The sequence below is a fragment of the Carlito syrichta genome, unplaced genomic scaffold, assembly GCF_000164805.1.
Source record: "Carlito syrichta isolate Samal-C Ts95f unplaced genomic scaffold, Tarsius_syrichta-2.0.1 Scaffold312068, whole genome shotgun sequence".
Lineage (NCBI taxonomy): Eukaryota > Metazoa > Chordata > Mammalia > Primates > Tarsiidae > Carlito > Carlito syrichta.
In genome coordinates, this window is record NW_007256164.1 from 20,846 (window position 1) to 92,934 (window position 72,089).

The 72,089-nt window shown below is 40.7% G+C and overlaps 3 protein-coding genes and 1 pseudogene across 4 annotated transcripts; 1 reads left to right on the forward strand and 3 right to left on the reverse strand.

The window, feature by feature from the left end:
- Window positions 1-9,769: 9,769 nt before the first annotated feature.
- LOC103271996 (zinc finger protein 665-like) lies at window positions 9,770-24,324 on the reverse strand. The gene is made up of 2 exons (XM_021718274.1): window positions 24,245-24,324; window positions 9,770-11,289 (listed from the first exon to the last, which is right to left on the reverse strand). Exon 2 carries the CDS (start codon window positions 11,156-11,158, stop codon window positions 9,770-9,772), a length of 1,389 nt encoding a protein of 462 aa, XP_021573949.1. The 5' UTR covers window positions 11,159-11,289; window positions 24,245-24,324.
- Window positions 24,231-31,839, reverse strand: LOC110594345 (protein ZNF738-like). 2 transcript variants are annotated; one of them, XM_021718276.1, is made up of 3 exons: window positions 31,786-31,839; window positions 24,818-24,944; window positions 24,231-24,340 (listed from the first exon to the last, which is right to left on the reverse strand). In XM_021718276.1, the coding sequence occupies exons 1-3, from the start codon at window positions 31,807-31,809 to the stop codon at window positions 24,231-24,233; spliced, it is 261 nt and encodes an 86-aa protein (XP_021573951.1). In that variant the 5' UTR covers window positions 31,810-31,839. The 2 variants fall into 2 exon arrangements, 1 of the variants encoding a protein (XP_021573951.1); XR_002482622.1 differs by lacking the exons at window positions 24,231-24,340; window positions 31,786-31,839 and adding an exon at window positions 30,820-30,916 and having other exon boundaries at window positions 24,874-24,944.
- On the forward strand, window positions 31,577-54,587 carry LOC103271997 (zinc finger protein 595-like). The gene is made up of 6 exons (XM_021718280.1): window positions 31,577-31,859; window positions 32,067-32,256; window positions 32,462-32,660; window positions 38,814-38,940; window positions 39,429-39,524; window positions 50,245-54,587. Exons 1-6 carry the CDS (start codon window positions 31,577-31,579, stop codon window positions 52,605-52,607), a joined length of 3,258 nt encoding a protein of 1,085 aa, XP_021573955.1. The 3' UTR covers window positions 52,608-54,587.
- On the reverse strand, window positions 52,649-53,705 carry LOC103271998 (annotated as a pseudogene).
- Window positions 54,588-72,089: the final 17,502 nt, after the last annotated feature.

Genomic DNA, 72,089 nt, shown 5'->3' on the forward strand with positions numbered 1-72,089 from the left:
ACAGCACAGGTTAGAGTCAGATAAACTGGAGTGATGACCTTTAGAGAGAGCAAAGTTTTCCAAATTGAATAACACATCTTTTCATACAATGAGAAGTCAAGTGAAAAGTTAGAATTTCTTCAAAAATTGCATTCAGCCATTAGTGTGACCAGATATCTATCATGGATATTTGTAGGCCCAGATCAGATCATGGGCAAGTGGACACCAGGGGCCTGCCCAGAGTCTAGTATGTCAGAAAGGTTTCTCCCTAACCACTGAAAGCTGGTTCATTGTGAAACAAAAGACTTTACTCTGAGGTCATGGGAATTTAGGGACATCAATTTTAGGAGGCTACACCAAAGCAGAAGGGATCCCAGAGGTTTTCATTGTCTAGATAGAAGAATTTTACAAATGGACCCCAGCTAGTTAATGCATCCCTCACTGCTGTGTGTTAGAAACTGTCCATCTAAAGCAAAGAGGCTAAAGTGACAGGTTTCAAACATCTCCCAAGTGCTCTTCACCATGAAAGTAGCTGCCCCAAAGCAGGATCGCCATTTTTTCTTGAGGGATTAAATCATCATCTGTGTCTATGAGAAACTGTTCAGGTAGCCTCAGTTGAGATGAGCCCAATGATTTTAAGTGAAAAATACCTGAACCACCACCAGTTTCCGGTTGATCTCAGGTCCACTGTAAAAGGTTGGTAAAAATGGTCCATTAGGACGGGTGCAGTGGCTCTCACCTGTTATCCCAGTACTTTGGGAAGTGGAGGCGAGAGGATTGCCTGAGTCCGGGAGTTCCAGATCAGCCTGGGCAACTTGGCAAGACCTAGTCACCAGGAAAAAAAAGTCCACTAGACACATACATGGGAATGGGATTTCTTCTTTGCTCTTAGCACCTCCCGAGCGATCCAATACTTCTGCTGCCTGATGTCTCAAAATCTACATGTCATCTATGAAAAAGGCACAAGTAAGGGCCACATTTCCAGGAAGCCACATCCCAACCCCTGAAGGTGTGGTGGAGTCTGGATGGGAATTTCTCCCAAAGGGGTTACACGGGGCTCCAGCTGAAGAGAGCAGAGGGCAGTAGTGTCACTTTGGTGGTGTCTGGGACATCAGTCCCCAGCACCCACAGCAGTTAGGAAGCTGAAGAGGCTGGTGTTGAACCTGGGCTGAAGAGGCTGGTGTTCTGCATTGATGGGAGATGGTGAGTCAGCCCAGAGCGAGGCAAGGCCAGGTGCATTCATGCGTTGCACTGTCCCCAATGCCCCTCTGACCTTGCCCCGTATGTTCCTCTCCTATCTCACTCCCCGTGGCAAAAATGTGGCAGGATGTCAGCAACCAGCTGGACTTTTGTGGGATGAGGCGCATCACCCTGTCCCGCCTTCCATGACTGTTCACTGTCTGCAGCCAGCGGAGACCGGGATTGAGTCTCGCAGTCCAGAGACCATCAGAGTCATTGAAGCACCACAGTTCCCAGCATGCCCTGCGAGGGGAGCACTGCTCTAGTCCCAGGGCATGCTTGGGATTGCAGTCCTGCCACCCAGCGACGCACGGACCAGAAGCCATTAAGACGCTAGAGTTCGAACATGCCCTGTGAGAGGTGCACCACTCCACTCCAACAGCATGCTGGGATTGCAGTTCTGTAGCCGAGCGACCCGAATGGGAGCCATTCAGACGCCAGAGTTCTCAACATGCCTTGAGAGGTGTGTCAGATCCTGCTCCTCCCCTCAACTTCAGGTGCAGGGAGGCATCTCAGCATCAAAAGGAAGAAAAAACGTGCTTTCCTTGCCTAGGGCAGAGCCATCTCATCGCCTCACCTGCCACTCAAAACGAGGGGGGCAGGGCCTGACTCCTTATCCAATCAGCGGATGGGACTCGGGAACTGTCCAATCAGACAAGAGCCGGAAGTGAGGAGGCGGCTTCTGAGGCGTGGCCGGATGTTTTGTCTCATGCGCCATTGCAGGAGTTGGATCCTCTCCTGTCTGAGAGGACCGCGTGTCTTCGCTTCAGCCTGTGACTCCCTGTGACCTGCAGGTCCTGGGAGATCCACAGGGAAGACGCTGGGACACCCAGAAGCTGGGAGATGGTGACTATGGGGGAGAGTGTGTGTGGGGGGGGGTAGATGGATTCGGATGACCCGGCTGTTGCGGATTGGCCTCTCCATCAATGGTTGGGCATGGTCCCTTCGTCGCAGGTGGGCTGTGATGGGACCCGGGGTCCTGGCCCTGTAGTGACCTTGCCAGTCATTCACCTCTTTTTGCAGCCTCGCGCAGCTCTCCCCTCCAAGTGTGCAGACCCAGGAGGGTCGTGAGGAAGATCCGACCCGCGTGGGAGCCCGTGGGGTCGGGGGAGGGTTCTGTAGTCCTGGCCCCGTTCCTCTTCTCCCCAAGGTTCAATGAGGGCTCTGTCACAGTGTTAAGGAGATCACTTTGGCCAACCGCTGGTCGTGAATCCCAAAGCCCCAGCCAGGACTTGTGGTGTGGGGCTCCCGGAGGGACGGAGGGGAGAGGCTTTGAGAAGGGCCAGGGGTCCGGCGCGTTGACTGAAGCCTTTCATCCCAGCAGCTTGGGACTGAGGTGAAAGGATTGCCTGAGTCCAGGGATTTGAGACCAACCTGGGCCACTTGGTGAGACCTCATCTCTACAATAAATTTTAAAAAATAAAATTAGCTGGGCCTGGTGGCAAGTGCATGTAGTAGTAGCTACTTGGAAGGCTGAGGCGGAAGGATTGCCTGAGTCCGGTAGGATGAGGCTGCATTGGCTGTGAGCATACCACTGCACTCTAGCCTGGGCAACAGTGAGACTCTGACTCAAAAACAAAACAAAAAACCAAAGGGGGGCAGGGGGAAGCCAGCCATGGGCAGGAGCTGATGGATGACAGCCCCGAAGTCACCTGATTTGGAATATCTAGGTGAAAATTCCCAGGCTATGTCATCAGAGTCATTGGCAGTTTTTGTCACCAGGTCCAAACCCAGTTCGGCTCAGCGAGACAGCCACTAAGTCGAGACAAGGAGATGGAGCACGCACCGTGACTTCATTTAGGAGGGAATTCAAACAGAAGATGAAGGATCGGCATCCTAGCGACTCCAAATGGGTTGTGTGTGCATTATTTTATGTTTTTTCCAGTCCAGGTGGACGACGTGTTAAAGTTTGTGTTGTTGTTTTTAATTTAACAAAACAGAGTTAGTGCACCTACTTCCCCTTTCCCAGAGTTACTCTGCACACCTGCATACTTGTTCCTACCTCATCTTTTTAGCAATTTTTTTTTTCTTTTTTTAGTTGTAGTCTCACTCTGTCGCCCAGGCTGGAATGAAGTAGCATGCTTATGGCCACCTCAGCCTTGACCTGCTGGACTCAGGTGATCCTTCTGCCTCGGCCTTCCAAGTAGCCAGAACTACAGGCACTCGCAACTACACTTGGCTTATTTTTTGACTTATTGTAGAGATGAAGTCTTTCCAAATTGCCCAGGCTGGTCTCCAACCCCTGAGCTCAGGCAATTCTCTTGCCTTGGCCTCCCAAAGTGTTGGGATTACAGACTTGAGCCACAAGGCCCAGCCGTTTTTAGCTTTTCAAGATTATTTTGGTACACACAAGATCAGAGGTGAGAGATCCACCTGCATCTAAAATGGAGCTCGTTGTTAGTCTATTGACGTTTCACTGTTACATTGATGGATGGTTAAATTTCATTTTACTCTCAGAACTTTAAAAGACATTTATTTGAGTTTGTTAGGTAACTAGTTTCCCAGCACTTTAAGACACATTACTGGTCTTGAGGGGAAAAGGGAGAAATAATTCCTGTCCTGTGGATTATCTTCCACTTGTGAGAAAAGGACTACTATCCCAAAGGACAAGGAAAACCCACCCCAGGGAGATGGTGTAAGAACCTAGGAGACAAAAAGCACTCAGCAGAGCAAGTGCAAGATCTCTGGAAAGTATGGTCACCAAGCAACTCAGTGAGCAGGAAGGAGGGGGGAAATGTCAAAGGGACAGGATGTTCTGACTTGGCACGTGACTCAATCATGTCTGTGTGTCAGTCAGCACCGCCCCTTCCTGGGTTTGTCATATTGGAAAGATTCATTCACTTACTCAACTTTAGTTTTCCGTTAGTTGTAAAATGCATTTATCAGCAGGGGTTGGGAAGTTTAAAAAAAATTCAGAGGTAAAAAAAAGTAGATTTCAGAAAAAATACCTAGATTTATATTCCATTTATTTTTTAAAATCATAGTTTCTTGTTTTATTTTGCAGAGTGAGTAGTAAGAGTCTGATCTGTTACATTGAGTGTAATTTGAACCAGAATCTGAATGCATTGCTTTGCAAATTCTACCAGGGAAAAAAATAGGGAAATGTTCCCTTAGTAGAGCCTTCTCCAGGTCTGGCCCCATCCTCTCTCAGTACTAATCACATGAGCCAGAGTTTTGGGTTGCTGCTCCCAGTGACTCTTCGAAGCTGGTGCTCACAATTTTCTTTCTTCTTTTGAGTTGGAGTCTCAGCCTGTCATCCAGGTGGACTATATTGGCATGATCATGGCCACTGTGTCCTGACCTGCTGGGCTCAAGTGATTCCTTCCACCTCAGGCTTCCAAGGTGGAACTACAGGCATGTACCACCACAGCCTGGCCAGTTTATTTTCTTTAGAAATGAGGTCTTGTCAACTTGCCCAGGCTGGTCTCAAACCCCAGGACTCAGACAATCCTTTCACTTTCACTTCCCAAAGTGCTAGAATTACAGGTGAGAGACATCCTGCCTGACCCACAATTTTCTTCAAGCCCAAAAGCAGATAAATGGCAGCTGAGAACTGTAAATTGGGGAGTTTCTGTTGCTTTTCCACTAACAACTGTGTTCCTAGAGGAATTCCACCCAGTAACCTGTTCTTCATTCTTGCAGATCCAGAAATTGCTCCTCAAGTTATAAAAAAGTAAATACAAGGCCAGCATGGTTGCTCAAGCCTATAATCCCGCACTTTGGGAGGCCAAGACAAAAGGATTGCCTGAGCCCATGGGTTCAAGACCATCCTGGTCAACATGGTGAGAAATTCTCTCCAGAATAAATCAAAAAATTAGCTGGGCATGGTGGCATACACCTATAATTCTGGCTACTTGGAAGGGTGAGGCAGAAGGATGGCCTGAACCCAGCAAGTCAAGGCTGCAGTAGCTGTGAGTGTGCCACTGCACTCCCACCCGTGCAACAGTTGAGACTCCAAATATATAAAAAAAAGTACATACGAACACAACATGAAAAATCCTTCTGAACTATACTAACTCCCTTCTCTCTGTATCCCTCCCATCTTTTTATATTTAACCTTTATTCCCATCTTTTATATTTAACCTATACATTCTTATTAAATCAATGATACAGAAACAAAAAGAAGTAGCCTTGTTCCTTCAATCCTGGGAACTAGGCTACACTTGGTATCCATGACCCAGGGTGCTAGGATTCACTCCCATACAGTGTGGTTGTGGTTTCCAGCACAGTTCACCACAGCATACTTCTGAGTGCATAGTGCATGCTTCGTATACCCTGTTTCCAGTATGTTTTTCAAGGGCAGATGTCCTTATACATTGCTGTCCTCTCCATCCAGCCTGTGTAAACTCTAAAGGGCCAGCAGAGGATGATTTTTTGGGATGGAGATCCGTTGTCTTCTTCATTTGGACATAAAGTATTTGTGTCATGATGAGAGACCTTGCGAGCTGGGTCTGCTTTCTCTAGCGGAGTGCTGCTGACTGTGGGCTCAGGTAGCACATTCACAGGAGACTTGTTTTAAAAGTGTATTCAGGGATGCATTAAAACCTGAAGAAGCAGTTCCTCAGACTGAGACCCCAAATACCACAAGACTTATGTGCAAATTTAGGCTTGAGAGGTGATGCTTGGTTAACTGGTTCTCAGCCTGGTCTTCCAATTAGAATCACATGGCCAGGTTGAATTTAGTTTACCAATACAAAGGCTTATTCTGAATATGTATGTGTGACTTGTCCAGATAATCTCAACTGAGAAGAAATCCCAGAGGAAGAGGAAGAAATGGCTGGTAAATGTGTCCCAGGTCAGGGGCTGTGTCCACTTTTCCTACTGGAATATCATTTCACTACTTGCAAACATTTACTTCTCTACTTGTGATGGTCCTGCCTAATATCTTTTAATTAGGTTTTGCTCTTGTGATATTCAAGGGTTATGGAAAACACTTCTCCCAACATGGCAGAACCTTCTCTCTGTTGTTCATTCATGCTACTTAGCCGCCATAAACAGTTCTCACCATGAATTTATAACCTGCAGTATTAAAAATATTCCCTTGTGACTGTGGAACATGGAAAGACGTAGATACTTAAGATTCCCATTGGAGATGGGGGACATCCTCAGATAAAATTGAAGGATGAGAACATGTACTATCAAGGTTCCATCTGGATGCTCCATCAGTTCCATGCAGAACAGTTAATAAAATGCACATGTAAACAGGATGGCAGTAACTGCCCAGAATAACTAAGGAAGGGTATTCTGGATTGGTTATATAAAGAATAATTAGGCTGGGCTTAGTGGCTCAGCCTGTAATCTGAACAGTTTGGAAGGCCAAGGCGAATGAATTGCCTGAGTCTGCAGGTTCGAGACCAGCCTGGGCAACATGGTGAGACTTTTTCTCTAGGAGAAAACAAAAATTAGCAGGGCAAAGTAGTGCATGCCTGTAGTTCCAGCTACTTGGAAGGCTGAGGCAGAAGGATCACTGAAGCCCAGCAAGTCAAACCTGGGGTGGCCCTGACCATGCCACTGCACATTGGCATTAGACAAGTTGGTGGAAGTGTTCCGAGTCTGAAGATTGCTTTTGACTTCTTTTGTAACTTCTTTACAACAGGACACTCAAACTAAGGCAAATGGTGGAAGCAGAATTGGTATTGTATAGCCACATTTTTGGAGAAATAAAAGTGTAAATAATCAGACAGAAACTCATGTGTCTTCCTGTCAAGCCACACCATGTGACCCAACTCTCCTGCCTTTTCTCCACCCCCTCTACCTGTTTGGCTTATGCCACCTTACATAGTGAGACCAGACCCTCTTCCACCTCATCCTCAAATTCTTATGTTGGAGTCAACAAGAATGAAAAACTTTATAATGACCTGCTTTATTTAATGAATGGTAAAGATACTTTTTCTTCCTCATGAGTTTCTCTTTTTCTTTTGAATTCAGTGTATACCTGTGCAGGCTTATTACATGGGTATATTATGTGATGGTAAGGCTCACGTACCTGTTGAAACTATCCCCAAAACGCTGGAGACAGTGTCTAACAGCTTTTCAACACTTGGCTCCCTCCCAATTACCAGTTTCTAGTGCCTACCATTCTCATCTTTATGTCTGTGTGTATGCAGTGTTTAGCTGTCACTTATATGTGAGAACACACAGTATTCAGTAGACTTTTTGGATTAACTTGTTTACATTACTGTAAGAGTAAATATATAATACACATAATATTCAAAATTTGTTAATGGATTGTTTATGTGGAATACACAGGGAGAAACAATGCAGTTTCTTCATTCTGAAAATGCTCTGTCTCATGTAGACACAGAACTCACTCTAAGAGGAACATTTATTGCCTATTATAGAACATTTATTACACAACAAGCACTTTGTTGGAATGTAAAAAAATACAAATATAAAACAAAAATGAAAACAACCCCTGGATTTATATACTCCCCAAAGTTTTCACTGAACAAATTGGCCAAGTAAAATCAACAAAAACTCAGTTATGTTAATTATACAAAGTAAAAAAGAACACCAAAATGATTAAATGGTATTTAGTTGTGAAGAAAAATAAAATATACTTTAAAAAAGTGACTACAAACACTCATTGTGAATTTCTTCTTCATAGTGCTTTCAAACATCATTCAATTACATTTTTAAAAATTCCTGAAATTTCTAAGCAGTCTAAACTATGATCATTTTATGAACACAGTCTTGCATGAATAACTGTTAAAAAGAGGATTCTGAACTAGAATCCATGTGGAATAATTTGAATGTGAAGCAGATTAAAACTGATTTACTTTCAAATTCAAAAATTTTTTTTAAAAGATTATTTCTTTTGTTTCAACAATGTCCTTTCCTTTTTAATGCACACATTCACACACCAAAATTAAACTTCCTCTTCTTTAGCTCTTGTACTCATAGTTTTAGACTGATATAGTTGTAAATTTCAGTGTAAATAAAAAAGTTTTTATGTGCATTGTAGGCTAAGAGAAGTACAACGTGTACATACTAATATATAAGTATTCACAATAGAATTCAGAAATGTATGTCTTATAATTATACTCCTGTATAATATTAATTACAATAATCAAAATGATTCAAACTTTAAAAAAATATAGGCTATAAAAAAGGATCACTAGAGACATCATTCCATAAGTTGATGGTCACCAGTATATGGTCATCAATTAGCTACAATCTTGAGTAAGATAGAATAGACTAACACTAGTGGCAGCATAACAATTTATTGTGTGGACAACTGTTAATGCTTTATAAATAATTCTGTTCATTAAAACATTGTTTACATACCTTAAATAAGCACTCCAAAGCTCACTGTATGCTCACTAGCAAAAATAGATTACAAACATCCAAGCATTTGTTTTTCTGATAGTGATATACGTGCAAACAGCTTTCTTTAGTTTTGAAAACTGAGTATGATTATTTACTAAACATAAACAGTAATGCTCAATGTGAGCCACAAAAAACCTCTCCACTTAGTTTTTTTTTTTTGAGTTGGAGTCTCACTCTGTCACTCAGACGGGAGTGCAGTGGCCACTCCAGGCCACCGCAGCCTTGACCTGCTGGGCTCTGGTGATCCTTCTGCCTCAGCCTTCCAAGTAGCTGGAACTACAGGTGCGCACTACCACACCCGGCTCATTTTAATTTATTGTAGAGATGAGGTCTCGCCAAGTTGCCCAGGCGGATCTCGAACCCGTGGGCTCAGGCAATCCATTCACCTCAGCCTCACAAAGTGCTGGGATTACAGGCTGAGCCACCGAGCCCGGCCCACTTAGATCTTTCAATGGAAATTACATATCAGTGTTGTTCATCCTCGATGGAAAACATGAGATGACTGCTTGTCACCTAGTATAAAAGCGCCTATCATAGCTCTAACGCAGCAATAACCGACACCATGCTTTTATATAAACACTAGGAATGAAGGCATAGCATCTAGTGAGTTACATCAATAGTTTGCTTTCCAAAATATCCTCAAATTCTGTCAATGCAAAAACAAAACTACACAAGGAATATACTTATGCTTTTCCTAAAAAAAGAAAACCCACCTTCTAATGCTATTAAATATCTGATGTTTATTTCCTCTTGACTTTTCATTAAATAAGTTTCCACATATATTGCATCTGTAAAGTTTTCAGTCTGAATACCCTAGTGCTTTATATGGCATATGTTTTGAACAAAGGTCATTCAACGTTCTTTAAGTTTGTAGATTCTCTCCAATACACACAGTCTAATGTCAAATCGTTTTTGCTGGTTAAAAGCTTTAGATATTTTCTACGGTGGTACACTCAAAAGATCTGTGTTTTAAGTAAAGGTAATGGGAATCTGTACATCTGTAAACTTCTCACCATGTTCTATAGTTTATATCTAGATATATGATTTTCCAGTCATTACAGATACAGGAAATTTAGAGTATGAGTTCTCTGATATTGAGAGAACTTGGAATAACAGTGAAAAACTTTGCCACATCCTCCCCATCTCTAGGGTTTCCCTATATATAAATGGTCATATGTCAACCAAGTATTAAATGAGAGCTAAAGGCTTTATCACATTCCTCTCATTTGTATGGTTTCTTCTCATTATGGATTCTCATATGTCCAGTAAGTCCTAAATGAGAACAGAAGGCTTTACCACATTTTTCACATTTGTAGGGTTTCTCTCCAGTATGGATATTCATATGTCTAGCACGTTGTGTGTAAAAAGCAAAGGCTTTGCCACATTCTGCACATTCGTAGGGTTTCTCCCCAGTATGCACCCTGATGTGTCGAACCAGGTTTGAATGAGAGCAAAAGACTTTGCCACATTGTTCACATTTGTGGTGTTTCTCTCTAGTATGGATGGTCATATGAACAGCAAATCCTTTATGAGTGCGAAAGGCTTTGCCACATTCTTCACATTTGTAGAGTTTCTCTCCAGTATGGATATCCATATGTCTATCAAGTTCAGTGTAAAAGGCAAAGGCTTTGCCACATTCTGAACATACGTAGGGTTTCTCCCTAGTATGCACCTTGATATGCCGAGCAAGTTTTGAATGGGAGCAAAAGGATTTTCCACATTCTTCACATTTGTAGGGTTTTATTCCTGTATGGATGGTCAGATGACCAGCAAATCCATTCTTAGAGAAAAAGGCCTTGCCACATTCTTTACATTTATAGGGTTTTTCTCCAGTATGGATTCTCTGATGTTCTATAAGCCTTGAGTACCGATCAAAGGCTTTTTGACATTGTGCACATTTGTAGGGTATCTCTCCAGTATGCATCTTGATATGTAGAGTAAGGTATGAATGGGAGCGAAAGGTTTTGTCACATTCTGCACATTTGTAGGGTTTCTTTCCAGTATGGATCATCATATGACGAGTAAATACAAAATGAGAGCGAAAGGATTTGCCACATTCTTCACATTTGTAGGGTTTTTCTCCAGTATGAATTCTCTGATGTTCTATAAGCCTTGAGTACCGATCAAAGGCTTTTTGACATTGTGCACATTTGTAGGGTATCTCTCCAGTATGCATCTTGATATGTAGAGTAAGGTAAGAATGGGAGCGAAAGGCTTTGTCACATTCTGCACATTTGTAAAGTTTCTTTCCAGTATGGATCATCATATGACGAGTAAGTACAAAATGAGAGCGAAAAGATTTGCCACATTCTTCACATTTATAGGACTTCTCTCCAGTATGGATTCTTTCATGTCTATTTAGATAAGATGATTTCCTAAACACTTTCCCACATATATTGTGTACATTTCCTCCACTAGTTTTTTGATGTTGGCTACATTTTGAGGACTGGCTAAATGCTTTGCCATATTCATGTCTGGAAGCCATGTCAGAAATATGGATTCTCTGATGGATAATAAATTTGGAGTGTTGATGAAAGACTTTCCCACATTTGTTACATTTGTAATTGTTATATGCAATAGAATATCCTACCTGCCCTTCACCCACATGCATACTTTCCCAAGATGTTTTTAAGTGTAAGTTCTTAAGGCCAAATCTTCCACATCTTCTCTTTGGCACCTTTGTAAGTGACTCTTCTATGTTCTTCTCTGGCAAAACGCCCTCAGTGTGTTGAGAAGTCACAGCTAAAAATAATGAAAATAAAAATTTATTCCAGATACTAGACTCAGGAGAATATCGTATAAAAATCGAACATAACGTTATACCATGCTAAGGACATTACCACGATGGCAAGTAAAAATCAAGGTTTCCACTCCTTCATAAATATATGTGCTTAAGAAAATACTAACCACACTGCCTTTGTGAGAACTCAAAAAACAGCTCAGACTTTGCAGACTCACCAGTGAGCACAATGTTAAAAAGTTATATGGAAGAGGAAGTTTAGTAATTGTGCCACCATAATCTATCTTCCTTCACAATACAGCATGATGCAATCAGATGAAATCTTCTAATTCTTGACTTCTTCCTCAGGGAATAAGCAGAAGAGTGGAGCATGAGTCCACACTACTGTCCGTTGTGGGTTTACCCAAAACTGGACTCTTTCCCAACTTAGAGAGTACTGAAGAAGATGGTGGTCAAACTATTTAACTGGAAGTGTACATGCATAATTTCAGAAAAGACACATCCTGAGTACAGGTATGAGAGGCCCCTGGAATCACTAACTTAATGATTGGTGTCACAGTTACCTACACAAAGTAATCCCATAAGCAATACGACATGTATCTGTTTTTCAAATATCCAAATGCAAAAAAAGCATCACAAAGCATACAAAGAATCAGGATAAAGGACTCAATTACAGGTACAAGAACGAGAAAAATCCAGAATTCAATCCCCAAAAATTGGAGGCATACACACACCTTGACAAAGAATTCAAAATAAGCAACATCATGGGACTTAAAACTATTAAATTGATGTATCTACAAGCCAAGGGTGGGGAAAAACTATTAAAAATAAGAATTTGTGGAGCTGATAATTACAGAAAACTCTGATAAATTTTCAAATGTAATGAAGAAAAATAGGAAAATCAGTAAGTTTACCGAACTCAAACTTGGACACACACAAGCATACAGTTAGAGACGCTATTATCAATGTTTGGGGCTGTGGCACCTCACATGTGTAATCCCATCACTTTGGGAGGCCAAGGTGAGAGAACTTCCTGAGTGAGGAGTTTGAGACCATTCTGGCAATTATTGAGACCTCGAATTTACAATAAATAAAAAAATTAGCTGCCCATGGTGTCACACACTTGTAGTTCCACATACTTGGAAGGCTGAGGCATAAGCATCGCCTGAGTTCAGCATGCCAAGGCTGCAGGAGCTGTGAGTGTGCCACTGCACTCTAGCTTAGGTGACAGATAGAGACTCTTGACTAAAAAAATAAGATTTGAAAGGCACAGACAAGAACAGATTTACTTGTAAGAAAGAAAAAAACATTGGTGCATCATATATAAGGATGCTCCCATGAGATTATCAGTAGACTATTCAGGAGAAATGTTGCAGGCCAGAAGGAATTGGGTTATATAGTAAACATGCTAAAAGAACAAAGCTACAAAACAAGAAAACCATGTCGAGCAAAACTGTCTTTCAAAATGTAAAAAAAAAAAAAAGCCTTTTCAAAATGAACAAACTGAAAAATTTAATGTAAGTTCTTCTCCTTGAAAACTAATCATTCTAGAATGCATCAAAAAATTGATTTTAACTTTTTACAAATGGTAGACATGGGAAACACAAAAACATCCTGTATTATCCTTCTGGAGAGCCAACCTCTTCAAGTACAAGTTTGAACATGACATAATTGTTCTAAAATTCCATCAGTGCATGTGTTTCAGTTAGTGTTGTTGTGAGAGACTATATTACAGAAGAAACATCCTCAGTTGTGGCAAACACATGACTGCGAAAATATGTATACTAACCAACATGATTGAGAGATTCAACATGATCCCTGCCCATTTCCCCATGTCACTTTTTCCAGAAATACCAAAAAAACCCTCTAAAATTCACATTAGACCATGAAATTGCTACAGTAATTGAAACAGTTTAGTGCTGTCATAGGCAGAGAGTTACACTGAAGAAACAGTACAGAAATTAATCCTTGCCTTTAGATTCAAATGGAAGTGTTATTTGCACACTGATACTTACTGCAACATTATTTACAAAAGCTAACAATTGAAAAGAAATCAAATATCTTTCATCAAAGAAGGCAATTTGAAATGTGCCAACAATGGACTATTATTCAGCCTTTAAACAGCAGGATATATTATAGTTCCTACAATTAGAATAACTCCGGAGATGACTATTCTAATTAAAATAAGGCAGTAACAAGAAGTTCATGTCAGTAAATTCTAAGTATTTCATACACAAAGATGATATACACTCATTGATAAACATATGATGAAAGTAGATCAATTACTCACCTAGATAAAAGAACCACTAACCAAGAATTATATGTACTATAACAAAAATAAAATGTACACAACCATATAAGTGCTTACATAATTTTATTGGCAAAGGCTTGTTTCTGATTTATTCTGGAATTTTGTCCCCCATTCTCTTAATTGGAACAGAGTTTTACACAGCTGTACATGGTATCCGAAGTGATAATAGGTTATCATTTTAACCCTAATTAACGAATGCATGAATGTAATTATCTGACGGAAGCAAAGAGAATGCTAAGTCAACACAAAAAAATGAAATTGTAGATAGATAAAACATAAAAATAATAAGGGAAACTGTAACCCATAAAATCATGGATAAACACAGTTGCACTGCTTAAACAGAATCCTTTTACATAACTACAATGTTCAACTTTGGTTGGGCATCCATGAAAAGCAGACATCATGTATCATCAGTATGTAATTAGATTAGTGACATTTAAGAAAACAATGAATTTTAATTACTCATAAAAAAATTTAATGAGAAAATTTTAAGGACCCAACATTTAAATGATACTAATGAATTTTCTTTACTATGTTATAAATATACTGCTGCTATTTTTACACAAAAGGGAAAGTGGTAATTTAGTCTTTAGGAGTGAAGAAAAACCTTACAATTATAAATACTGGAGGCATCATGAATATTATTAAATATGATATGACACTGATGAATAAAATGAACCATTGGGAATACATGATATTACTATTCACATACAGGTTGAGTAAAGTGAAAGAAAATGTTAAAGATAACTTTTTGCAAGCAATAAACATAAAAAATAAATATTTAAACAAGAGTGGAAAGCTACCAATTATCTAACTCACCTCTTACATAATATATAAAATAAAGTATGTTATTTCAGGACTTTTTAAACTAAAATTATATGTAAACTAATATACTACAAATTAAAAACTATAAGTGAATAACTTAGTTCAGGTATTCTGTATAATAAGAGAGCCACAATTATAATAGTTTTTTTATTTTTTATTTTTTTAATTTATTTTATTTTATTTTTTAATTGGAGCCTCACTCTGTCGCCCAGGCTGGAGGGCAGTGGCATGCTCCTGGCCCCCTAAGCCTCAACGTGCCAGGCTCCAGCAATCCTTCCACCTCAACCTTCCAAGTAGTCAGAACTACAGGTGTGCACTACCACGTCCCACTAATTTTGGGTTTTATTGTAGAGATGATGTCTGGCCAAGTTGCCCAGGTGGGTCTCGAACCCACGGGCTCAGGCAATCCAGTTGCCTCGGCCTCTCAACATGCTGGGATTACAGGCTGAGCCACTGAACCTGGCCCAAATTAAAAACTGTAAGTGAATAACTTAGTTCTGGTATTCTGTATAATAAAAGAGCCACAAGTATAAAATGATAGTTTAAAGGACAAAAGGTAACAATAAATTATTTACTATATAATTGGCAGTGTTTCAGGTTTACCTACAGCATTAGTTTCTTTAGGAATGCTATGAGGCGAACAGATACATCATTCTATTTTACAGCAGACACATTTAGGCAAATAAAGATTAAACTTCTAAGCTTAGTCCATAGTAAGAAAATAAAAATCTAATGTAATAATACATTATGTTTTTTTTTTTTAATTTAATATAATGCTTTGTGCCTTGATAAAATGACTTAGTCCAAATTCCTATAGGATTATGTTTGGAAACCTCCAAAAAACTGGGTATTATGATGCAGAAAACATATGACATATCTAGTATCTAGTGTTCCTGAGATTTCTGAACCAAATCCCAACAACCCCACTCCTCCCTTAGACACTTCTGACATGAGGCATAAATGGAAATTTTTAAATGACTTAAAAGAGGAATCCCTAGAAACATGCCCAGATTTTTCCTAAACCCCCAAAACAATGGACAAGCAGTCAGATCATGCACTCACAAGACATGAATGTACTCGAAGTGCACTGAAAAGGAAAGAGAAGATATAGGGGTGAAGATCATAAGGATAAACAGAAGATGTCTCTCTGTGTCAGCAATAGAAACCGAGACTTCTCAAAATTACTCGAATTGGAGCAAACCTTCTCAATCTACATTTTAAAGTCTGGCATTTTCTTGGACATTTGGACCTCTCATCTGTGTCATTGGCACATGTACTCCCATCTACTTGAGTGTATGGTTATTGTCTTCTCTCCCTTTCTATTCCAGGACCCTTTTTTTCCTCCAGAAATGTGACCAGTCATGGCTGGGAGACTGTCTACCACACTATTGCCTCTTTCCCAGAACAGCACAGTGAGCACAAGAGAAAACTCCCAACTCTCAATATCTCTTTCTGGGGAGACTTAGAAGAATGGATCATGTTTTCAAAGTTTTGGCTTTTTTTGGAGATACCCTTGACTGGTTTTTGTCACCCTGACATGGTGTACTGAAGAAAGTGATGGTGTATTATGGAAAACAGGTTTGTGTCTATTGAGTAAAAAATTAATGCTTTCTACAGTAGCAGAAAATATGCAATAGCACTTTGGGAGGCCAAGGTGAGAGGATTGCTTGTGCCCATGGATTTGAGACCAGCTTGGGCAACTTGGTGAGAACTCATCTCGAGAATAAATAAAAAAATTAGCCGGGTGTTGTGGCACATGCTTGATAGCACATGTTGTGCACAGCCTACTTGATAGGCTGAGGCCGAAGGATTGCCTGAGTCCAGTAGTTCGAGGCTGCAGTGGCCAGAAGTGTGCCACTGCATTGCATTCTGGGCAACAGAGACTCCAACTCAAACTAAATAAATAAATAAATAAAAAGACAATCCCAATACCACAGACAGTATACTGGGGAAGAAAAAGATTATGGTGTCTGAAAATGAAACAGAGAACAATCTCTTGAACTCAGAAAACATAGAAATTTGCATTGAACACATCATGAGACCATATTTGAGAAGCACCCAGAATCTATAGCCCAGTTGATCAGTGATCAATGTCAGCTTTCCCTTGTAAGAAGTCAGAATATTAAATAGTGTTATCAGTTGGGCTCAGTGGCTCAGCCTGTAGTCCCAGCACTTTGGGAGGCCGAGGCTAGTGGATTGCCTGAGCCCAGGGGTTCAAGACCCACCCAGGTAACTTAGCGAGAATTCGTCTCTACAACACATCAAAAATTAGCCAGGTGTGGTAGTGTGTGCCTACAGTTCTGGCTACTTGGAAGGCTGAGGCAGAAGGCTCACCAGAGCCCAGCAGGTCGATGTTGCGGTGGCCGGGAGAGTACCACTGCACTCCAGCCTGGGCCCCATAGTGAGACCCCAACTAAACAAACAAACAAACATATAAATAAATAAATAGTGGAATCAACAGCTGAACTTCAAATTTTCGAATACGTGTGAAAACATATCCCAGTTGAACAAAATAAATTTACAGAAATCTATTCTAAAGAAATGAAGATCTATGCATTATTTGACAAAATTCCAAACAATCATCTTAAACATGCTCAATAAATAGAATAGAAACTGACCAAAAAATAGAAAATGACATATGAAGAAAATCAAAATATCAATATAGAGTAAACGTATATAGACCATGTGGCTTACTGGACAGCATCAAGAAGACCAATATACTGATAACAGGATGTAGTGATCTATTTATTTCAAAATATTTTTGATCGTTCATTGGTTGAATTCAGAGAGGTAGAATTTACAGATATGAACCCAATGGCACCAGATCTGGAAAAACAGTAGTTGAAAAATAAGGAAAAAATAAAGTCCAAGATAATCAAAACTGAGGGTGTTTATCTCCACTAAAACAGCCCTACAAGAAACACCTTAGGGAATTTTTCTCTTGAAAAATAAAACAATGGTGAACAGCATCATTAAACCACTTGAAAATGTAAAACTCTGGTAAAGATAACTGTATATTCAAATAGAAAATGCTCTGATATCACAATGATGGTGTCTAAAATGCCCATAATGCACTATAGAATTTTTAAAAACATAAAATTTAAACATATCTTTGTTAATAGACACACAATATAAATTATACATTTTTTGCATTAAAAAAGTGAGAGGAGATATAAAGAAGTAGAGTGCTTGTATGCAATTAAAGTTAACTTGTTATGATATTAAGATGAACTGAGCCAGATGCAGTAGCTCATGCCTGTAATCCAGTAATCTCAGCACTTTGGAAGGTGAAGGCCAGAGGATTGCCTGGGCCCAGGGTTGGAGACCACCCCCTGGGTAACTTGGTGAGACCTCATCTCTACAGTACATAAAAAAAATTAGCCAGATGTGGTGGCCAGATGTGGTGGCCTACAGTTCCAGCTACTTGGAAGGCTGAGGGGGAAGGATCACCAGAAGCCAGAAGGTCAAGGCTACGGTATCTGTGAGCATGCTACTCCACTCCAGCTTAGGAGAGTGAGCCTCGGAATCAAAAATAAATAAATAATTAAAAAGATGTACTGTAATGACTTAACAATATGTAATGTACTCTCCATTTGTCACAAGACTCACAAAGAAAATACCAAGAAAAATGGAAAGTATTCAAAAGGTAATACAAAAGGTAACGAAGGCATGTCACCCCCAAAATAAAAAAAGCAGAAAGGAAAGCATAAGAGAGAAGGGCCACATAGCTATAGGAAAACACAATAGAAAAATGGTCATTAGTAAGACATTTCTTTTCAGTAATTACTTTAAATATAAATTTATTAAAAGCCCTAATCACCTAAAAGGAACGCTGTATTAACAAAAATAAAGATCTGACAATTTACTACTTTAAGAGATTTACTTTAGCTCTGAGGAGCAAAACAGGCTGAATGTAATAGGATGGAAACTATCAAGTTCCATATTGAGAGCGCATTCAACAAAGTTAGCCTTGGTACCAAACTAACACAATCAGTTATATACTACTCTGTAATAGGTTTGTAAGTTGTCACAGAGATGCTACATAAAAACACACACACACAAAGGAAAAAGAACAAACACAAAAAATACACTAAAAAATCATGTGATTGAACAAGTGAGCACATATTCGCATTTTTGAAAGCTCACAACTTGAAGACTCATATACAGGGAACTTACTGCAGTCTATGCAAACAGTATGAAAGAAAACAAGATTGCAGCATTATATTAGACAGAACACACAGTGAGTCAAAAACTGTCATTTGTTTGGGAGGTGGTGGTAAGAGAATGGCTGAGCCCACGGGTTCACGACCAGCCTGGACAATTTGAAGACATCTTGTCTCTACAATAAGTAAAACAATTAGTTGAGCATGATGATGTGTGCCTGTAGTTCCAGCCACTTGGAAGGCTCAAGACAAAGGATTGCTTGGACTGAGCAGCTCAAGGCTGAGGTAACCATGAGCTTACCAGCATACTCCAGTCTGGGTGATAGGAGGAGTCTTTGACACAAAAAATATGGCCAGGAGTGGTGGCTCATGCATATAATCCCAACACTTTGGGAGGCCGAGGCAAGAGGATTGCCTGAGCCCATGGGTTCGATATGAGCCTAGGAAACTTGGCGACACCTCATCTCTATAATAAATCTGAAAATTAGCCCAGCATAGTGGTGCACACCTGTAGTTGCAGCTACTTGAAAGGCTGAGGCAGACGGATTGCCTGAGCCCAGCAGGTGCATGCACCCCTCAAGACTGCAGTGGCCGTGAGCATGTCACTGTACCACAGCCTGGGTGACAGAGACTCCAACACAACCCCCCCAAAAAAATACTCTCACATAAAGCAAAGAATGATATTACATAATGATAAAAAGTGATCAATTTATTAGAAATCAATAGCAGGTACAAATATGTACATAACTGGTATCAGGGTTCCCAAATATATGAAATAAGCATGATCAAAATAAAGCATGATCAAAATAAAGCAAAAAATACACAACATAGTCACTTTGAAATAACTGAATGCAACACTTTTAGTAATGAATAGAGATGCCAGATGACCTATCAATAATGAAACAGAGGACCTGTATAACACTAGAGACAATTTAGACTGAAAAGTCTCTTACAGAACACTTCAATCAACACCAGTATAACTTTACACTCAACAGCAAATGACACACTCTCCAAGATACAAAACATATGAGGACACAAAACAAGTTTCAGCACATCAAAGACCAAAATTAGCTGGGTACAGTGGCTCACGCCTGTAATTTCAACACTTTGAAAGTCAGAGGTGCGAGAAGTGTCTGAGCCCATGGGTTTGGACTACCCTGGGTAACATGGTGAGACTTCATTTCTACAATAAAAAAAAATTAGCTATGCATGGTGTTGCACACTTGTAGTTCCAGCTACTTGTAAGGCTGAGGTGAAACGATCACCTGAACCCAGCAGGTCGGGGCTTTGGTGGCCGCGAACATGTCACAGCACTTCAGACAGAGTGACAGAGTAAGACTCTGATTAAAAAAAAAAATGAAAAAGAAAATGACGGAAGTTATACAATGTATTTATTTCTGACCATAAGAAAATGAAAATAAAATTTCAAAGCCAAAAAACACCAAACAAATAAAAAAAAAACACGCAAGTTAAGCAACATATTCTTATGTTCTTGTTCAAGAGTCAGGAGATTTAGGTTGGTAGGTTGGGTGTAGTGGCTCATGCCTGTAATCCCAGCACCTTGAGAGGTTGAGTTAAGTGAATCACTTGAGCCCAGGAGTTTGAGACCATCCCAGGCAACACAGCAAGACCTCAATCCACAAAAAATAACAAATAAATAAATTAGCCAGATGTGATGGCAATCGCCTGTCATCCCAGCTACTCAGTAGGTTGAAGGGGATGAGTAGTCTGGCAAGACATGGTGAGACTGCTACTCAAAAAAAGTCAGAAGATTAATATCATTAAGATGTCAACTCTACCCACAGTGATATATAAATTTAATGTAATTCCTATGAAAATTTCAGTGATATTTTTCTTTGAAAAGATATTTTTAAATCCTAAATTTATATAGAATCTCAAGAGATTATAAATACCCAAAACAGCATTGGCAAAAAAGGATAAGATATAAGTATCATACTTCCTGATTTTAAAACATATGACTAAGTTATAAGAATGTGGTACTGCACTCAGAAAGACAATGGAACAAAATAGAAAACCTCAACATAAATCCTTATGAATACAATTAAATGATCTTTAACAAGGGTGGCATGGCCACACAATGGGAAAGCAAAGCTTCTTCAACAAATGGTGTTGGAAAACTGGCTATCCACAAAAGACTGTTGAATCATATACAAAACACTATCCCAAATGATTAAATGCTTAAATGTAAAAACTATAATTATAGTTATTAGAACCAAATAAAGGATGGATGTTAAGACACTGGCCATGACAATGCTTTGTTACATGACACTAAAAGCATAAGCAACAATTAAAAATACGAGACCAGCTACTCAAAGTTAAAAAAAAAAACAACTTCATGATAGAAAACATTCAGTGAAATAAAAACATCTACTAAGGAACAAGAGGACATATTTCTAATTTACACATTTAATAGGAGGTGAAATTCAAAATATATAAATAATTCCTAAAACTCAACCACAAAAATTGAATAACATTACTAAAACATGGACACAGAAATGAACAGACATTTCTCCAAAGAAGATCTACAAATGGCCAATGTGCATTTCAAAAGATTTTCAAAAAGACAAATGCTCAGAGAAATGCAAAGCAGAAGCACAGTAATATACAACCTCAAACCCATAAGGATGGTCACTATCAAACAAACAAAATAACAAATGTTATTGAGGGTATGGGGAACCTGGATGCTTGTGCACTCTTGCTGAGGGAAAAAATGATGCAGCCACTATGAAAACACAAAAATGCTTCAAGAAATTAAAAATAAAATTATCCTATGACCAGCAATCCCACTTCTGGTTGTCTAGCCAAAGATACAAGGAAGAACCTGAAAAAGACGTGTACATCCATGTTTCTGCCAATATTATTTACAAAAGTCAGAAGGAGGAAGCAGCCTAAATGTCCTTCAATGAATGAGTGGATAGAGTGTATGTGGCATCCTGGAAAAAAAATCTTGTCACGTGTTATGGTAAGGATAAATCTTGTGGACATTATGTTAACGTAAATAAGACAGTATCACCTAGAGGTGGTTGCCCACACCAGTAATCCCAGCACTGGGAGGCTGACACTGGAGGCTCACCTGAGCCCAGCAGTTCAAAGCCTGCCTAGGCAATACAGTATACAAAAACTCTGTGTATCGATAAAGAAAAAAATAGTCGGTCATGGTGGCACAAGTCTATAATCCCAGTACTCAGGAGGCCGAGCTGGAATAATCACCTGAGCCAAGGAGCTTGAGGTTGTAGTGAGCCTTACTTGAGCTACCACACTCCCACCTGGGTGACAGAAAGAGACCACAACTCTTAACACAAAACAAAATCTTAACAAAAGGATTTGGAAAGCGTCCTTGATATTGACACTGGTCTTGGTAATGTTTTTTTTTCTTAATGACTACAGGAACAAAAGCAAATGGACTGCATCACACTAAAAAGCTTCTGCAAGTAAATAGGAAGAAGGCTTACAGGACAAGAGAAAATATTTGCGACCATATATCTGATGAGGTGTTAAAATCCAACATATACAAGGAAATTATACAAATAAAGTCAAAAAGAAAATGATAATCACTTGACTAAACCATACCCCATACCCCAAGAAGAGTTAGTTTTCCAATAAGGTCATACAAATTGCCAACAAGTATATGAAATGGCGCTCAACATCACCAATAGAGGCAATTTCAAATAAACACAATGATGAGATATTATCTCACACCTGTTAAGATGGCTAATATCAATCAGAAGAGAGATACTGTTGATAAGAATGTGAAGAAAAAGAAATCCTGTATATTGTTGGTGAATTTAAAATTGGTAGAATCATTATAAGAACCATTATCAACATTTTCTTTTTTTTTTTTTGGAGTTGGAGTCTCACTCTGTCACCCAGACTGGAGTGCAGTGGCACACTCCCAGCCATTGCAGCCTCAACCCGCTGGGCTCTGGCGATTCTTCTGTCTCAACCTTCCAAGTAGCTGGAACTACAGGTGTGCACTACCACGCCCAACTAATTTTTGATTTATTGTAGAGAGGAGATCTTGCCAAGTTGCCCAGGTGGGTCTCAAACCTGCAGGCTCAGGCAATCCACTGACCTCGGCCTCCCAAACTACTGGAATTATAGGCTGAGCCACAGAGCCCGGCCATCAAAATTCTTTTAAAAATAAAAATAAACTACCACGTAAAACAGGAATCTCTTTTCTGGGTATAACCAAAAGAAATAAATACAGTATATCAAAGAAGCATCTGAACCCCTATGTTCATTGCAGCATTTGCCAAAATGGCCAAGCTTCAAAACAACCTAAGTATTTGTGGATTCTGTGTTGATTAACAAAATATTGCATGCATACACAATAGCATATTATTCATCCACAAAAGAAATTAAAGAATCTGGCAATTTCAACCATATGGATGAAACTGTAGGATACTATGCAATAGTGTCAGGCACACACACAAAAATATTGTGTGATCTCAATCATGTGTGGAATCAAAAAAGATTGCACTCCCAAAGAAAGAAAGTACACTGGTGGTCACCAGGATCTGCAGGTGGAAAAATGAGAGATGTTTTCAGTGGTTCCCAAATTTCAATTAGAACTGAGTTCTAGGGTACTAATGTATAACATAGTGGCTTATCATTAATAACAATGTCTTGTATGCTTAAAAAATTAGCTAAAATAGTAGACTCTATGTGTTCTTATTACAAAAAATAAAAATGGCAACTACATAAGGTGATTGATATGTTCATTAACTTAACTGTAGTCATCATTTCACACTGTATGGGCATATCAAATTATTACATTATAAACAACATGTTTATACATTTATTTATGTATAAAAAATCAGATGTTAGACATGCATAAACACATGTATGTACGTGTGTGTGTACATGTGCATATGTAACCTAGTCCTAAGATTCATACTAAACAAAATTATAAAATAAGAGTTATAGAAACAAGGAAACACGTGAGAGTTTAATATATGTTTACCATGCTCTATACGATATAGTATACTTAAGAAATTTAGACATACAGAGTTTAAATTACCAATCTCAGTTCATACTGAAAAAGAAAAGTTAAAGTAAAATAACATCAGTGTTTCTACTGTCTAGAGAAATAATTTTTGTTCTGGTAGAATTATGGAGTATGAATTTCTATAAAATTACATTTGAAACCTCCCTAAAATAGAAAATCATAAAGCAGAAAACATGTAACATCTGTCTGGAGAGTTCTTAAAATTTCTGAATCAAATAACAAAAACACCACTATTCTCACACGTTTCCAAGATGATGCAAAAAGAAAATTTTAAAAATAGTTTAACATGGATTTCCTAAAAAAAACAAAAAAAAAAACAAAAAAAAACAAAAAGCAGATATGTGCACATCCCCAAAAGCATCAGAAAAGCAGTAAGATCATGCAGTCCCTAACAAACCATTAAGAGGACTTTGATTTTTACTGTAACCCTGAAAGGAGATCATTGAAGAAGAAGCAGAGTTTTTGGAGAATTACAGAACATGGAATAATGGCTGTCCCTTTATGATAGCAAGAGAAAAAATCCCCAGGCTTCTTAGAAACCATTTTCATTGGAGCAGACCACTTCCCAAATCACATCTCAAACTCTGCTTCCTAGACCGGTGTCATCTGTTTCATTCACTCCCACCTACCTGGAGGTTTGGCCAACGTGCTGTGTCTCTTCACATCCCAGGGCTCTTTCCTTTGCTCCAAACACCTGATCAGGTCTGGCTTAGAGACAGTAAGACCTGTTTAATTAGAAAAAAGTAACATGATTCTTGCTGGGGTTCTTCAATTACAAACCTAGTACTGTACTCACTAGAGTACACATTATACAAGATTCTAGAAGATTAATCCCAAAATACTATTTTCCAACAGAACCTTTAGAACATTTAGATAGAATTTTAAACTTGTGGGTTCTTAGCTCAGTACTAGTGAGTCAAAAATTTATGGCAGCAATTAGATCGTAGGTGTGGGCAATGATATTCAATGCCACTAAATTTCTGGACTTACTACTAATATAGATAGGACATAGGTCAGTTCAAAATAGAGAATGAAACATCTTTAATTTTTCTTTTTCTGTGTTACAAATTACCAAGTTTTCTTTGACAGCAGGAATTTGAAACTCATTCATGCAAAGCAGGAGCTCCCAGAAAACATTCTACAAAGGAAGGCCATGAAATCCTTAGTATGAAATAGGGATTGTTTGTTGAGACTGTCCTCACCTAGAAAAACCAGGTTTTTGTGGTTCTCTAACATCACATTCCTGTACAATATTCGCTGAGGGGGGTCCAGGCATTCCCATTCCTCCGGAGAGAATTCTATAGTCACATCCTTGAATGTCAACAGTCCCTGAAAACAACAACACATATTTACCAAGTAATCATGGGCTAGAAAAAACAAGAATAAAGACAACAGGGTCCAGCTGATATAAAAACTAGAGTTATGCAATAAGATAATTTGTGGTCAGAGACAGAGTGGCTCATGACTATAATCCCAGCACTTTGGGAGTCCAAGATGAGAGGATTACCTGTGCACACAGGTTCAAGACCAGCCTGAGTAACTTAGTGAGACCTCATCTCTACAATAAATCAAAAAATTAACCAGGCGTCATGGTGCACGCCTATATTCTCAGCTTCTTGGAAGGTTGAGGTGGAAGGATTGTCTGAGCCCAACAGGTCAAGGCTGTGGTGGCTGTGAGCATGCCACTGCACTACAGCCTGGGCAGCAGAGTGAGACTCCAATTGAAAGAAGAAAAAAAAAAAGAACTTGTAACACAGAAACATTCTCTAATACATTAAGTCTGAGAAAAATGAATGAAATAAAACCCACTCGGCCAGTGTAGACACTCAACTTTGTGAATGATAGCGCACAAATTTGGTCACCAACACAGGCATGTACATTTTTGAGTGCTGTATTTGCTTCAAACAGAATAACCTGCATATACTGCTGAGATGGAAAACTAATAGTGAGTTGGAAGGTCCTCATCAAGTTTTAATCTGTACAACAATGAATTCAATACCTTGTTAAAATGCATATTCTGATTCAGAAGATATGGAGTTATCCTGAGATTCTGAGCTTTTTTTTCAGTCGGGGGCAGGAGTTCCCATTCTGTTATCCAAGCTAGGGTACAGTGACAAAATCACAGCTCATTGCTGCCTCAATCTCCTGGCCTAAAAGGATGCATCATTCATAGCCTCCCAAGTAGCAGGGACAAATTGGTATCAAGTGCCAAGGCAGACAGACAACACAACATCCATGCGGAGTTATTATTGGTCTAAAAAATAGTAAGTTATAATCTCAATCTAATAATGAAGAAACATGTTTTGGTTAGATATCTGACTACAGTTATCTAACATGGTTCGTAATCTCCAAAAGTATATTTATACTGTTTCTTTTTAGAATCCTAGAGAGCATGTTTATTCTAATTATTCTTTATTCAGACCTTCCTGAGTTGTTCTTGACAGTAACTGCCATCCTGCTTAAATGTGCATTTTTTTACCCATGTTCTGCACGGAGCTGATGGCGCATCTTGTGAAACCCTAATCGTCCATGTTCTCATCCTTCACTAGTGTCTGAGTAGCGACTCCATCTGCAATGGGAATCTCGGGCTTCCGTGCCTTCCCATGTTTCCCAGCCAAAAGAGAACATTTTTAATACTGCAGGTCATACATTCACAGTGTAAACAGTTCATGGTAACTAAGTAGGATGGATGCTGAGGACAGAGAGGGCTCTGGTATGTAAGGAGACATATCCTTTAGAGCCCTTGAATATCACAGGAAGAACAAAAATAGTTGAAACAAACTCATCAGGCAGGGTCATCACAAGTAGTAGAGGTTTGCAAGTTTTAAAAATGACATTCCTTCTGACCTGGGACACATTTACCTGAGAACTAGACATTTTTTTCCTTTTCCTCCTATTTCTCTGGGATTTCTTCTTATCTGGACAAATCACACCTACATGTTGAAAATATGTCTTTACTTATGTTAAAGTTATATGGAATGTACTTATTTTTTTGTCAGAGTCTCACTCTGCCACCAAGGCAGGATTGAAGTGGCACCATCATGGCTCATCACAACCTTGACCTCCTGTGTCCAGCTGATTCTTCCATTTCAGCCTTTCATGTAGCTGGGACCACAGGTGTACACTACCATTCCTGGCTAATGGTTTTGCTTTTTTATAGTGATAAGGTCTTAATATGTTGTTCAGGCAGGTTGGTCTGAAACAATGCAGGTTGGTCCTGGGCTAAAACAATTCTACTGCCTCAGCCTCCCTAAGTGATGGGATTACTGGCAAGAGCTTTGACTTGCAGCCAGCATATGCCTTTAACATAAGCACAGTCCTTTCCTTCCTACCACCACATCCACAGACAGCAGGGTCAGGAAGTGCATGTAAAGTCCATTTTTCTCTGTCTTTGTTACAGGAGACAGATTCAGGAACAACAAACTCCTACATGGAGAACAAAGTGTGAGTTTCTTCTTTTCTTCCCTCTAGTACCCTCCCTTGCCACAATCACTAGCAATTCCTACTACAGCAATGAAAATTGGGCTCCAGTGACCTAGTTGCCTGACCAAACCCAGCAGAACAGGCCATGTGCCCTCCCTTCTGAACTCAACTTTCACAAACATATCTGGCAGCCCTCATGCTTGACTCTGACTTCACATTAAAATCATGTGGGGGCAATTAATTAAAACAACATGAATGATTTCACAAAGACCAACAGACAGCGTGCAGAAAGGACAGAAGTGATGGTATTTTTTCAAACTCGCCACATGACCCTATTTAGAAGCCTGGGCTGATAACCACTTAGGAAGGACTTGCCTCTCATGTTTTAATTTCCACATGAATCTTTTAATATTTTGGCCTCATTCTAAGAAACCGGAAGTCTGCAGGTTTTAAGGGGTCCCTGAATGGACTTTTAAAACCGGTCTCCTAAAAATGCTGTTACTTCCCCTGGACCCACTGTTGGCAGTACTTGGCTAAAGAAAGCAGGCCTGGCATACCGGGTCCCTCATACCCAACATTCCTATCACAACACAAAGTTTTTTTCTTTTATCTACTCTTGGGCTTGGGGAAAGTGAGCACCAGTCCTGGGGAGATACCAGGAACAGCCACAAAACACTCTGATCTCCTCTGTTGTGAAGAGACATTTCAGGGTGAGGTAAGACCTGGGGGAAGCTCAGAAGGAGGTGGATCTGGGAAGGGATAGGGCAAGGAGTGAGCCCTGGGTAGGATTCTGATCTCTGTGACTCTGGGGTGTTTCCAGGTTTGAATTTTCTAAGCCTGCCCAAGAGACACTTGACTCTCAGTTTGTATAATTTTAATCTTTTTTTTTTTTTTTTTTTGAGTTGAAGTCTTACTCCATGGCCTAGACTGGAGTGCAGCGGCACGCTCCTGGCCACCGCAGCCTCGACCTGCTGGGCTCCGGCGATCCTTCAGCCTCTGCCTTCTAAGTAGCCAGAACTACAGGTACATGCTACCACGTCCGGTTAAAGCTTGATTTATTGTAGAGACAAAGTCTCGCCAAGTTGCCTGGGTGGGCCTCAAATCCACGGACTCAGGCAATCCACTCGCCTCAGCCTCCCAAAGTGCTGGAATTTCAAGCTGTGTCACCGAACCTGGCCCAATTTTAATCTTTTAAAGCCACTTACTTCCTTGTCTATCTTATGACATACGAAAACAAACAATTTCAATGAAACCCTCAGGCCTTTCTAGGACAATAATATTAAAATCTAAATAGTAAAGTTTTAGCCAGGTGCGGTGGCTCATGCAGGTGATCCCAGCACTTTGGGAGGCATAGGCAAGAAGACTACCTGAGTCCAGGGGTTCAGGGCCAGCCTGGGCAACTTGGTGAGACCTCATCACTATAATAAATAAAAAAGTTAGCCAAGCGTGATGGCACATGCCTATAGTTTCAAGTACTTGGAAGGCTGAGATGGAGGACCAACTGAGCCTAGCAAGTTGAGGCTGCAGTGGCCATGAGCATGTCCCTGAACTCCAGTCTGATTATGACAGAGTAAGTATCCAACTCTAAACAAAACAAAAAACCAAAATAGTTATTTTTAACAAGGTAAAACCAACATAAATAATAATAATGAAAACAGTAACACTTCTGTGAATGCTATTTAAGAGAGTGACAGCAAACCTCAGAACAACAACATAAAGTCAAATCCCTGGGACACCTCCCTTCTTAGTACTAACCACATGGTGCTGAATGCAACCATATTCCCATTCATGACAGATGGAAATTTCTGGAGTGTAGCGACCTTGACCACTTCATCTGCTTTTCTCCTGGCTGTGGGACATGGAGGAAACTCTGTTGTCTACGAGTTTGCTTCTCCAGATCTACTCATCCTTTTTTTTTTTTTTTTTGAGTTGGAGGCTCACTCTGTCGCCCAGACTGGAGTGCAGTGGCCGCTCCCGGCCACCGCAGCCTCGACCTGCTGGGCTCGGGCGATCCTTCCACCTCAGCTTTCCGGGTAGCCGGAATTACAGGCATGCGCTACCACGCCCGGCTGATTTTTTGATTTATTGTAGAGATGGGGTCTCGCTGCCCAGGCGGGTCTCGAACCCGTGGGCTCAGGCAATCCACTCACCTCAGCCTCCCAAAGGCACGGGATTATAGGCTGAGCCACTGAGCCTGGCTAGATCTACTCATTCTTTACTCAAGTACTAAGAAACAAGCAAATCCCATCTGGGTACATCCCCATTCATTTTTGGTCCATGGAGAGTTAAATTCTTATTACTTACACTCAACATTAAAAAATAGTTTACTCAAAATATTATGTTTGTTTCTTCAAATCACAACACTCAATCCACTCAGACTTTCAACTAAGAAAATAAACATATTATGCTCAAATCATGGTATAAAATTCTTAATACTTGTAGAAACTGGAACCATATGACAACAAGATTTCATTAAAAAACAGCAACCAAAAAAACCTCAAAAAAACCAAGGGAAGTGGCTCAGGGAAGCAGCCTCTTTCACCCACAGTCCATAAGGAACTGCATAATCAGCACCTTCATATTCCCAAGCTTGGGGACCACTGTTGCTGTGAAATGCAGCCTAGGAAGGCTTGTTCCCAGGTAGTGAGCGTGGGAAACCTGAGCCTTTTTTCTAACCCCAACTGTGCAAAGTGTGCTGGACACCAACCAGTCTGCAACACCAACTGTTTCTCCAACAATTCAACTGTCATCACACAGAGTTAGCACAAATCTCCAAGTTCAGGCCTCAGTCCCACAACATTGTCCTCACTGCAGATGCCAAGTACAAAACCCAGGGGCCCTACTTCCATCTGAGCAACTGCCTATAAATCAGGGGCTCCCAAAATCCTTCCTGCAGTCCAATAATTTGATAGAATACTCACTGAACTCAGCAAACCATTTCACTCATGTTGTCCAGTTTATTATAAAGGATACTACTCAGAAACAGCCAAGTGAGAGAGAAGTGTGAAGCAAGGGACAGTGGAAGGGGACTTGGGTGGGGAAGGATTCTGGCAAATAGCTGTGATAAAAGAGACCCCATTATTTATGTTCTACATGAGCAGCTTGCTGCAAAGAATCCCCCTTTCCATTAGGACTTAACTGATGTTCCCTTTTATTTTCTCTCTCAAGGCCGGTCACAGACACTGCAGTTTCCCATTTTCTGCCTTATAAACAAAGACATGAATACTTTTGCCTTCAGTGGCCTGAACAAAACTCATGGAAACCAAGCTTTGCTTAAGTTTCCCTCCATCTCCCAGACCCCTGAACTCTCACCCACCCTCAGCCTGAGCCAATACACACCCCTCTTGATGCCCCTCCTAAGAGCAGGCTGACTTCAGAGTGAGACGTTCTGTGATCCGGCATCTGCTGGTGCCACTCTCCAAGCCACCCTTCCCTTCCACCCTCTTTCTGAGCTTTTTTTCTCCCCCAAAAAGAAAGCCCATTTGTGCCTAAACTTTGAGATGCTGGAAGATCCTATAGCAGATGTTTTCATGCTACTGCAATATTTATTTATCATAAAGTTTTAACCCGAACTCAAATATATTTTATCTGACAACGTCTAGAAACAGCCCCAGCACAGTAACAATCCCACCTTCCGAAAGAGCATCACCTCCTTTATTTCCACCCAATCCGGCCCACATCTCCCTACAGACCCACAGCTTTCCAGGGCTCGACAGTTCACCATCACGGGCTCCTTCCATGACTGTTCTAAACAGACGGGTGCACCTGCAGGGGAGCTCACCTGGAAGAACAAGCTGGGCCTCCAAGACTTCCTTTTGCAGGATCAGGACTGACTTCGGCTTGGAATCTTTGGGCCCAGGTAAGATTTACTCCGTTTCTTTCTTAAAATTTTTTTTTTTTTTTTGAGAAAGCGGGATTTATTGAGAGGACAGAAAAGCTCCCACAGTGGGACGGGATCCAAAGGGGTTGCCTACTCACTTAGTTTCAAATGAGAAAACACCCAGTGTAAAAATTACTCAGACTCAGTGCTCAGGTGTAGGAAGGGCAGGAAATTATAAAGCACTTCCATTACACACCTCATCAGAAAAAAAGCAAAGGTGTGCCTTTCTTTCAGACGATAAACCTGTCACTATGTCTTCCCGGATGACAAATCATTCGGTAAACAACCAATCACAGGAGAACACCCCTGGCAGTCAGCACGTTTTTTCCTCATAAAATTTAGCATTAAACTCGAATACCCACATCACAGAACACAGAACGGACACCCCGTGTCCAAATTTCTTCGCTATTCCAAAAAAAAAAAAAAAAAAAGTCACGGATGTCTTCATAGATCTGTGAAATCCGCCAACTATTCTACCACACATCCTCGTGGAGATGTATTGATCACCACAGCCACAACGAGAAATTGTCCCCAACGCTGTGACGGAGATTCCGGGTAACCTCGGGGAGGAGAGAGGGGCGGGGCCAGGACCGCAGCCCCTCCCCCGAAGAGCCCCGCAGGCGGGTCGCAGTCTCCCCGCGACACTTGCGGGTCCCGGATGCCTGGAGAACGGGACTGTGAGGAGAGGGCTCAGCGGGTGAGGTTGCCGTGGAGACCAGACCCCACGCGGAGGGGGCCGGGCCGAGTCGCCGGCAGGGACGGGAGGGACAGGTCGGGGCTCGGAGCTGACGGGGAGGTCGGTTCGGCCACAGCTGGATCATCCGGGTCCATCGTTCCGCCCTTTCTCGCATCCGCCTCCATACTCACCATGTCCCGGCTTCCGGGTGTCATGGTGTCCTCCCCACGGACTCCCAGGACCTGCGGGTCACAGGGCGACAGAGGTTGACGTGAAGATACGGGGCTGACGGAGAGCAGGACAGAGCAGCAAGTACGACCAGCTCCGGGTGCAGGCAGGGGAGAGGAAGACCCGGTCAGAACCCGGAAGCCGCCCGCTCACTTTCGGCTCTCGTCTGATTGGGCGATTCAGAACTAAGCGTCCGTTGATTGGATAAGACTCCACGCCCCACCCCTCGGACTTTGACTGACAGGCGATGCAAAGCGACGCGGCCAGCAGAGGTCAAAAGGTTTAGATTTCTTCTTGTCCCGGAGTCCGGGGGCTGGGGGAGCTGGAGCAGGGTGTGGGCTCCTCTCGGAACATGATGGGAGTCTTCATCGCTCCTGGTCGGTGGGTCGCTGGACTGTAGGACGACCACACCTCCTTCCACCGACCGGAGCCATGTAAGCGCCAACGTTCCTAGCACGGCTTGCGAAGGGCACACAGCCCCACACCGCCTCTATCCACCTCCTAGTGCTGGAAGAAAGCTGTCGCTTCTTGCGTTATATAGCCCCTGTCTCATCACCTTTCCTGTCACTCAAAAGCAGAGGGGCGGACCCTGGAGCCCCAGCCAATCAGTGAACGCTGAGGTCTGACCTACCCAATCAGACGGGAGCTGGAAGTAAGGGGGCGGCTTCCGCGTTCTGACCGGGACTTCGTCTCCTGCGCTTGCCCACAGAGCCGGCTCGTTCCCTACGGCGCTGTCCTGCCCTCCGGGACCGCACCCCTTTGTCTTTGCTTCAGTCTCTGTCACCCTGTGACCTGCAGGTCCTGGGAGGACCCCGGGACACCCGGAAGCCGGGAAATGGTGAGTACGGGGGCGGGTTCGAGAAGGGGAGGAGGATGGATCCGGATGATCCGGCTACGGGGATCGGCCTCCCCGGCAGCTCCGAGCCCGGACCTGTCCCCGCCGGCGACTCGACTAGGCCGGGTCCCGGGGTCTGGTCCCCGCGGCGACCGCACCTGCTGAGCCCAGTCCACACAGCCCCGTTCTCCAGGCGTTCGGGACCCGGAAGTGTCGTGGGAAGGCTGCGACCCGCCTGCGGGGCTCGTTGGGGAGGGGCTGCGGCCCTGGGCCCCGTCCCTCTCTCCTCCCCAAGGTTACACGGAGGCTCCGTCACAGCGTTAGGGACAGTTTCTCTCTCGCTATGGCTGTGGTAGTCGATACATTTCCACAAGAACGTGTGGCAGAATAATCGGTGGATTTCACAGATCTATGAAAACATCCGTGACTTTTTTTTTTTTTTTTTTTTTTTGAAAGAGTGAAGACATTTGGACACGGGGTGTCTGTTCTGTGTTCTGTGATGTGGGTATTCGAGTTTAATGCTAAATTTTATGAGAGACAACGTGGCAACTACTAAAAGTGTTCGCATATGACCAGTTTACAGAATGATTTGTCATCAGGAAAGACGTATTGACGGGTTTATTGTCTGAAAGAAATACACACCTTTGCTTTTTTCCTGATGAGATATATGATGGAAGTTGCCTTACAATGTCCTGCCCTTCGTATACATAAGCACTGAGTGAGTGATTTTTTTTCCAGTGGGTGTTTTCTCATTTGAAACTGAGTAAACCTTAACCAGGACCCAAAGATCCCAAGCCACGGTCAGTCCTGATCCTGCAAAAGGAGGTCTTGGCGGCCCAGCCTGTTCTTCCATGTGAGCCTCCCCTGCAGGTATCTGTTTATAGCAGTTATAGAAGGAGCGTGTGGTAGTGAGAAAAGCTGCCGAACTCTGGAAGTTGTGGGCAGGATGACACCCAGAAATAAAGGTGCGATGCTCTTTCAGAAGGTGTAATTTTTACTGTCCGGGGGCTGTTTCTAGACATTGTCACATAAAGTAAATTTGAGTTTGGATTGAAATAACTTTCGGATAAACAAGTAATGTAAGAGATGGAAACACCTGCTGTAGGGTCTTCCAGCATCTCAAAGTTGAGGCATAAATGGGCTTTCTTTCATGGGGAGGAAGAAAGCTCAGAAAGAGGGTGGAAGGGGAAGGGCAGGATGGAGAGTGGTAACAGCAGATCTCAGGTCACGGAATGTTCCATTCTGAAGTCGGCCTTCTCTTAGGCATGAAGAGGGGTGTATCTTGGCTCGGGCTGAGGGTGGGTTAGAGTTCAGGGGTCTGGGAGAAGGGGAACTTAAGCAAGGCTTGGTTTGCATGAGTTTTGTTCAGTCCACTGAAGACAAAAGTATTCCTGTCTTTGTTTATGAGGCAAAAAGTGGGAAATGGCAGTGTCTGTGACTGGCTTTGAGATAGGAAAAAAAAGGGGGCATCACTTAAGTTCTAATGGAAAGGTGGATTCTCTGCAGCCAGCAGCTCTTGTAGAACATGAATGATGTGGTGTCTTCTATCACACTACTTACAGAATTCCCTCCACCCATGTCTCCTGCCACTGTCCCTAAGCTTATATCTCTCTTTAACTTGGCTGTTTCTGATTTTTATCCTTTATAATAAACTGGGCAACATAAGTGAAATGTTTTGCTGAGTTCTGTGAGTATTCCACCAAATTATTGGACTGGAGTAAGGGTTCGGGGAGCCCCTGATTTATAAGGCAATTGCTCAGAAGTAAAGAGGGTCCCTGGGTTTTGTAACTGGCATCAGCAGAGTGGGCAATGTTGCGGGACTGAGTCCTGAACTCGGGGGTTTGTGCTAACTCTGGGTGGTAACAGAATTGAATTGTTGGACAAACAATTGGTATTGGAAATTGGTTGGTGTTCAGCAAACTCTACACATTTGGGGTCGGAAAAAAGACATCACAGGTCTAATCTTTAAACTACTTCAGTTGAGTGTTTGTCCCCCACTGAGAATTGAGACCCTGGAGGATGGAGGAATACCACGTTGTGAGGAGGAGAGAGGACAGTGTGTGGATGTCTCAGGATTAACTTCCCAGATGCTAAGGTTTCCCTCAGTCACTGCCTGGGAGTGAGCCCTCCTGGACACCATTTCATAACCACAGTGGTCCCCAAGCTTGGGAACATTATGAACTCACTTTTTATGCAGCTCCCTGTGTACTGTGGGTGAAACAAGCTGCTTCCCTGAGCCACTTTTCTTTTCTTTATAAAATGTTACTGCCACATGGTTCCAGTTTGTACAAGTATATAAGAATTTTAAGCCGGGCTCAGTGACTCAGCCTGTAATCCCGCGCCTTTGGGAGGCTGAGGTGAGTGGATTGCCTGAGTTTGCGGGTTCGAGACCCGCCTGGGCAGCGAGACCTCATCTCTACAATAAATCAAAAAATCAGCTGGGCGTGGTAGTGCATGCCTGTAGTTCCGGCTACTTGGAAGGCTAAGGCGGAATGATCGCCGGAGCCCAGCAGGTCGAGGCTGCGGGGGCTGGGAGCGGCCACTGTACTCCAGTCTGGGTGACAGAGTGAGACTCCAACTCAAAAAAAAAAAAAAAAAAAGAATTTTATACCGTGATTTGAGTATAATATGTTCTTTTTCTCAGTTGAAAGACTTAGTGGATTGAGTGATTTGATCTGAAGAAGCAAAGATAATGCCTTTTTTTTGAGTTGGAGTCTCATTCTGTCACCCAGACTGGAGTGCAGTGGCCCACTCACGGCCACCACAGTCTTGACCTGCTGGGCTCAGGTGATTCTTCCTCCTCAGCCTTCCAAGTAGCTGGAATTATAGGTGCACGCTACCACGCCCAGCCTTTGTTTTTTAGAGAAGAGGTCTCACTAAGTTGCCCTCGAACTCCTGAGCTCAGGCAACCCTCTTGCTTCAGCCTCCCAAAGTACTGGGATTATTATAGGCTTGAGTCACTGCATCTGGTCTGACAATACTTTCTTTTTTTTTTTTTTGAGTTGGAGTCTCACTCTGTTGTCCAGGCTAGTGGGCAGTGGCACACTCCTGGCCACTCACAGCTGCCAGTGTCGACCTGCTGGGCTGTGGCGATCCCTCCAACTCAGCCTTTCAAGTAGCCAGTACTACAGGTGCGTGCTACCACACCCGGCTAATTTTTGATTTATTGAAGAGACGAGGTCTTGCCAAGTTGCCTGGGCTGGTCTCGTACCTGTGGACTCAGGCAGTCTACTCGCCTTGGCCTCCCAAAGTCCTGGAATTACAGACTGAGCCACCAAGCCCAACCTGATAATACTTTGAGTAAATTATTTTTTAATGCTCAGTTATGTAAAAAGACGTAACCCTCCATGGACTGGGGTTATACCCAGAGGGGATGGGCTCCAATTCCTTGGTACTTGGGTAAAGAATGAGGAGTAGCTCTGGAGAAACACACCGGTAGATAACAGAGTTACCGCCACATCACAAAGCCACTAGAAAAACAGATGAAGTGGTCAACGTCTCTACACTCCAGAAATGTCCATCTGTTGTAAATTGGTAAGTGGTTGAATCAGCACCATGTGGTCAGTACAAAGAAGGGAGGTGTGCAGGGGACGTGGCTTTATGTTGTGAGTTCTGATGTCACTGCTTAAAAGAGCATTCACAGACAGAAGTGTTGCTGTTTTCATTATTATTATTTCTGTTGGTTTTTCCTTATTAAAAATAACTTTTTTTTTTTTGGTCTGTTTTGAGTAGGAGTCTTATTCTGTCTTGCCCAGGCTGGAGTGCAGTGGAACACTCATGGCCATCAAAGCCTCGACCTCCTGGCCACAGGCAATCTTTCCACCTCAGCCTTCCAAGCAACTACATTCCAAGCAACTGGAACTACATTCATGTGCCACCATGCCCAGCTAGTTTTTTTATTTACTACAGAAACGAGATCTTGTGAAGTTGCCCAGGGTCGTCTCAAACCCTTGGTCTCAGGCAGTCATCTCACCTCAGCTTCCCAAAGTGCTGGCATTCCAGGTCTGAAGCACTGGACCCAGCTTGCCACCACGAGACTCTAACATGGAGTCATTGTCAAGCTGAGAGTACAAGATATGTTTGTGAAAGTTGAGTTCAGAAGGGAGGTCACCTGGCCTGCTCTACTTGGGTTTGGTCAGGCAGATAGGTCAGTGGGGCCACATTTTCATTGCTATAGCAGAAATTTCCAGTGTTTGTGACAAGGGAGCAGAAATTTCCAGTGTTCCTTCCCTTGAGGGAAGGAAAGAAACTCACACTTTGGACTGCATGTAGGAGCTCATTGCTTTTGAATTTGTCTCCTGTGACAAAAGACTGAGAAAGGTGGACTTTTTCTCCCCTTTTCAGCCCTCCCATCTGTGCACGTGGTGGTAGCAAGGGAAGGATTGTGCTTATGTTACAGGCTGCATATTACAGTTCATGCCAGTAATCCCATCACGTGGGGGAGACTGAGGTGAGAGGATTGCTTGAGCCCAGGAGTTTGAGACCAACCTCTATAACATAGCATACTCATGTCACTACACAAATAATTTTTTTAAAAAATTAGCCAGGAGTAGTAGCAAAGGCCTATAGTTCCAGCTACTTGGGAGACTGAGATGGGAAGACTGCCTGAGCCCAGGAGGTCGAGGCTGTGGCAAGTAATGATGGTGCCGCTTCTTTCCTGTCTGGGTGGCAGAGTGAGACTCTGACAAAAAATAAATAGATGCAATTTAATTTTAAAATAAATAAAGGCATATTTTCAACATACGGGTGTGACTTGTCCAGATAATCTCGCCTAAGAATAAATCCCAGCGAAGTAGGAGGAAAAGGGAAAAAAATGGTTGACTTTCAGGTAAACGTGTCCCAGGTCAGAAGAAACGTCATTTTTAAAACTTGCAAACCTTACTGCCATCCTTGTGATGGTCCTGCCTAATGAATTTGTTTCAACTATTTTTGTTCTTCCTGCGATGTTCAAGGACTCTGAAGGACACGTCTCCCTACATACTAGAGCCTTCTCTGTTCTCCGCATCCATGTTGCTTAGTTGCCATGAACTGTTCTCACTGTGAAAATATAACCTGCGGTATTAAATATGTTCCCTTGTGGCTGGGGAACATGGGAAGGCACAGATAGCCAAGATTCCCATTGCAGATGGGGTAAATCCTCAGATGCTAGTGAAGTATTGGGACATGCACAATTTAAGTTTCACAGGAGGGCAACCCCCTTGGGTTCCCTCCCACTGTGGTAACTTTTCTGTCCTTTCAATAAATCCTGCTTTTAAAAAAAAAGAAAAATTTCTTGTGATGCTCCATGAGCTCCATGCAGAACATGGTTAATAAACTGCACATTTAAACAGGTTGGCAATTGCTGCCCAGAACAACTCAGGAAGGTGTGAGTAAAGAATAATTAGAAGAGACTAAATCTAGGATGCTAGGATTAGAAGAGACTAAATCTCGGATGCTAAAACCAAACAATATAGGTTACACACCATGGGAGATACCTGTAGCTGGAAATCTGCCTAAAACATCTTTCTTTATTATTAGATTGCCGTTATAATTTACTATTTTTTTGGCCAATAATATCTCAGCATAGATGTTGTGTTGCACCTCTGTGCCTTGGCACTTAATAGCAATCTGTCCCAGCTACTTGGGAGGCTATGGAGTTTGCATCATTTCAAGCCAGGAGATCGAGGCTGCCATGAGCTGTGATTATGCCACTGTACCCTAGCATGGGTAACAGAATGAGACCTCTCAACTGATAAAGTACAGAACCTCAGGCTAACCCCATATCTCCTGAATCAGAATTTGCATTTTAGCAAGGTATTAAATTCATTGTTGTGCACATTAAAACTTGACGAAGACCTTCCAACTCACTAAGAGTTTTCTGTTTGAGCAGTATATGCAACTTATTCTGTGTGATGTAAGTATAACAGTACTCAAAAATGTACATGCCTGTGTTGGTGTCCAAATTTATGCTCTATCATTCACAAAAGTAGAATGCCTACACTGGCTGAGTGGATTTTATTTCATCCTGTTTTCTCAGACTTACTGCGTTAGAGAATATTTCTGTGTTTCAAATTATCTTATTGCATAATTCTGGCTGTTATGTCAGCTGGATCCTGTTGTCTTCACTCTCTTGAGTCCATGACCACTTGTTAAATACATGTTAATTGTTGTTTTCAGGAGCTGTTGACATTCAAGGATGTGGCCATAGAATTCTCTCCAGCAGAGTGGGAATGCCTGGACCCCCCTCAGCGAATACTGTACAGGAATGTGATGTTAGAGAACCACAAACACCTGGTTTTTCTGGGTGAGTACACTCAACACACAATTCCTACTTCATACTAAGGATTTCCTGGCTTTCCTTTGTAGAATGTTTTCTGGGAGCTTCTACTTGGCATGAATGAGTTTCAGATTCCTGCTGTGAAAGAAAACTTGCTGGTTAGTTAACATAGAAAAGGAAAAATTAAAGATATTTCATTTTCACAACCATTCTCTATTTTGAACTGATCTGTATCCTTTCTGCATTAGTGGTAAGACCAGAAATTTAGTGGCATAGAGTATCACTGTGCAGGTCTACAATCCAATTGCTGCCATAAATTTTTGACTCACTAGTACTGAGCTAAGAACACACAAATTTAAAATTCTGTCTAAATGTTCCAAAAGTTCTGTTGAAAAACAGTATTTTGGTATTAATTTTCTAGAATCTTGTATAATGTGTACTTTACTGAGCACAGTACTAGGTTTGTAATTGAAGAATCCCAGCAAGAGTCATGTTACTTTTTTCTAATAAAACAGGCCTTGCTGTCTCTAAGCCGGACCTGATTATTAGACTGGAGGAAAAGAAGGAGCCCTGGAATGTGAAGAGACACAGCGTGTTAGCCAAACCCACAGGTAGGTCATCGTGAATGAAACATGACACAGGTCAGGGAGGAAGCAGAGCTTGAAATTTGGTTTGGGAAGGTGGTCTGTTCCAATGGAAATGGTTTCTGAGAAACCTAGGATTCTTTCTTTTGTTGTCACAAAGTGACATATGTTCTATGCTCTGAAATTCTCCAAAAATCTGCTTCTCCTTCAGAGATCTCCTTTTAAGATTATAGTGAAAATCAAAGTTCCCTTAATGGTTTCTAAGGAACTGCATAATCTGACTGCATTTCTGTTGCTTTTGGGAATGTCCTAATATCTGCTTATTTATTTAGAAAATCCATGTTAAACTATTTTTTTAAGGTTTCTTTTTGCATCATATTGGAAATATGTGAGAGTAGTGGTGATTTTGTTGCTTGATTCAGAAATTTTAAGAACTCTCCAAATGTTTTGTGTTTTCTGCTTTATGATTTTCTATCCTAGGGAGGTTTCAATGTGATTTTATAGAAATTGATACTCCATAACTCTACCAGAACACAAACTATCTCTCTAGATAGAAGAAACCCTCATGTTATTTTACTTGAATTGTTCTTTCCTAGTATGTACTGAGGTTGGTAATTTAACCTATATATTCAAATTTCTTAAGTATGCTATATTGTGTAGAGCATTAGTAAACATATATTAAACTCTAACATGTTACCTTGTTTCTTAATAACTCATAATTTTATTTTGTTTAGTATGAAGCTAGGATTGGGTTACATGTATGCACATAAAAACATACATACACACATACACGTGTTCATTTATGTGTGTTTAACATCTGGTTTTTTATACATAAACAAAAATTGTGTAGCCATATATTTATTGTATATAATGTAGTAATTTGACATGCATATACATTGTAAAATGATTACTACAATTAAGTTAATGAGCATATCAATCACCTTACATAGTTGCCATTTTTATTTTTTATTTTTTTTATTTTTTTATTTTTTTGAGTTGGAGTCTCACTCTGTCACCCAGACTGGAGTGTAGTGGCCGTTCCTGGCCACCGCAGCCTCGACCTGTTGGGTTCCACCGATCCTTCTGCCTCAGCCTTCCAAGTAGCTGGAACTACAGGCACGCGCTACCGCGCCCAGCTAATTTTTTGAATTATTGTAGAGATGAGGTCTCACCAAGTTTCCCAGGCGGGTCTCGAACCCGCGGGCTCAGGCAATCCACTCATCTCAGCCTCCCAAAGCATGGGATTACAGGCTGAGCCACCGAGCCCAGCTATCAAATTTTTTAAGCATATAAGATATTATTAACCACAAGTCGCTATGATATACTTTAGATCCCTAATACTCAGTTATAATTGCAGTTTTGTAAACCACTGAAAACATCTCCCGTTTCCCCTACCAGCCCCTGGTGACCACCATTGTACTCTCTGGCTCTGTGAGTGCAGTCTTTTTTGATTCCACACATAAGTGAAATCACATAGTATTTTTGTGTGTATGCCTGGTTCACTTAGAATATTTTACAAGCCGGGCTCGGTGGCTCAGCCTGTAATCCCGCGCCTTTGGGAGGCTGAGGTGGGTTCGAGACCCGCCTGGGCAGCGAGACCTCATCTCTACAATAAATCAAAAAATCAGCCAGGCGTGGTAGCGCGTACCTGTAATTCCGGCTACTCGGAAGGCTGAGGCGGAAGGATGCGGTGGCCGGAAGCGGCCACTGCACTCCAGTCTGGGCGACCGAGGGAGACTCCAACTCAAAAAAAAAAAAAAAAAAAGAATATCTTACAATTTACAATTTCATCCATGAGTGGCAATTGCAGAATTTTTTTTTTATGGCTGAATAATATGCTATTGTGTATATACACATTATTTTCTGAATCAACACAGAATCCACAAATATTAGGTTGTTTTCATAGATTGACCATTTTGAAAAATGCTGCAATGAATATAAGGGTGCAGGTACTTTTTAGAGTTGCTGATTTTGTTTCCTTTGGTTCTATACCCAGTAAAGGGATTTCTGTGTTGTGTGATAGTTTATTTTTTTATTTTTAAAGAATGTTCATAATGGTTTTCACAATGATTAGCCATTTTAAACTCACCAACAGTATACAGGATTTCTTTTTCTTCACATCTTTGTCAACACTTCTCTCTCTTCTGGTTGATATTAGTCATCCTAACAGGTGTGAGATAATACCTCGTCTTTGTGTTTACTTGAAATTGCCTCTGTTGGTGATGCTGAGTGCCATTTCTTATTCCGGTTGGTGATTTGTATGTCCTCACTGGAAAAGTATTCATTCTTGGACTATTTTTTAGTCAAGTGATTATCATTTTCTTGTTATTGCCTTTGATTTGCATAATTTTCTTGTAAATTTTGAATATTAATCTCTCATCAGATACATGGTTTGCAAATATTTTCTCTGATCCTGTAAGCCTTCTTCCTGTTTTCTTTACTGTACAGAAGATTTTTAGTTTGATGCAGTCCAACTTGTTGATATTTGCTTTTGTTCCTCTAGTCACATAAAAGAAAAAAAATTACTAAAACCAATATCAATATCAAGGAGGTTTTCAAAATCCTTTTTTGTGTATGTGGTTTTGTTTTGTTTTGTTTTGTTTTTGTCATGGTCTCTTTCTGTCACTCAGGCTGGAGTGTGGTGGCAAAATTCAGGTTCATTACAGCCTTGAGCTCCTTGCTCAGGTGATCGTTCCAACTCAGCCTCCTGAGTACTGGGATTACAGATTGGTGCCTTCATGCCTGGCTCCTTTTTGTGGGCGGGCGGTGCACAGTCTTGACATACTGTATTGCCTAGACAGGTCTTAAACTGCTGAACTTAGGTGTTGGGATTACAGACATGAACAACCACATCCAGCTGATACTGTTTTATTTACGTTAGCATAATGTCCACAAGATTTGTCTTTACTGTAACACATGACAAGATTTCTTTTTGAAAGGGTGTCAGCCACATTTTCTCTATCCATTCATTGAAGGACATTTAGGTTGTTTCTTCCTTTTAGCTTTTGTAAATAATGCTGCCATAAACATGGATGGTCACATATCTTTTGCAGATTCTGCTTTGCATCTTTGTATAGATACCCAGGGTGAAATTACTGGTCATAGTATAATTTCATTTTTAATTTCTTAAGGCATTTTCTTATTACTTTTAGTTGTGGCTGTATCATTTTTTCCCCCAGCAACACTGCACAAGCATTCCAGGTTCCCCATACCCTCAATAACATTTGTTATTTTGTTTGTTTGATAGTGACCGTCCTTATGGGTGTGAGGTTGTATATTATTGTGCTTTGTCTTTGCATTTCTCTGTGCATTTGTCTCTTTGAAAATCTTTTGAAATGCTTGTTGGTCATTTGTATATCTTCAGAGAAATGTCTGTTCATTTCTGTGCCCATGTTTTAGTCATGTTATTCAATTTTTGTGGCTGAGTTTTAGGAGTTATTTATATGTTTTGAATTTTACCTCCTATTAAATGTATAAATTGCAAGTATATCTTTTCATTCCTTAGGAGACATTTTTACTACACTGAATGTTTACTATTGTGAAATATTTTTTTTTTAACTTTGAGTGGTTAGTCTCGTATTTTTCATCGTTGCTTATGATTTTAGTGTCATCTAATGAAGCATTGTCATGGCCAGTGTCTTGACATCCATCCTATATTTGGTTCTAATAACTTGAAAGTTTTTACACTTAAACATTTAAGCATTTTGGATAGTTTTTTGTATATGATTCAAGAGTCCATCTTTATTTTGTGTGTGTGTGTGTGGATAGCCAGTTTTCTAACACCATTTGTTGAAGAAACTTTGCTTCCCCATTGTGTGGCCATGCCACCCTTGTTAAAGATCATTTATTGTATTCGTAAGGATTTATGTTGAGGCTTTCTATTTTGTTCCATGATCTGTTTTTTTGAGTGCCAGTGCCACCTTGTTAGTCATGTGTATTAAAATCAGGAAGTGTGATACCTTATCCTTTTTGCTAATGCTGTTTTGGATATTATAGTCCCTTGAGATTCTATATAAATTTAGGATTTAAAAATACTTTTTCAAAGAAAAATATCAGTGAAATTTTCATAGACATTGCATTGAATTTGTGTATCACTGTGGGTAGAGTTTTTTGTTTTTTGAGTCGGAATCTCACTCTGTCACCCAGGCTGGAGGGTGGTGGCACATTTCCGGCCACTGCAGCCTTGGCCAGCTGGGTTCAGGCAAGGCTTCCGTCTCAGCCATCCAAGTAGCTGAAACTACAGGGACATGGCACCATTCCCAGCTAATTTTTTATTATATTTTATTGTAGAGATGAGATCTCGCCAAGTTGTCTGAACTGGTCTCAAACCTGCGGGCTTAGGCAGTCCCCTCACCTCGGCCTCCCAAAGTGCTGGGATTATAGGTGTGAGCCACCACAACCTGCCAGTCATTTTTTTTTTTTTTTTTTTTTTTGAGTTGGAGTCTCACTCTGTCACCCAGGCTAGAGTGCAGTGGCACACTTATGGCCACCACAGCATCAACCTGCTGGGCTCAGGTGATCCTTCCACCTTAGTCTTTCAAGTAGCCAGAACTACTGGGGCATGCTACCACACCCAGCTAATTTTTTTTTAATTTGTTGTAGAGACGAGGTCTTGAACATTTGAGCAAAGGCAATCCACTTGCCTTGGCCTCCCAAAGTGCTGGGATTACAAGCTGAGCCACCGAGCCTGGCCAGAAATCTTAATGATATTAAAATTCTGACTTTTTTTGAATTGGGATCTCACCATGTCTTCCACACTGGAATACAGTGAAATTATCATGGCTCAAGACACCCTCAACCGTCTGGGATCAGACAAGTCATTCCATTCAGCCTATTTTTTATTTTTTTGTGGATCGAGGACTTGCTCTGTTGCCTAGGCTGGTCTCAAACTCCCGGCTCAAGTGACTCACCTCCCTCAACTTCCCAAGGTGCTGAAATTACAGACATGAGCCAGCACACCCAGTCTAAATCTCCTAGCTCTTGAACAAGAATATAAGAGTGTGTTGCATAACTTGTATGTATTTTTTGATTTCATTGTTTTTCTTCAACTTTTAATTTTTAGTTTTACTTCCTTATGGTGAGAAATAAATACATTGTGTAATTTCAGGCTTTTTCCTTTTCTTTTTTATTTTTGAGTTGGAATCTCACTTTGCTACCCAGGCTGGAGTGCAGTGACACACTTATGGCTATGGGCACTGCAACCTCAACCTGCTGGTTTCAGATGATACTTCCGCCTCAGCTTTCTAAGTAGCTGGAACTACAGGCTACTACTTGGAAGACTGCAACGCCATGCCTGGCTATTTTTTTTTTTATTATAAAAACATGGTCTCACCATGTTTCCCAGGCTCGTCTCCAACATGTGGCCTCAGTCAATCCTCTCACCTCCACCTCCCAAAGCCCCGGGATTACAGGCATGTGCTGTGGTACCCAGCTAATATCAGTCTTCTTTGATGTGCCGATACTTGTTTTGTGTTCTAATATGTAGTCCATCTTGGAGTGTTCCATTGAATTGACAGTGTATGCTGGTGTTCATTGCAGAGTTCTGTGAAAGACTTTTCAGTCTGTTGTCTCTAGTGTTGTTCGAGTCCTGTTTCCTTGTTGGTCTTTTATCTGGCATTTGAATTCAGTATTGAACGTGGGGTATTTAATTATTTCAGTTACTATGTTGTGTATTTTTTGCTTTATTTTGACTACATTTGCTTCATATGTTTGAGAACCCTGATATCAGTTGAATACACATTTGTACCTGCTACTGATTCCTAATAAATTGATTTTTTAATCATTATATAATATCATTCTTTGCTTTATGTGAGGGTTTTGTTTTGTTTTTGAGGCAAATTCTGACTCTCACCCAGGCTGGAATATAGTGGTATGCTCACAACTTCTTCTGCTGGGTTTAAGCAATCCTTTCTCCAGAACCTTCCAAGTAGCTGGAATTGCAGGCACACACCACCATGCTCAGCTAATCTTTTTTACTTATTGTAGAGACAAGGTCTCTTCAATTTGTTCAGACTAATCTTGAACCCCTGGGCCCAGGCTATCCTCTTACTTCTGCCTCCCAAACAGGTGACAGTTTTTTACTTTGTGTTTTGTCTAATGGTACTATTTGCATATAATGCAGTAAGTTCCCTACATGTGAGACTTTAAGTTGCGAGCTTTCAAAAATGCAAATATTTGTTCTCTTGTTTGGTACCATGGCTCACTTTATTGAATGCACTCTCAATATGGAATTTGTTTGTATGTGGAAGACATAGTGTATCTTTTTCCATCCTATTTCTTTCTGCCCATTTGACTCCTTACAGTTAAGGAAATCTCTTAAAGCTAGTAGATTGTTAGAACTTCTTGTTCATCCATCATTCATTTTTAGTGATTAGGGCATTTAAAGTAATTACTGAAAGGGAAAGGCTTAGTGTTTCCATTTTTGATTTATTTTCTATGTTTTACTGTAGCTATGTTGCCCTTCTCTCTTATTGCTTACCTTTGTGTTTTCTTTTACTTTTCTTTTGGTGGTGACATGCCTGATTACTTTTATATTACCTTTTGAGTCCCCTCTATGGGTATTTTCTTTGTGATTCCTGTGACAAATGGAGAATACATAATACATAGTAAAGTTATACCAATACATCTTATTATCATAACAAGTTAGCCTGGTGCAGTGGTTCACACCTGTAATCCCAGCACTTTGGGAGATAAGAGGTGAGAGGATTGCCTGAGCTCAGGAGTTCAAGGCCAGCCTGGGCAACGTGGCAAGACCTTGTCTCTACAATAAATCAAAAAATTAGCTGGGCTGGGCATGGTGGCATTTGCCTGTAGTTCCAGCTACTTGGAAGGCTGAGGCCGAAAGATCACCTGAGCCTAGGCGGTCGAGGTTATGGTAACCACCGAGTGAGACTCCAACTCAAAAAAAAAATCGTAACATGTTAACTTTAATTGCATGCAAGCCCTCTATCTCTTTACATCTCCTCTCACTTTATTAATGCTACAAATACATACATTTTATATTGTATGTGTATTAACAAATGTGTGCAAATTTTACTTGTTCAATAATGCCATAGCAGATTATGAGCATTTTAGACAACATAATTTTGATAGCAGAGCATTTTCTATTTTGATATGGTTATCTTTGACAGAGCTTTGCATTTTAATATGGTTTAATGATGCTGTTCATCCTTGTTTTATTTTTCTTTTGTTTTTTTTTTTGAGTTGGAGTCTCACCTTATCCTCGACCTGCTGGGCTCCAGCAATCCTGCCGCCTCAGCCTTCCAAGTAGCTGGAACTACAGGCGCGCGCTACCATGCCCGGCTAGTTTTTGATTTATTGTAGAGATGAGGTCTCACCAAGTTGCCCAAGCGGGTCTCGAACCCACAGGCTCAGGCAGTCCGCTCACCTCAGCCTCCCAAGGCACGGAATTACAGGCTGAGCCACCGAGCCCGGCTTGTTTTATTTTTCAAGAGAAAAATTCCCTTGAGCATTTCTTGTAGGACTGTTTTAGTGGAGACACACACCCTCAGTTTTGCTTATTTTGGTAAGTCTTTATTTTTCAACTACAGTTATTCCAGATCTAGTACTCTGGGTCCATATTTGTAAATTCTTCCTCTCTGGATTCACCCAATCAGGGATCAAAAATATTTTGAAAAAATAGATTTTGCCTCCTGTCATCAGGATATTGGTCTGCTTGATGCTGTCCAATAAGCCCCATAGTCTGTATACATCTTACATTCTTTTTATTCATTTTGTATCCCTGTCGCAATTTTTATAAATGATACGTTTTTAATTTTCTGAATTTTTTCTGCGTGATTATGACTATTATACCCTTCGAGTTAATTTTTTTAAATTCAATTATTGTATTTTTCAGCTTCACTGTTTTATTGAAGTCTTTTTTTATAGTTTTACTCTATATTGATATTCTGGTTTTCTTCTTATGTCTTTTTTCTTTTGATCTGTTTCCTATTTTACTTATCGAGCATGTTTAAGATGATTATTTTGAGTTTTTCCAAATAATGCATAGATCTTCATTCTTTTAGGGTAGATTTATGTAAATTTGTTTCTTCAACTGGGATATGTTTTCATGTATATATTTGAAAATTTAAAATTAAACAGCTGATTCCAATAATTAATAGTCTAGCTTTTTACAAGGAAATATTGACATTGATAAACTGGGCTATAGATTATGGGTACTTCTCAAATATGATGTCAGAGTGTGTTGACTCCATTTTCTGATTTCCAAAGATTGTCCTGTTTCATTTTTAGATCCCATAATCTTTGCTTCCCCAGTATATTGTCTGTGGTATTAAAGCTTTTCTGGTGCTGTAAAAAACATTAATTTTTTTACTCAATAGACATAAGCCTGTCATCCATAATACCACTCTCATTTTCTTCAGCACTTCATGGAGGGTGACAAAAAACAGTCAATAGACATATCCACAAAAAGCCAAAACTTTGAAAGCAAAATCCACTCTTTTAGGTCTCTCTTGAGGGAGATATTGAGAGTTGGAAGTTTTCTTCAAAGCCCACAATGATGTTCTGGGGTGAGGAGGGCATGTGGACAGACAGCTCTAAGCCATACCTGGCCACCTTTCTGGAGAAAAGGAAAGAGCCCTGGAATATGAAGGGAGAGAAGACAGTAGCCGTATACTCTAAACTCAAGTAGGTGGGAATACATGTGCCAGTGACACAGATGAGAGGTCCAAATATCCAAGAAGCCTGACTTTAAAGTGTGGATTGGGAAGCTCTGCTCCAATGAGAATTTTGAGAAGCCTAGGTTTCTATTGCTGACACAGAGAGACATCTTCCATTTACCCTAATGCTCTTCAATCCTACATCTTGTCTTTCCTTTTTAGTGCACTTCCAACACATTCAGAGTAAGAGCCAAAGTTCTCATGTCTTGTGAGGAACTGTGTGATCTGACTGCTCTTTCATTGCTTTGGGAGTTTTGGAAAAATCTGGGTATATTTCTAGGGATTCCTCTTTTAAGTCATTTTAAAAGTTCCATTTATGTCTTATGTCAGAAGTATGTAAGGGGAGGAGTGGAGTTGTTGGGATTTAGTTCAGAAATCTCAGGAACACAAGTACAGATATGTTACATGTTCTCTGCATTATAATATGCAGTTTTATGGGGATTTCCAAACATAATCCTACAGGAATTTGGACTGAGTCATTTTATCAGGGCACAAAGCATGATATTAAATTTCTTAAAGCATAATGTGTTATTACATTAAAATTTTTAGTTTGAAAAGTTTTGAAGTGACATACTTGAATTTATATATCATGTAAGAGGTGAGTTAGATAATTAGTAAGCATTCCACTTTTGTTTAAGTTTTTTTGTTTATTGCATGTGAAAAGTTTATCATTAGCATTTCCTTCCACTTTACTCAACCTGTATGTAAATAATAATATCATGAATTCCCAGTGGCTCATTTTATAAATCAGGGTCTCATACTATATTTTATAATATTCATATTCTCTCCAGTGTTTATAAATGTAAGGTTTTCCTTCATTCCTAAAGGCTACATTACTGCTTTCCCTTTTGTGTAAACATAACAGCATCAGAAACGTCTTTTGCCAACAAAATTATTTAAACACCTGTATGGTTTTATAAATTTTATTTTTGTTATAATGCATATATTTCTTGGTCAGTGGTTGTTTTATCTTATCTAGATGAGTCTTGGAAATTGGCCTACTTTCATCATATGTTTATCGATCAATGAGTATATATCACCTTTTTGTGAAACACTGAGAGTGAATTTGCCTCTTGTTACTGGCTTATGTCACTTAGAATAATGCCCTCCAGATTTATTCTGGTATGTAAGATATCCTGCTATTTAAATGCTGAATAATATTCCATTGTTTGTACATTTTAAATTGTCATATTTGATTAAAGATGTTTGGCTTGTTTTCAACTGTTAGCTTGTGAATAATGTTGCAGTAAATATCAGTGTGCAAAATAACCCTTCCATTTTAATCTAAATGCAAGAATTTATTTCTATCCTCTTTCTTTAGTGGAACTGTCTGCCTTTATGAAATCTCCAAATTGCTTTAATTACTGTAGCATTTTCGTGGACCTTATAGTTTCATATGAGTTTTAGGATTGCTTTTTTTGCATTTCTGAAAAAAATGACATGGAGAATTTGGCAAGGATTATGTTGAATCTGTAGATCACTTTGGTTCATATGCATATCTTCCCAGTCATGTGTTTGCCACAACTCAGGATATTTCTTCTGCAATGCAGCCTCTCACAACAACACTAGTTGAAACATGCACGCTGATGACTTTTTGGAACATTTAGTGGTGTTGAAAGCTTGTACTACAAGGGACTCACTCTCCAAAAAGATAACAGGCTGTTTTTATGTTCCACTTGTATACCATTTTTTAAAAGTTATAATCAATTTTGTGTTGCTTGTAAGGCTCACTACAGCCTTGAGCTCCTTGTTTTCATCTGATTGCATCATGTCTTGTGAAGGATGAGAAATTATAGTGGCAAAATTACTAAACTTCCTCTTCCATGTAACTTTTTAACATTCTGCTCCCTGGGGATTCTGAAATGTCTTACCTGTTTTTTGAGTTCTCACAAAGGCATTGTGGTATTTTCTTAAGAATGTATATTTATGAAGGAGTGGAAAACTGTGATTTTTTTTTTACTTGCCAACATGCTTATGTCCTTACCATGGTATAACATTATGTTAGATTTCTAAAGGATAGTCACTTGACTCTCGTACGTAGAATAAATTTTTGTTTTCATTATTTTTAGCTGTGACTTCCAGTTACACCGAGGGCCTTTTGCCAGAGAAGAGCATAGAAGAATCTCTTACAAAGGTGCCAATGGGAAGATATAGAAGAAATGTGCCTGAGGATGAAGGGCAGATAGGATGTAACCATTACAAATGTAACAAATGTGGGAAGGTCTTTAATCAACACTCCAAATTTATTATGCATGAGCGAACCCATATTTTTGAAAAGGCTTCCAAATATGAATATGGCAAAACATTTAACCAGTCCTCAAAATTTAGTAAACATGAAAAAATTAGTAATAGAGGAAATTTGTACAGATGTAATATATGTGAGAAAGTGTTTAGAAAATCATCACATCTAAATAGACATGAAAGAATCCATACTGGAGATACAGCATTCAAATGTGAAAAATGTGATAAAGCCTTTGATCGGTATTCACATCTTATTGACCATCGGAGAAGCCATACTGCAGATAAACCCCACAAATGTCAAGTATGTCAAAAAGCCTTTGTTCAGTACTCAAATCTTATTCAACATCAGAGATTCCATACTGAAGAGAAACCCTTCAAATGCGAAGAATGTGGCAAAGCCTTTCGCTCTCATAAAGGATTTACTGGACATATGACCATCCATACTGGAGAGAAACCCTACACGTGTAAAGAATGTGGCAAAGCCTTTCGTTCTCATTCAGAACTTACTGTACATATGAGGGTCCATACTGGAGAGAAACCCTATAAATGTGAAGAATGTGACAAAGCCTTCTTCTCCAATTCAAACTTTGCTCGACATATCAAGGTGCATACTGGGGAGAAACCCTATAAATGTGCTGAATGTGGCAAAGCCTTTCCCTCTTATACAGAACTTGGTAGACATACAAAGACCCATAATGGGGAAAAACCCTACAAGTGTAAAGAATGTGGCAAAGCCCTTCGCTCTTATTCAGGACTTGCTGGACATATGAGAATCCATACTGGAGAGAAACCTTACATGTGTGAAAAATGTGGCAAAGCCTATTGCTCTTATTCAGGACTTTCTGCACATGTGGCCACTCATACTGGCGAGAAGCCCTACAAATGCAAAGAGTGTGACAAAGCTTTTCGCTCTTATACAAAACTTACTCGACATACCAAGATCCATACTGGAGAGAAACCCTACAAATGCAAAGATTGTGGCAAAGCCCTTCGCTCTCAATCAGGACTTGCTGAACATATGAGGATCCATACTGAAGAGAAACCCTACAAATGTGAAGAATGTGACAAAGTCTTTAATTGGTACTCAAGTTTTATTCAACATCAGAGAATCCATACTGGAGAGAAACCCTATAAATGTAAAGAATGTGACAAAGCATTTAGGTCTTATTCAGGACTTGCTGTACATACAAAGATCCATACTGGGGAAAAGCCCTACAAGTGTAAAGAATGTGACAAAGCCTTTTCTTCCCATTATAAACTTGCTCGACACATTAAAATCCATACTGGAGAGAAACCTTACAAATGTGAAGAATGTGATAAAGCCTTTAATTGGTACTCAAGTCTTATCGAGCATCAGAGAATCCATACTGGAGAGAAACCATACAAATGTCAAGAATGTGGCAAAGCCTTTCGCACTCATTCAGTACTTGCCGTACATACAAAGATCCATACTGGAGTAAAACCCTACAAATGTGAAACATGTGGCAAAGCCTTTCCCTCCCATTCAGTACTTGCAAGACATGTCAAGATCCACACTGGAGAGAAACCCTACAAATGTGAAGAATGTGGCAAGTCCTTTTGCTCTCATATAGGACTTGTTGGACATATGAGTACCCATACTGAAGAGAAACCCTACAAATGCGAAGAATGTAACAAAGCCTTTAATTGGCACTCAAGTTTTATTCAGCATCAGAGATTCCATACTGGAGAGAAACCTTACAAATGTAAAGAATGTGACAAAGCCTTTCGCTCTCGTAGAGGATTTGCTGGACATATGATCATCCATACTGGGGAGAAACCCTACAAATGTGGCGAATGTGACAAAACCTTTAATTGGCACTCAAGTCTTATTCAGCATCAGAGAAACCATACTGGAGAAAAACCCTACAGATGTAAAGAATGTGACAAAGCCTTTACCTCTCGTTCAGCACTTGCTCGTCATAGGAAGGTCCATACTGGAGAAAAACCCTACAATTGTGAAGAATGTCACAAAGCCTTTAGTCGGTACTCAAATCTCATTCAACATCAAGGAGTCCATATTAAAGGAAAACCCTACCAGTGTAAAGAATGTGGCAAAGCCTTTCGCTCTCTTGCAGGACTTGCTGGACATATGAGAATCCATACTGGAGAAAAACCATACAAAAGAGAGGAATATGAGAAGGCCTTTAGCTCTCATTTAAAATTTGCTTGACATATGAGCATCCATATGTAGGGAATTCTACAGTTGTATTAAGTATTACCCATAGAACATTATGTTTCTATATTTTACATTAAAACATCATCAGTATTCATAGCAGTTGCTCCATGCAAGAATATTAATACTAATATTAATACTACCCAACATTGAGCACAACTCTGTTTTCAGGCCAACCATGTAACAATGAATCCTAATTCTTAAATTTATAGTCAAAGATGTTTTTAGAGATAAGGTTTATGAAATCATAATAAGCAAATATAAGTTCTTAAGGCAAATAGTTTTACAATGACAGAAGACTCTTGTTTCTCATCTAAAGACAGCTTCACAGATCATTTCGAAATCCCTAGAGGTACACATAAACCACATTTGACCCCATTCTTGAAGTCAGTCTTTTTAAAGAAAGGATCAAATTCTACTTGTTGAAGGTAACAAGTCTGAACTGACACTCAGGCCTTGGTTCTGGGTCAGTTTTCTGGAGTCAGGCCATTCAGTATCTTCATTAGTTAATATAAGCAAGTATGCATTAGCACTGTCTTCTCTTTCAGCTCTGCAATCTTTTCCAGTAGAGGTACATTGTGAATATCCATCTCAGATGCTTTTACCGTGGCTTTTGTTTTTAAGAGAGAGCACAGCATTTTGTCACTAGAAAGGCAGAAGTGACCTTTCAAGGCAGCCAGGGTAGCATGAGTACAATATGAATGGAAAGCAATGGGAATTTCACAGGAACCACAGAATAAAACTTTGTAAGTGGTGCCTTTGAACAAACTTTCAATGCCAGCCAGGAAGGGCACTTCCAAAATGACTTTATTTGTTACTCTGGAAAATACCATAGTGCCGAGGAATTGTAACAGATCCCAGGCAAGGTACACTGAGCCAGCAAGCATCGCATGGCATGACACAGTGTGGCAAAGTGCACTCTGGAACACAGCACACCTCTCAGGCTACAAGCAAAGACCCTTTTACCATCTGCATGTCCCACTTTATGGAGATCATAAAAAAAGTTTCCTCAGTCACCCTTTTAGCCCCAGAACCAAAGTCACCCTGGGGCAGCTTTGCATGGCCTGGGAGATGCTTCTGCAACGGAGCAGCCATGTTTTCACAACTGATGCCGCTATTTCAAATGCCTCTATAACACTCTTATTTTCAGATACTACACTAAGTCAAAATTAAAACCATTAGATTACTTACTTACATGTTGAGTAGAATTATAAGACTTTTTTTTTTAGGAAAGCATAACTATATTCTGTGTGTGCTTTTGTTTTTGCATTGCCAGAATTTAAGATTATTTTGAAAATCAAATATTAATGATGTAACTCACCTCACTTGTTGCTATGCCTTTGTTTCTAGCGTTCAAGTAAAAGCATGTGGTCAATTTTTGCTACATTAGAGCTATGATGGGTCCTTCTGTACTAGATGAGCAGCGGTCATCTCAAGTTTTCTGTGGACGATAAAGAACACTGATATGTAATCTACCTTAAAAGACCTAAGTGGAGAGGTTTTTTTGTGGCTCACATTGAGCGTTGTTGTATGTCCTGTATTAGGTGGGTGCTGAAGGTAGCATTTTGGTGGGGGGGAGTCTTGTAGTAAAAGACAAAGAAATACTGAGAGTTTTAGAAATGAATTGCATAAATATCAGTACTTAAAAGCCCTAAGTGTTATTTCATAGGGTATAAATATAGTTTCCTAAACACCAGAGAAAAGATAATTGCTCTCTTAGAAGGTATATATATTGTAAGTTTATGTTTAGTAAATAATTAGCCTCAGTTCTGAAAACTGAAGAAGGCTGAGCTGCACTCACATTTATCCTTCTATTAGAAGAACAGAAATGTTTGTTAAAAGTTGTAATCTATTTTTGCTAGTGAGAATACAGTGAACTTTGGAGTGTTAAGACTATGCGAACTTAATTTGTTATTAACAGAATTGTTGATAAAGTGTTAGATTGTGCACACACAATAAATTGTTATCCTGCTACTAGCTTTACTCTGTTCCTTCTTACACAAGATTGTAGGTAAGTTATCACCATATACTGTTGAGCAATTTATGGAACGAAGTTGCTAGTGATCCTTATTTCCATAGGTTATATTTTATTTTCTCTTTTTGTAGTTATAGGTCATTATAATATTGTAATAAAGGTTATACAGGAGTATAATTATAAGACATACCTTTCTGAATCCTGACTGACTGTTGTAAAAACATATATTTTTATATACACATTGTACCTCTTTTGGCCTACAATGCAGGTATAGGCTTTTAGTTTTAATTAATAATGAAATGCAAATATATTATCACTCTAAAGCTTTATGAGTAAGAACTAGAGAAGAGAAAGTTGAGTTTTTGTGTGTGAATGTGTGCGTGTCTTAAGTAAAAAAGGGCATTATTGGAGCAGAAATAATTTAAATCTGAAAGTAAATCAGTTTTCTCTGCTTTATATTCAGATTATTCCATTAATATTGAGTGGCTTATGGTTTAGATCTCCCCTTGGAAGTTCTCTTGCCTGTTATTCATGCAAGACCATGTTCATAAGGTGTTCCTTATTTAGCCTACTTAGGAATTTCAAGGATTTTTGTAAATACAACTTAATGGTGTTCAGAAAACACTATGACAATGTAATTCATACTGTATTTAGTTACTTTTTTTTAGTACATTCTATTTTTTTCTTCATAACTGGAGAACACCATTGAATAGATTTTGGTGTTATCATTCCTTTTACTTTATATAATTGATATGATTAATTTTTGTTGAATTAACTGGGCCAGTTTCTTCAGGTGAAAACTTGAGAAAATTTATAAATCTAGGGTTTGTTTTGACTCCTGATGTATTTGTTTTGACAGTTAAACAAAGTGAGCAAACAAGACAGTGCTTGGTGTGTTCCACAAATAGTAATAAATAAGAGACAGAAAATATCCAGGGTGAAGAAACTGCATTGTTTCTTCAAGTGGATTCTACATAAACAATTAACATATTTTGTATGTTTTGTGTATTATATTCTTACAATAAGCAAATTAAATAAAAAACAAATACCGCATGTTGTCACATATAAATGAGAACTAAACTTTAGCTGGGTGCACACAGACATAAAGATGAGAATGGCAGATACTAGGAACTGGTGAAGGATGAGGGAGAAAACAGGCTGAAAAACTGCCTGTTGTGTACCATCTTCACTGTTTGGGTGCTGGTTTCAATAGAGGCTTAAATCTCACCATCAGACAATATACCCATGTAACAACTCTGCATATGTACCCGCTGAATTAAAAAAAAAAAAAAAAAGATACCAGGTTCAGTGGCTCAACCAGTAATCCTGTCACTTTGGGAGGCCACCTCAGCCTCCCAGAGTGCTGGGATTATAGGCATGAGCCACTGCGCCCTGCCCAGAACTATTTTTTTTATAATTTCCTTCATTGGCTCTGGAGAGACCAAGTGCTCACAGAGAAACATCACCATCACATTGTGTGTTAAACTGGATCTCACTCTTTCATTCACCACATAGCAGCATGAGGTGGTCACAAAATGATTTAGTGACACAGTATGTGCCATAGGTAATTTTATGCAGTTATGAGTTAATACTGCATCTTTACATTTATATACATTCAACCGGTAGTAGTACCATGTGTAACCTGTAAGTGTAAAAATTTTAAGTTTACCTTTGCATGATAGGTTTGTAAATGTTTTATGGCTGTCAGTGGCAGAATAGACTAGGATATACTTGTATTTGATGTGTTTGTGACATATCACCCTGATAAAATATATTTCTAAACTGTGTTTTCTGATTTCTTTTTTTTTTTTTTTGAGTCGGCGTCTCACTCCATTGTCCAGGCTGGAGTGCAGTGGCACACTCACGGCTACCCAGGAGATGACTTACTGGGCTTTGGTGATCCTTCTCCCTCAGCCTCCCAAGTAGCTGGGACTAAAGGTGTGTGCTACCATGCCCAGCTAATTTTTTTATTTATTGTAGAGACAAGGTCTGCCCAGGCTGGTCTCAAATCTCACGGGCTCAGACAATCCACTCACCTCAGCCTCCCAAAGTGCTCGTATGACAGGCTGAGCCACCGAGCCTGGCCTCAAAGTGATATTTCTAAACTTTGTTTTCCGATTTTTTGTTGTTGGAGTCTCACTCTGTCGCCCAGGCTGGAATGCAGTGGCATGCTCATGGCCACCAAAGCCTTGGCCTGCTGGGATCAAGTGATTCTTCCACCTCGGACTTGCAAGTAGCTGGAACTACAGGCACACGCTACCTCGCCCAGCTAACTTTTTTATTTATCATAGAAATGAGGTCTTCCCAAGTTGCCTAGAACGGTCTTAAATCCATGGGCTTTGGCAGTCCTCTTACCTCGGCCTCCCAAAGAGCTGGGACTATAGGCATGAGCCATCATGCCGAGCATAAATTTTTTTTTTTTTTTTTTTTTTTGAGTTGGAGTCTCACTGTGTCACCCAGACTGGAGTGCAGTGGCCGCTCCCGGCCACCGCAGCCTCGACCTGCTGGGCTCCAGCGATCCTTCTGCCTCAGCCTTCCAAGTAGCTGGAACTATAAGCGCACGCCACCATGCCTGGCTAATTGTTTGATTTATTGTAGAGATGAGGTCTTGCCAAGTTGCCCAAGCGAGTCTCGAACCCGTGAGCTCAGGCAATCCACTCACCTCAGCCTCCCAAACCGCAGGATTACAGGCTGAGCCACCGAGCCCGGCTAGCATGAATATTTTTTTAAATGATTGCAAATTGTCACCAAAAAAAAAAATCCAAAGTATTTATGAAAAAAAGTGGGCCATGCAGGTAAACCCATGCTGTTCCCAGTCTAACTGTACAATGAGAGAAATAGAAAAATAAATGTGGAAATAATAAGACACTACAGTGTTCACTAGCCATATTTTTAAAGGACCAAACAAAAAAATAACCAGTTAAAAATTTAAATCAACTTTATATGCAATGTATGGACTAAACATTAGATTCGAACTGATAACAGAATAGAGAGCTGAAATATTGAGCACAATTTATATACTCACAAAGTAAAGAAAAAGGCCAGTTAAAAAGACCAACCAGGTAATAAAAAACGCAATTGCAGTTCAGCATAAATGGACTAGAATGTAAATGTCTGAAACATTTTTTCAAACATTAATGGCTTGACTAAAATATGTAAAAACAATGCAAAAATAATACCCAAGGAATTGATGATTTATGAGTTTATAAAATAACTGAGAACCAGACATGAATCTCTAAATTTAGAAGTGAAGTGTGTCAGAAATAGAAAAATGAAACAGTATTAAGAAAATAATAGTCAAACTGCATGACTCCAAACAAGGAAAAAATACCTAAAAGCAGTGAGGGTCCAGGCACAGTGGCTCATGTCAATAAGCCCAATATTTTGGGAGGTCAAGGTGGGAGGATCTCTTGAGCCCAGGATTTCGAGAGCAGCCTGGACTACAGACCAAGACTCTCTCTCTGCAAAAAATACAAAAAAGAAAAATTAACAGGGTATGGTGATGCCTGTGGTCCCCACCTATTCAGGAAACTTAGGCATAGCATTCCCTTGGCCTATAGGTTGAGGCTACTGTGAACCATAATCATGCCACTGCATTACAGCCTGGGTGATAGTGACACCTACTTTAAACAAATAAATAAAATATATTTTAATAATATTTTTATTTATTTATATATAGCAAAAAAAAAAAAAAAGCCCTAAAAGCACTGAAGGTATTTCCAAAACTTGTATTTTCCCAGAAAACAGAGAAATGAGTATTAACACTGCTGATAGAAATTATTATTAAAGCTAGTGTTGGGAGCCGGCCACGGAGGCCCACTGACCCAATATTAGGCTTAGGGATCAGGAAGGGCCATTGACCCTGAGACCACTAGGATGTGTTCGGGAGCTATTGACCCCATTTCCTCTCCCTTTCTACTCAGCACTAACCAGATTAAGCTCCTGTGAGCTCAAAACAAAAACTCTGAGACCTGGATGAACACAAGCTAACTTTAGAAGCTCATTGCTCCCATTCTTCCACAAACTGCAGTTTTGGCTTTCACACAACTTATAATTCAAACTTATGTCACATCTAAGAGCCTTAGTATTGGTCACAGGCTTCTGGGTCATGATCTTAGGATTTATTGAAGGTGTAAATTGTAGAATATAGTTTTAGAAGACAGCCATTTTGTTGAAAGAATGCGGCTGGGTTACTTGCAGGTAGCCCACTGTGAACTTTGGACTGGGCCACATTCCAAACATTCTGAGATGGGCCATTTTCGTTTGTAAAGTAAATACTTAAGCTTCTATAGAATTGTTTAACTTGGCATAAATCAATCAGCTTAGGATGAAAAAGGTTTATAGAATATATCAGTCACAGATTAGGTTATCCTTTGTTATGGGATTTTAAGATTATCATATGAAAAGGGTTTAAAGGCAATCATTGATTAAGTTTTCATGGATTAAGGTTTCTGGTGAGTGGGGGACCCCCTCCCACATCTGACTTTGTGTATAAAAGACCTGTTGTAATTCCCAATGACACACATCGCTTCTGCACTAGACTGGAGTCCAGTCTCTTTCTCTCTCTCTTTCTTCTTTACCCCAATCGCCGATGCTGTCTCCACCTTTGGGGTACCCTGAACCCAGGTGGAGCTGGTCTCTGGCAAGCTAGAATTGGATACTTAACTCCAAGATCTTTAAAGACTGGGGGTAAATTGAAATATTTTCCAAACGCAAGGACACCTGAGAGATTTGGTTACATTCAATAACAGTTTCTAAGGAGCACACTGTAAGAAGTAAAAGTTGTCTACCCAGCACAGTGGCACAGCCTGTCATCCCAGCACTTTGGGAGGCCGAGGCGAGTGAATTACCTGAGCCCACAGGTTTGAGACCAGCCCAGGCAACTTGGTGAGACCTCACCTCTATTAAAAATTAGCCAGGTGTGGTAGTGTGCACCTGTGGTTCCGGCTACTTGGAAGGCTGAAGCGGAAGGATTGCCAGAACCCAGCAGGTCGATGTTGGTATGACCATGAGTGTGCCACTGCACTCCAGCCTGGGTGACAGAGTGAGACTCCAATTTAAAAAAATAAAAATAAAATTATATGTATATATATATATATATATATATATATATATATATATATATAAAGCAACAAAAACCTAAAAGCACTGAAGGTATTTCCAAAACATGTATTTTCTCAGAAAACAGAAAGGATTATTAACACTGCTGATAGGAATGATTATTAAAGCTAGAATTGGATACTTAACTCCAAGATCTTTAAAGACTAGGGGCAAAGTGAAATATTTTCCAAACACAGAAAAATACCCAAGAGATTTAGTTACCAGTAACAGCTTCAAAGGAGCACACTTTAAGTAAAAGTCACTCTTCTATTTGTCAATATAATTGTTATACATGAATTGCTAGAGATCAGATAACCAGCCCAATTAAAAGTCAAATTAATAAGTAAGCCCTTTATTAAAGCTGGCAGTTGAGAGGGGGTTTGTGCCTCCCAGACTCTTGATGATGAGTAAAATTTGTGGGGAGTCTATAGGCAAGAGCAGTTGGGAAACAGTCATTACAGAGATAAACAACATGAAACACATGTTCTGGTATTTGACACATAGTACACTTAGATAAGGGGACACACAGTATACTCAGATAAGGGAGAAACTGTTAGAGCACTGGGTAGGGTGCAGGGCTGTGAGGGCTGTTTATGAGCAAAATTTTAAAATTCTTGCATCAGCCACAGAGAAGTTAACAACTTCTCTGAGACAAGCCACAAAATGGAGTTTTACATTTCAAATACAAACTAGGTTTTAACCAATACCCTGCAAACACTTTAAGCATTTCATAAAATACAGCAAAAACACTTTAAATACTTCATTCCCCCCTTTTCTTGTGCATAAGTCAAAGCATTGACTTGTTTGTTAAGGATACAACAATATGATTTTAACATAGATGGTCAGGACCAAACTGCTGACAGTTACTTTAATTGAAAAATAAATTTGGGATTAGGCATCCTGATTTAATGGTTGGGGAGGGGGCTACCAGGATTATGGTGAACCAGTGTCAGGTAGTCCAGCAGGTTTTTAGGCCTTTGCAAACGATCGCCATTGGTAGCCCAGCGTAGCAAATCTCTGGCCATCTTAAGCCACCAGTTAGATTGGCCCTCCCTTCTTCAAGAGGGGGTGCACCTGTTTTTAAATGGCTCTTTTTATCCAGTGGACAGAGTTTAGGAGTGTGCCTGCTTTTAAATGACTTATGGTGGACAGAGTCCAGGAGCATCAGGCCTTTAGGGCAACTACATTGTTTTTATAGATGGTACCTATAGGCAAAGGACACCATATTACCAGGTTTTTGTCAGGTGTCTGAAGTTTTTTTTTTTGTTTGTTTTTATTTTTAAGTATATATTATGCTTGCCAATTGGGTGATTTATCAGAGTTTTGGTCCTACTGCCCTCTATGCTAATATTACTTGATATTTCAGGTAAACTTAGATTAAGTATTGTGAATTTTTAAAACACTGCACACATTGTATTAAACATTGTAGAACATCTTGAAATTATAACAGTTTAAGCATTTATGATGAGGAAATTTGAAATCTGCAAAATATAACTATAAAAGCTAGAAATACTTTTTAAAATTAAAATTGTATAGCTTTTGTTTTTAATGTCTTAATCTTATCTAATAGTAAATATTGTAAACACAGCACTGCACATATTTTAAACATTGTAAATTTATAGACAGCAAACTTTTTAAAGAAAACTAAACATTTAAGTTTTTTATGAATTAAATCCTTATCTTGGATGTTATAGGACAGGAGTTATAGTGGACCCTCATGTTTAAAATTTTTACAGTTGACATTCATTTTCTTTCAAAAGAAACAATCCAATTTAGTAGGCAGAGTCCCACTGATAAAAGGAGGAGGATAATTATTATGGGTTCGGCTAGACCAGTAATGAGAGTTGTTAACCATGGGTTCCATTGAATAAGGATTGAAAACAGGATGTGTTTTTATTGTTTAAATATTTTTTCCATTTCTGTATGCTGTCTTGAAGCTTTTGAAGGGAACTTTTAATGACTCTGGATTTATTAGCATAGAAACAACAATTTTCTCCAAGAGCTGCACAAAGTCTCTCTTGGGACATGAAGAGCAAATCTAGACCACTACAATTTTGGAGGACCATCTCTGCCAGAGAATCTACCTGATCATGGAGTTGATCTATAGTAGGTTGAATAGTCTCTAGGTTTCCATTGATGTGTTGCCTGAATTAGTTTGGCCTAGTTCTCCCCAAATCAGAGCAGTAGTTCCAATTGTAGCTGTTCCAGCTATACTTATTTTGACTATGGTGGGTATTAGCAGAGGAACAGCTCATTTTTGATGAGCAGGTGGAAATTCAATGGAGTGAGTAACTGAGCTCCATCAGGGCCAGTATAAGCATACACTTGAGTCAACACATAAACATAAATATATAACATAGGTTGTTTGTTTCTTTAGTAAAAGTGCATTTTGTAAGGCCTGTAGCATTGGCTAACCAGGTGTGGCCAAGGGCTGTATAAACCATAGATTCGGTCATGGTTTGGATAAGAGATTGTTTACAAATAGCAGAAAACAGGAAAGTGGTTAAATTAAACCCAGGGGTTATAAGGCAGGAGGCTTTGCCAGTTATGTCTTTTAGAGTAATGTGCATAACTGTTGGAGAGCATTTAGTCTTATTAGCCTCTTTAATGTTTGGGTCTTTAGCTCCTCTACCTATACAGTAAGGAAGCTTAGGATTTAAGCAAAGCCAGCAATCTGAGGCCAATTTGGGCATGGTAACATTGAGTAAATGATGCATGTCAGTTAACATACGGATAAGACCAGGGGGCATATGACCCATTGGTAGGAAGGGACGAAATGAACTTGAGGGTTGTTGAATTGAGCCTGGGGTAGTGGCTTGGTTGGCAGAAAGCAGAGGCTGGGCTGGAATCCACAGTGGCGACAACAGCAGAATGTTTTGGTGATTGTACAAAGGGTCTGGACTAGCTTTATATCAAAGAGTGATTAAGGAGGTATTAGGTCCCCCAGTATAGGTGGCAATAGTTGCACAGTTCTAGGCCAGATGGTAAAGTTCACCTTTGTTATAACATCCTTCACTTTGGGGATTTTTAAGGAATAAGTAAAAAGGTAGTCTCTGTAATGCATAATAATAGTTACCATCCTGTCGAACAAGTTGTGGGACATGGTGGCTGACAAAAGATCTTACATTTATTAGATCAGTAAGATCTGTTTTAAAGTGAACTATACTGGGAGGCCCAAACCAATCCTGGGTTGCCAATCTTGGGTTGGACGTATCAGAGATTAGGGAAAAGATGTATAAGGCAGGGTTATTTATGGTTGACATGGTTGGGGCTAGTACAATACAGATTAAAACTGTCATAACCAAAGTAGGGCAGCAATACATTTTATACATGAGAGGTAAGATAATATTAAAAAACATTTTTTTCAGCTCCAATCAGCGGGAATTACAGCAGTTAAACCTACACTAAAAGCTAAGACAAGTGGAATACCTAAGGTGAAGGTTAAAGGATGGTAACAGCACATTTTTTTTTTTTTGAGTTGGAGTCTCACTCTGTCACCCAGACTGGAGTGCAGTGGCCGCACATTTAAGGAATTATTATCTGCTGGGGTCCTGCTCCTGCGAGGGTTAGGGGTCCCTTTGAGGTGTGACAACGTTGGTGATTTATGAAAGAGAGAAGACACTGAGGAGAGAGAAAGAGACTGGACTCCTGTCTAGTACAGAAGTCGCTTTGTTGAGTATATCCAAGGGCTTTAATCCCCAAACTTTGCAAAGTCATCATCACAGGAAACAAAAGGTAGCATGTACCTTTCACATGAACAGGTCCAGGTGCACACAGGACAATCCCCACTCTCAAGCAAATGTTTTTTCATACATAAGGAAGAACATGAGGAAGGACAACCACAAATTGTCTTTTTGTATCTTATGCTAGCTTAATGTTCCCCAAACCAGTTTCTTATGTGCCCTTAATTGTATTACAACTACATCATCTTGAATTAACATCACTCAATGTCTAAACCTGAAACCACTATAATGAATTATTAACTTTTACTATTCTGTACTAATTCTAATTAGTTTCTATTAAAACAATTGCTGCTATGGTTACACTCTCCTAGCACCAGCTGGCCTAATTCAAACTTCACTGGCCCCCCTAAATCAAACTGAACTAACCACACTTCTATAACAAAATGGTTACTTAAATTTTCTTAATCTATATAAACTATTTTCTAAAACCAATATCTATAAATTTCTGAAATCACATCAAGAGAACCTGTGACTTGCACTAAGGCTCCTCAATGTGACTCAAAGTTAAACTTAAACTGTTTAAAAGCAAAAACCATAAACCATGGAAAATGGGAACAATAGACTCAAGTTTAGCTGTGTATGTTCCGGTCTCAGAGTTTTCTGTTAGAGCCAGCAGGAGCCTTTCCTGGTTGCTTGTGCCAAGTGGAAAAGGAGGGAGGGAATGGGATCAACAGCTCCCGAACGCATCCTAGTGGTCTCGGGGTCCACGGCCCTCCCGCATCCCTCAGGTTCAGTGGGCCTCCGTAGCTGGCTCCCAACAATTATCCAAGGAAAACAGTCCACTTTGGGACAGTTAAGAGTCTCATGGTTTAGCTGAGCATAGTTGGTCAGTCTGTGCTGAAGCAGAACGACAAGTCCAACAGGGCTCCAGGGTTGCTGGTTCAATGGATGTTAATTGTGGTGGGTGTCAAAAGGTGACCTTGAAAGGATTCTCAGGATCTCTTGCTATAGTCCAGTTAGTTGGGCAGGTTGGAGGAGCAATGTCAGTTTCTTTAGCCCTCTTTACCTTGAGTGCCATCGGGGTGGTGAGGATGACTACACAGGGTTCCTTCCAGGTGGGGGTCAGGCCTTTCTTCTGAAACTTTTTGACAAATAGCAAGTCCTTGGGCTGGAACAGATGACAAGGAGTGGAGGACGGGGTCGGCAGGACATCATGGACCTCAGAGTTGACAGTGGCCTGGACCTGTTGGAGGGACTGAGGATACTTTAACAGGGACTGGTTGGTTATTTCTTCAAAGATGAGGTCCCCTAATCAGGGCAACAAAAGAGGGGGTCTTTCAAACATTATTTCATAAGGAGTAACCTTAGCTTTATTTGTGGTGCACCAGGCCTGAAGAAGGACCAGAGGCAAGAGATTTACCCATTTTTCACCAGTCTCTATTATTAATTTAGTTAAAGTCAATTTTAAGGTCTGATTCATGTATTCTATCTGTCCAGAGCTCTGTGGTTGGTAAGCACAATGTAATTTCCAATTGATATTTAAAGCTTTATTAACTAACTGAACTGTGGGTGAGGTAAAGGCAGGACCATTATCAGAGCCAATTGAAAGGGGGAGCCCAAACCTAGGAATGATTTCAGTCAATAAAAATTTTGTAACTGTAAGTGCAGTTTTATTCTTTGTGGCAAAAAGCCTCTATTCATCTGGAGAAGTATCTACAAATACTAGTAAATATTTGTACCCCACATGTGGGGTCTATTTTCCCATTTTTCTCCCATGCTGAATCTCCCAGGCTCTAATACCATCAGAAATTCTAGGGCCTTGTTTTGCATTAACTTGGGCACAAGCAAGTCATGCTTTAGCTGTTGAGGTAGCCAGGCCTTTTAAATTATTGATATAATCATAACAATTTAGCAATTCAATCATTTTGATATCTCCTAGATGAGTGACAGAATGTAATTGTTTTACCAGGGTGTGCGATAGGGCAGCAGGTACAACAACCTCCGTGCCACAATGGGTAGGAGGGTAAACAGACCAGGGTTAGTCCGAGAGGAGACAAGATAGATTAGGCAGGCAGTTTTTAACTTGGGACCGCACTCGGTGTTTTGGGTCAAAATGTGCTGCTTGTGGAGGGAGTTCCTGGCAGCTGCGACCCTGCCAGTCCTTTCCATGCCTCTTTCTTGTCATGGTTTACTCTTTGAGTGTTAACAGCCCTTAAAGAGGCCGCGGGGCACTGGATGACCAGTCCTTATGTGCACCCCTTGGATGGGGCAGCCCCCAGGAACACTGAGAGAAGCTTTCAGTCTCCAGGTGATCTGCCTCTTTAAGACCCTCTCCTCCCATCCAATCACCGTTTCTGGGATCTGGCATGGAGTAGGTCAGCTGAGTGTCTGATCAACCTGGGGCTTTTCAGAACCAACAGAGTCCTTTATGACCAAAGTGTAAAAACAGTCCCTATGAGGCCCTTGCGTGTCAAGGGAATTAATCCCTGACACCTTCGTAAGTCTCTCAGTCACCTGAGGGAATTTGTTTGCACAGACCAAAGAGAAGATTGCCTCTTATCTTTGACCCGGACCAGAGTCTGGGTTCATATGAATTGAATTTTCTATTTCCCTGGGGACTTTTGCCACCAATAGAAATGTTAGAAACATTTAAGAAAATAGGAAATGACATAAAGAGACAAAACTGTCACCAAAAGTTTATACTGACCATTAACAGACAAAACCAACTATTAACAGACTAACTTAACTATTAGAAGACCAAACCAATTAACAATGGATTACATCGATCTCCAACAGACTATACCAATTATTCACAGATTATGTCAATTATTAACAGACTATATCAAACTTTTGTTTGTTTTTTTTTTGAGTTGGGATCTCACTGTTGCCCAGGCTGGTCTCAATCTCACGGGCTCAGGCAATCCACTCACCTCAGCCTCCCAAGGCGTGGGATTACAGGCTGAGCCACCGAGCCCGGCTAGACTATATCAAACATTAAGCAAGAATACTTTTTTAGAGGTCTGGCATTTAACCTTACCCATCAGGTACCTTGTTACAAATGCAAGGAACACATTACAAAGTTTGACAATTATAGGCTCATCAGTACCTGACATCTCAGAGTTACCCAATACTCTGACTGAGCAAGCTAACACAGGCAATGTGCCCATGGGAGATACAGCCCCCTCATCCAACAATCAGGAGCACCCTTACAAATGCAAATTTAACAGATCTGTTTTCAAACACCCTGACCAGGCAAGCTAGCTATACTCACCTCCAAGAGGATTTAGATGGACTCAGGTTCTTTTGGAGATGAGAGGAACCAGCTGTCCTTCCTGCTCTCTCTGAGTTTGAGGAGAGGTTATGGGGACCCTGGGAAAAAGCAGGGGGTGCCTCCCCTAAAACTTAGCCATGGAGTTGGGGAGAGCTGGAGTGAGAGGCTGCCTCTTGAGCTGACTGGACTGAAGTGGAGGAAGAATCTCACTGGGGGACCTCCTGCTGGACAATGTCCCACCAAAGGAGATTATCTTGGTGGGGCCTCGAAATGTTATACATGAATTGCTAGAAATCAGATATCAAGCCCAATTTAAGGTCAAATTAATAAGTAAGCCCAGGGCAGGCTTGGTGGCTCAGCCTGTAATCCCAGAGCTTTGGGAGGCCAAGGTGAGTGGATTGCCTGAGCCTGTGGGTTCGAGACCTGCCTGGGCAGCGAGACCTCACTCTACAATAAATCAAAAAATTAGCAGGGGGTGGTAGCGTGTGCCTGTAGTTCCAGCTACTTGGAAGGCTGAGGCAGAAGGATCCCTGGAGCCCAGCAGGCGAGGCTGCAGTGGCCGGGAGCAGCCACTGCACTCCAGTCTGGGCGACAGAGTGAGACTCCAACTCAAAAAAAGGAAGAAAAGTAAGCCCTTTATTAAAACGGGCAGTCGAGAGGGGACTCATGCCACCCAGACTCTGGATGACAAATGAAATTCACAGGGAGTCTTTATAGGCAAATGCAGCTGGGAAATTGAGTCATTACAGAGATAAACTCATGAAACACATAGTTCACTTAGATAAGGGGGCACACCGTATACTCAGATAAGGGGGACACCATTACAGCACGGGGTGGGGTGCAGGGCTGTGAGTGTTTTTGAGCAAAATTTTAAGATTCTTGGATCAGCCACAGAGAAGTATTATAACACGTTAACAACATGGAGACAAGCCACAAAATGAAGTTTTACATTTTAAATACAAACTTAGGTTTCATCCAATACACTGCAAACATTTTAAACATTTCATAAAATACAGCAAAAACACTTTAAATCCTTCATAATAAAAGTGAAAGAGTAAGAGACTTAAAATGTGGTAGGCCTTTCGTTGCCTATTATATTGATTACTTTTTCTCATAACTGATTTTGGTAAAGCACTCACAGTGCATAGATATTGATCCCAGGACTCTGAACACTCAGAAGGGGCTGGTCATTTCTCCTTGCCATGGAAGAAAAGGAAGACCTGCAGAAAGAAAACACACTGAAGTCTCTCTACATGTGTGAGTTTCAGTCTCCAGTGAGACACAGGAAGGTCACATCTTCTCTTTCACCAATGTGGCTTTCATTGTGTAGTGTATTTCCATATCTGTCTTCTACTTTTTTTTTTTTTGAGTTGGAGTCTCACTGTGTTACCCAGTCTGAAGTGCATTGGCATGCTCACAGCCACCACGGCCATGACCTGCTGGACTCAGGAGATCCTTCTGCCTCAGCCTTCCATGTAACTGAACTACAGGCATGCACCACCATGCCTGGCTAATTTTTTAATTTATTGTAGAGATGAGATCTTGCCAAGTTGCCCAGGCTGGTCTCAAGCCTGTGGACTCAGGCAGTCCACTCACCTTGGCCTCCCAAAGTGCTGAGATTACAGGCTTCAGTCACCATGCCTGACCAGACACCTTTTTAATAATTTTTATATTTATATTCAGCCGGGCTCCGTGGCTCAGCCTGTACTCCCACGCTTTGGGAGGCTGAGGTGAGTGGATTGCCTGAGCCCATGGGTTCGAGACCCACCTGGGTGACTTAGCGAGATCTCATCTCTACAATAAATCAAAATATTAGCCGGGCATGGTAGCACGCGCCTGTAATTCTGGCTACTCGAAAGGCTGCGGTGGAAGGATCGTTGGAGCCCAGCAGGTCAAGGCTGCAGTGGCTGGGAAAAATGTTATTTTTCTACCAAAAAAGACATGGAATCCTTCTTATGGAATAGAAATTGTGTGTTGGAATTTTCCTCACCCAGGGAAACCAAGTTTCTGTCTTTTTTTTTTTTTCTTTTTTGAGTTGGAGTCTCACTCTTGTCACCCAGGCTGGAGGGCAGTGGCACACTCACGGCCACCACAGTCTCAACCTGATGGGCTTAGTCAATCCTTCCACCTCAGCCTTCCATGTAGCTGGAACTACAGATGCACGTCACCACACCTGAATAGTTTTTGTGATTTACTGTAGAGATGAGGTCTCACCCAGTTGCTTGGGCTGGTCTTGAACCCATGGGCTCAAGCAATCCACTCACCTCAGCCTCCCAAAGTGCTGGGATTACAGGTTGAGCCACCAAGCCTGGCCTGTCATTTTCTAACATCACATTTCTATACAAAATGCTGGCCAGGATCTAGGCATTTCCACTTCTCCAGGGAAAATTTTATGGCCACATTCCTGAATGTCAACAGCCTCTGAAAACTGCAACAACATATATTTACCAAGTTGGCATTGGCTGTAGGTGAAACAAACTGAAGAAAACATGTTCTAATTGGTATGTCCATGGCAATTATGCAAAAAGATAATTTTTAGCACAAGAAGATTCTCTAATGTATTAACTCTGAGAAAAAAGGATGGAATAAAATCCATCCAGTCAGTGTAGACACTAAACTTTTGTGAATGATACAGTATAAAATGTAGGTCCCAACACAGGCATGTACATTTTTTAGTGCTATATTTAGATCACACAAGATGAGTTGTTTTACTCAGATAAAAAGCTCATAGTGGGGTAGAATGCCCCCATCAAGTTTTGATGTGCACAACATTGAATTGAATATTTTGTTAAAATGCAGCTTTGGGACTGAGCATGGTGTCTCAAACCTGTAATCTCAGCACTTTAGGAGGCCGAGGTGAGAGCATTGCCTGAGCTCAGGGGTTTGAGACCAGCCTGGACAACTTGATGAAACCTCATCTCTACAAAAAATCAAAAATAAATAAATAAGACGGACATGGTGGTGTGCACCTGCAGCTCCAGCTACTTGGAAGGCTAAGGTGGAAGGATCTCCTGAACCCAGCAGGTCAAGGTTGCAGTGGCCATGAGCATGGCCCTGCACTCCAGCCTAGGCAACAGAGTGAGACTCCAACTCAAAAAATAAAATAAAATAAAATGTAGTTTCAGGAGATCTGGGATAAGCCTGACTTCTACATTTTTTTTTTTTTCATTTGCAAGGTCTCATTCTGTTCTCCATGCTGAGGAATGGTGGCATAATCACAGCTTATCGCTGCCTCAACCTCTTGATACTGGGACAAATTGTTATCAGGTGCCACAGCACACAGAGAACACAACATCAATGCTGAGATATTATTGGTCAAAAAAAGTAAATTATAATCTCATTCTAATGATGAAGAAACACATATTTTAAACTGAATTCCAGCTACAGGTATCTTCCATGCTTTGTAATCTCCAATAGTGTATTTATATTGTCTTTTTTTAGCATCCTAGAGAGTAAATCTCTTCTAATTATTCTTTATTCAGACCTGCCTAATTATTCTGAGCAGTAACAGCCAACCTGTTTAAATGTGCATTTCAAGCCAGGTGCGGTGGCTCAAGCCTGTAATCCCAACACTTTGGGAGGCTGAGGTGAGAGGATTGCCTGAGCCCACAGGTTCAAGACCAGCCCGGGCAACTATGAGACCTCATCTCTACAATAAATTTAAAAAATTAGCCGTGCAGGGTGGCACATGCCTGTAGTTCTGGCTACTTGGAAGGCTGAGGCAGAAGGATTGCCCAAACCCAGCAGGTTGAGGCTGCGCTGGCTATGAGTGTGCCATTGCACTCCAGCCTGGGTGACAGAGTGACTCTGACTCAAAGAGATAAATCAATCAATAAATAAAAATAAGTGTGCATTTCATTAACCGTGTTCTGCATGGAGCAGATGGAGCATCCAGACAGAACCTTAATAGTACATGTTTCCATCCTTCACTAGGATGTGAGTCTCTACCCCATCTCCAAGAGGAACCTTGGTGATCCATGCCTTCCCATGTTTCACAGCCACAAGGGAACATATATAATACAGCAGGTCATAAATTTATGGTGACAGCTGTTCATGGCCACGAAGAAGCCTGGATGAAGAGAACAGAGTGAAGGCTCTGACATATAGGGAGAAGTGTTTTTCAGAGCCCTTGTTTATCAAAGAACAAAAACTAGTTATAGCTCAGGACCATCCCAAGTAGAGAAATAAATGGTTGCAAGGTCTATAAACATGACATTTCAGTAGGCAGGTGAACAGAGTCCCTGACCTGGGACACATCTACCTGTGAACCAGCCATTTTTTCCTCTTCCTCTGCATTCTCTGGGATTTCTTCTCAGATGAGATTATCTGGACAAGTCATGCCTACTTGCCTTTTTCTTTTTTTACGTTGAATTTATGCTGGGCACTGTGGCTCATGCCTACAATCCCAGCACTTTGGGAGACTGATGCCAGAGGATTTCCTGAGCTCACAGGTTCGAGACCAGTCTGGGTAACTTGGTGAGACCTCATCTCTACAATAAATAAAAAAATTAGCTGGGTGTGGTGGTGCATGCCTGTAGTTCCAGCTTCTTGGAAGGTTGAGGTGGAAGGATTACTGGAGCACAGCAGGTCGAGGCTGAGGTGACCATGAGCATGCCACTGCACTCCAGCCTGGGTGACGGAATGATACTCTGATTCAAAAAAAAAAATTGAATTCATGGTTTAAAATGGAGTCTCATTCTCTCACCCAGGCAGAAGTGCAGTAGCATCAAGGCTTGCCACAGTCTGGACCGCCTGTCTCAGGCAATCCTTTTATCTCAGTCTCCAATGTAGCTGAAACTGCAGGCACATGCCACTACTCCAGGCTAAATTTTTTGTTGTTTTTGTAGTGACAAGGTCTTGCTGTGTTGTCCAGGTAGATCTCAAACTCCTGGCCTCAAGGAATCTACCTGGTCAGAATATGTCTTTAAAGATATAAGCTGACCAGGCTCAGTGGCTCAGCCTGTAATCCCAGCCCTTTGGGAGGCTGAGGTGAGTAGATTGCCTGAGCCTGTGGGTTCAAACCAGCCCTGGCAACTTTGGCGAGACCTTGTCTCCAATAAATCAAAAATTAGCCAGGCTTAGCACACACCTGTAGTTCCGGCTACTTAGAAGACTGAGGCAGAAGGATCACCAGAGCCCAGCAAGTGGATGCTGGGGTGGCCATGAGTGTGCCACTGCACTCCAGCCTGGGCAAGGGAGTGAGACTCCAACTGGAAAAAAAAAAGACATAAGCACAATCTTTCATTTTCTACCACCACACCAATGGACCCACAGGTCCCAGCAGTGTAGAAAAATTTATCTTTCTTTGTCTTTTCTCACAGGAGACAGATTTAGGAACAATGAGCTCCTACATGGAGATCAAAGTTTGAATTTCTTCTTTCCTGCCCCCAAGTACCCTCCCTTGCCACAAAACCCAGCAATTTCTGCTACAGCCGATGAGAATACGGCCC

Excerpts from the sequence above, each read along its gene's own strand:
- LOC103271997 (XM_021718280.1), top strand. The coding sequence starts at position 31,577 with ATGCCTGGAGAACGGGACTGTGAGGAGAGGGCTCAGCGGGTGAGGTTG. Across the intron at positions 31,860-32,066 it reads CGGGTCACAGGGCGACAGAG|GCGATGCAAAGCGACGCGGC; the intron begins GTTGACGTGAAG and ends TTTGACTGACAG. Across the intron at positions 32,257-32,461 it reads CTTCCACCGACCGGAGCCAT|ACGGGAGCTGGAAGTAAGGG; the intron begins GTAAGCGCCAAC and ends CTACCCAATCAG.
- LOC110594345 (XM_021718276.1), bottom strand. The coding sequence starts at position 31,809 with ATGACACCCGGAAGCCGGGACATG. Across the intron at positions 24,945-31,785 it reads CACCCGGAAGCCGGGACATG|GGACTGTTGACATTCAAGGA; the intron begins GTGAGTATGGAG and ends TGTTGTTTTCAG. Across the intron at positions 24,341-24,817 it reads CAAAAACCTGGTTTTTCTAG|GTCTTACTGTCTCTAAGCCA; the intron begins GTGAGGACAGTC and ends CTAATTAAACAG.
- LOC103271996 (XM_021718274.1), bottom strand. The coding sequence starts at position 11,158 with ATGCATGTGGGTGAAGGGCAGGTAGGATATTCTATTGCATATAACAAT.